Raw genomic sequence first — 72,089 nt, 5'->3', positions numbered from 1 at the left:
TTCGAACCACGTCACATAAATGCACCCGCAGTTCATAACACATTTTATCTAACGTTGAGATTTGGATTTGGGTCACATAAATGTGCACCCGAGTTTAGGAAGGTAGTGTTATTAAAGTACGCGCCTAAAGCAACTACGCGCTTTTAGCTTTGCAAGGGCCATGGAATTTTGTTAAATGGCACGCCTCGAATTCTAAGGTTAAGTTAAAACTAATTAAAACGAGGGCCACGCAGTTGGATTGTTGTTTGGCATGACTCACCTCGACTATTGATAAGGGCCTAATTAATTAACACGCTAATTGTGACTAAAAATTTCGCTAAAAGGCTTGCGAGAGAAGGTTGATTTTTAAAAAGATAATGGCCCAATTCAGTTCCCAAACGAACTACTGGTTTAAAGAGCAAAGGCTGCCTAGTTTTGGGCCCAGCGTGAGCCCAGCAGCATGGTAGGGCTGTCTCAGTTAAGAATTACTAAGGCCAAACGCACTGGCCCAACTGATGAGGCTGGTAATTACAACCCAAATGGACTCGTGATTCAAAGTCCACAAAAAGGCCCAAATCATAAGCCAAGCACCCATACGCACACAAAGAGAAAAATGGGCTCACTTAAAGCCCAAAAGAACAAGTGCCACCATACAGCACTGCACTCTTAGAATTATTGGGCCACACGCTACAGCCCAATTTTGTGATCCAACAAACACTGATAATTATAACCATAAAGCTTCAAAATATTTCCAGAAAAAATTAAGACTAAAATTAACTATCCTTAAGCATGATCAAATATGTTCTAACTTTGAAACAAGAGCATGCACGATTTCTGTAATAGCCAGAACTAACATAGATTCCAATCGAAAGTTTAACACTCTAACCTATACTTATCATTTTAGTACAATCAGTAATGAATACCATAGCATATGCCAACTTCGAATTTGGATAAAATATATCAAGCATGCATGAATTAATTAAACCTTACAGTCCCCAAAAATCCTATTCAAAACATGCTACACCTAGTATCAGTTCCATTCAGCCATTAAGACACTCCCATAGCTTTAAACACCATATACCATTTCATGTCCAGAATTGTTTCCTAAAACAAAGGAAAACTAAATAAACCAAAGGCTTCAGTACAGTCTCTTGTCACTTAAACCATACAATGAGAAATGAGATTTAAGTAATGACACACTTAAACACAGGTCCAAGCAAATTCAGGATCCTTTTAACTAGACCTGATTAATTCAACTCTCAACTGAGCATAGGTCATTTAGAAGAGCAAAATACAGGAAAGTAAAATGAAGGCAATTGTAAGCTAATAGCCCAACATCCAAACATTTTGAACTTCAACTTTCATTTCTCAAACTCCAATCAGGTATCACATTGTATGAGTTTCAGCAGTAGATAGATAGCAACACAGCCAGTAAGATCCACTTCAGACAAGCAACGATATACAGCAGTCTAGTTCAATTAACCCAGCAGATTTTAAAATGATATTGCAACTAACTTCAAGCCATTTTCATGCTCAGATGTGACAGAATTATTTCAGGAATCTGAAAAGAGTTCAAAAATCACTGAAGATCTAATGAAACAGTAAAATTGTATTTCTGTGTATGAATTAAAGTGTTCCAGCCCCCTTAAAATGAAAGGCAAAGGGTCTTTATATAGGCATGCCTAAGGCAGCCTAAACCTGATTAACCAATTCCCTTCTTACCCCCTTATTTCGATTGTTCTACCCCTTTTACCCCTCTAAAATATCTAAAAACCCTGCTCCTTAACAAACTAGTGCTTATCTTATCTTCTAGAGCCTTCCCCCTAACAGAAATGATTCCCTCCCAACATGAAATCCCTACATTAACCTTTGCCCAACCAGTTATTACTAGCCCTGCCCTTTCCTTTGAGATCCCCTTAAGTTTCTAGACCTACAATTGACTCCCCTATAGATTTATTGAAGTGTGACAAACAGGACTACTCAAATGCGACAACTTCAAACAGATCAAAAGGCGAAATTCTTAAAAGAAATGCAGAATATTTGACAATTGAAAACAAACTAAGCATGAAACAATCACACAAGCCTTCACAAGATTATTAAACCAATATTTAAACAGAAATATAATCCACAAAACTTATTGCAATTAAACTAAACAAACTTAAACAAATTTAGGCTAACAATTTACTCATGGACTTAACAAAGAAGCAGAAAAAGAAGAGGAACAAAGGTACCTTGGAAACAGAATCCAAAGTGAACCAAACGCTAAAATTATCTCGAGATTGACGAAACTTGAGGATAATCAGTTGTTCCTTTATAAGAACAATCAATTAACCTCTGATTCCGACTAAATCGGAGTTTGAAATCGACATGAGCAAAGGTTATTGATGCAGGGACTTGAGTTTTAAATGGTTTGGGGAAAGTTAGGTTTAAGTCTGATTTTCGATTCAAAATTTGAGTCGACCTAGGGGGATTTGAAGGACATGGGTAGGGGTTTGGAAAGAGGGAGTGATAAGGGTCTCAGGGTGTGTTTTTGGGGCAGTTTGGTGGTGGCGCCGCCACCGGAGAAACTGTGGCGGCGCTAGGGTTCATGACTTCGAATCAAGATTCGAGGAATTTGGGCGAGTTTTGAGGGAAACTGGGTGGTGAATTGAGATGAGGAGGCGAAGAAGGGTTGTGGTGTTAATTTCACGGCGATTGAACGCCAGCCGCCGCCGTAGGCGATTTATGGCGGGCGGCGGGCGGTGGCTCAGGGCGGAGTGGCGAGAGACGATTGTGGGGGGGGGGGGGGGGGTAGGGCGTTAGGACAATTATATATCTAGGAGTCCTCACTTTTGAGCCGTTGGATCGATTAACCTCGACGGCTCAGATTGCCCCTACATGAAACGGGGTCGTTTGGTCTCGAAGGGAGACGGGTCGGGGAAATTGGGCTGGGTTTTGGGGATTATTTGGACGGGTATGGGCATCAGACCTGGGCTGGGGTATGGGCATTAGAGGCTGGCCTAAACAAATTATCTTGTATTAACATGACCAATTTCTTTTCTTTTTCTCTTTTTTTATTTTTTTTTTTTCAGACTTTGTTAATTACAAAAATAAAAACCTGATTTAACTCATAAAACAAAATTAATACTAATTGCGTTTTCCAAAATTAACTAAGTCCTAAATTAAAGAAAACTATAAAATTCAAAATTAAAAGGCCACAATGCAAAATAAACTATTTTTGTTATTTTCTTTCATATTTGCCACCATTGATTAACTAATTAACCTAAAAATATAAAACAGGACCCTAAATGCAAATGCACACATCTTTTTTTTGTTTTTCATTAATTAAACAAAAATAAAAATGCACAGACAAATGCAAACAATTAACAAGAAATGCCACAAAATTCACAAATTTGCAAATAATGAAAAGAAATTATTTTGTTTTGAAATTATGGGAGTAATTCATATAGGGCAAAAATCACGTGCTCACAGCTGCCCCTCTTTGCTCGGAAACACGAAGAGTTTTCGGGCAAAGATAAAGTGAGCGGATACGAGCGATTTTTGCCCGTTTGAATACTCCGTGGGAAGCATTTTTGAAAGATTTGACCGCACCCTGCTTCCAGGGTTGCCTACATATCCTTGGCTAAAAAGGAATCAGGTCAGTGTAGTTCAGGAATGTTTGGTAGCTGGGACTACCATGAAGCTGTGATTTCACTGTTGATGCTGCTGCTGCTGCTACTGCTTACTGAACCCCCTTATTACACCATGACAAAATAAAAAGAAGCTATACTAAACTATGGTTTATTACTTACAAAACCTATCTATCTCTTCAAACTTGATCTTGCAGCTTTTGTTGCCATGCTGACTTGTATTCTCCTAGTGAAATTCCTCTGTTGTCGACTTGAATTGTAATTTGAGATGTTTTCCTTTTCTTCGGGTGGATGCCTGACTGCCAACTTGAACTACACTTTGAGATGCTTTCCTTTTCTCCAGGTGGACGCCTGATTGCTGAACTCGAATTGTACTTTGAGATGTTGCCCCTTTCTCCAGGTGGGCACCTGACTGCTGAACTTGAATTGTATTCCCTTGCTCTGCAGGCGGGCTCCTGATTGCTGAACTCGAAATGTATTTCCATGCTCTCCAGGCGGGCCCTTGACTGCTAAACTTGAATGTATTCCCTGCTCTCCAGGCGGGCTCCTGATTGCTAAACTTGAATGTATTCCCCTGCTCTCCAGGAGGGCTCCTGATTGCTGAACTTGAATGTATTCCCTGCTCTCCAGGCGGGCTCCTGATTGCTAAACTTGAATGTATTCCCTGCTCTCCAGGCGGGCTCCTGATTGCTAAACTTGAATGTATTCCCTGCTCTCCAAGCGGGCTCCTGATTGCTAAACTTGAATGTATTCCCTGCTCTCCAGGTGGGCTCCTGATTGCTGAATTTGAATGTATTCCCACGTTCTCCAGGCGGGCTCCCGATTTCAACAAAATAAACAAAAACAAAGAAAATTTCTGCCCCAGTTTGGTAGCTGGGCATATATATGAGTGTAAACCGAATCATGTTAGCAAATATCAATAAGAACTTGAAAGCTGAAACTTGAACTGTACTCCCTTGCTCTCCAGGTGGCGCCTGATTGCTGAAACTTGAATTGTATTCCCTTGCTCTCCAGGTGGGCGCCTGATTGTTGAAACTTGAATTGTATTCCCTTGCTCTCCAGGTGGGCGCCCGATTGCTGAAACTTGAACTGTATTCCCTTGCTCTCCAGGTGGGCGCCTGATTGCTGAAACTTGAACTGTATTCCCTTGCTCTCCAGGTGGGCGCCTGATTTCCAAAACATCAACTGTGTTCCCTTGCTCTCCAGGTGGACGCCTGATTGCCAAAACTTGAACCGTACTCCCTTGCTCTCCAGGTGGCGCCTGATTGCTGAAACTTGAATTGTATTCCCTTGCTCTCCAGGTGGGCGCCTGATTGCTGAAACTTGAATTGTATTCCCTTGTTCTCCATGTGGGCTCCTGATTGCTGAACTTGAAATGTATTCCCTGTTCTCCAGGTGGGCTCCTGACTGCTGGCTTGAATTGTATTCCCTGTTCTCCAGGTGGGCTCCTGACTGCTGGCTTGAATTGTATTCCCTGTTCTCCAGGTGGGCTCCTGACTGCTGACCTTGAAATGTATTCCCTGTTCTCCAGGTGGGCTCCTGACTGCTGACTTGAATTGTATTCCCTGTTCTCCAAGTGGGTACCTGATTCCAACAAAAATAGACAAAACAAAGGAAATTTCTGCCCCAGTTTGGTAGCCGAGCACACATGTGAGTGTTAAACTGAATTTTTCTACCACTATTGAAAGCTAGGTCCTATTATCCAGGGAGGTCCTGACAACTCTTAATTAAACGACAATTATAAATCTAAGCTGTATCTTCTAAAGGTATTACTTTCCCTAAGTCCTGTTATCTAATAGGGTCTTAAACTGCATCTTATTATCCAGGAAGGTCTTGAAAATCAAAATCAAGTCTTTAAAAGTGACAAATTTTACGGCATGAATTATACTACCCTACAACAGAATTTACGCTACATCTTGTTATCTAATGGAAATCTTAAAACTAGGTCCCATAATTCAGGGAGGGTCCTGAAAACTCCTAATTGAATCCTATCTTAAACATGCAAACTTTGAAACCAACTTACATTCCTTTATGCTAAACTATGCTATTCATGATTGTTTGAAATTTAACTAAGACACATTTTTTAGGAGGGTCCTGAAAGTTTACGATCAAGCCTGTTTGGTGCTTGCTCTTCCCCTACGGAGAGTTCCTCCGAAACAAATGAAATTTTCTGCCCCTGTTTCAATCAAAGGAAAATCTTATCAGTTTAAAATGGTGGTTAGTTGATGGCATTATTGCTGAAGATGTCTCCGCTGCTGTGTTTTGCTTGGACCTGCTTCTACCAATTGGCCCTGAACCGCTTGACTTCCTGACTGACTTTCAAACCTTGATGACCCGAGTGTTCTATACCCAAACCGTTATTTTACCTCTCTGACCCCTTTTCTCTGAACGTTTTCATCTCCCATGAAATTACCAAGTCATTCCACCGATGAAACTTCCGGTGAATCCTTATATCCCACTTTACATCATGCTATCTTTGGTATGTTCTAGCCACACTGTGCTTTGCAATTTTGGAAATTGGTAGTGAGCTTTGAAATCCTTTCTTATTTGCTTTGAACAAGACTGACATTGGAACATCTTAGAGAAACAAAACCCAAAAAGAAAAGAAATGTAATGACCTTGAGAGTTAAGGATAAAGAAAATCCAAAACCGGACGACTTGCTAAAAAGGAAAAGGAAAAGAGACTTATCTGAGTGGAACAGCTGGCACCATTGATCATGACATGCATTTTGGATTAACCGGCCCAATCTGTCCAACCAACCAACTTTCAGTTGCCATACTTTGTTGCCCCAGAATTCCACAACTTGATTTCTTCACTCAAACCTTGGCCTTGTTCATCCTGCGGTGCCCTGAAAGGTTTTCACCAACAGACCTCTCTCATTTGTTCATCTCTCAACTCACTTTCGCCTTAAGGTGCCCGTGAGGGTTTTCACCAATAAGACTCTATCATTTTTCATTTCTCTCAGCTCGCATTGCCTTACGGTGAGGGTTTTCACCAATAAGACTCTCTCATTTTATTTCTCTCAGCTCTCGTTGCCTTACGGTGCCCGTAAGGGTTTTCACCAATAAGACTCTCTCATTCATTATTTTCCTCTTGGACCAGAGTGTTGCCCCTGAAATCAATCACCTCTACTTGCTCGACTTGGCATCTCTCGAAGACTGATCAGAAGGCCTTTCTTTGGACCGTGATGTGGGCTTTTGGATAGGGTTAGAAAGAAAGGGTATCAAAAGGCTCAAAACAATTCAGACGGGTTCAAAACTACAACTCTCGGAATCAGATTTCTTACAACAACCGCAACTTCTGCCCTAGTTTCTTTTCTTGGGGACTTTTGGATTTTGTTTTGATGGGACCGAACCGTGAGGCTGCCTACATATCCTTAAAAGGAATCAGGTCGAACGTAGTTCATGTCATAGGAATTGCTCTGTTGTTGTGACTTTCCTTTTCTCTCTCACTTTTTCTTTTCTTTTCTTTTCTTTCTTCCTTTTCTCTTTTTGTTGTTTCTTCTTTCCTTTCCTTTTCTTTTTTTCCTTTTTTTTCTGTTTTCTTCTTCCTTTTTCCTTTTCTCTCTTTTCATTCTTTTCTGTTCTCTTTCCTTTTACTTATCCTTCACGCTTGTGTTTCTGATCTTTACTACTGATTCCGAAAGAGGGGTATGAAAGAAAATAAATAAGGCTCAAAGGGGGTAACAAAGGATAAGGTATTTAGATAGCAGAACAAAATGCCTTCGTCATACCAATCTTCAAAACATGCCAAGTACAAACAAATTCAATTAAACCAAAGAAAATCATACATAATATCTCTTGAACGCATCAGAATTGATGGCCATTTCGACACACATGCCTTCTATGTCTGTTAAATACAAAGCGCCATTGGACAACACTCTCGTCACAATGAACGGCCCCTGCCAATTTGGGGCGAACTTGCCTTTGGCCTCAGCCTGATGCGGAAGAATGCGTCTCAACACTTGCTGACCCACTTCGAACTTTCGTGGACGCACCTTCTTATTATATGCTCTTGCCATTCTTTGTTGATACAATTGGCCATGACACACTGCTACCAATATTTTCTCATCGATCAAACTAAATTGCTCAGGCGGGTTATGACCCACTCATCATCATCAATTTCGTCTTCAGCGACAATCCGAAGGGATGGGATTTCAACTTTTCAAAATTAGCTTGGCTTTTAAAACTGGGCCGAAGATTCCTCATGCATGTCATGTCATTGAAACTAGCATAAAAAGAACTGTGCAAGAAAGAAAAGAAAAACAAAAACAAAACTAACAGGAGTGAAGAAGAAAGGAAATTGCATTTCATTGAAATCAAAAGATAACAAGGTTTATACGGACAGAACATAGGATCTGAATTACAACCCTGGAATAATCCTGATAAACTGAAAGAAAATCAAAGCAAACTACCAAAACTCCTTCCGGGTAGGGAGAAGAGTAGCTTCTCAATTGTTAATCTTTGCACTTGGCCCGAAAAATTGCACATCTGCCTTGCTAGAACCCTCTCCAACTTCCACCATGTTCACATCGTCGAACAACTTCTCGAACCTTTCAATCAACTCTTTATCAAGATCAACCGCAAAATTAGGAACTGTTGTTATTGGGCGCTTCCCAGCGCCTGGCTTGACAATGACGGGATCTGTGTGGGCACCTCCACAATCACGACAGGCTTGTTCGCCACTCCTGGCACAACCACTTTTGCCCTTTCTTGTTTCGTTGCAACCTCACTTGAGGACCCTTTCTTGACTACCGCAGATGGTTCACTGTTTGTCCCGCTCAACCTGATCACTGATTTCTCCCTTATTGACTTTTCAACCGGCCTGACCTCACTGGACCGAATCATCATGACGGTCTGTGAAGGCTTCTTAGGCTCCACTCCCTTATGCACTATCTCGATCATATTTGTCTCATGATGGGCCGGCAATGGGTTCTGGTTGATATTAGGTGCCTCCGAAGCTTGGACTTCAATCCGATTGGTATCAATAAGCTCTTGAATAGCATTTTTCAAATGCCAGCATTTCTCCGTGTCATGACCCGGAGCACCTGAACAATATTCATAACTCACCGAGTGGTCAAGATTTCTCGGGGGAGGATTTGGCAGTTTAGGCTCAAACGGATTCAACATACCCAATTGTCTCAACCTGTGGAATAGACTAGTATATAATTCTCCCAATGGAGTGAAAGTCTTCTTCTTCTGGAATCTCTCATTCTTGAAGGTTTGATTGGGCCGGAAACCCGTTCCAGGGGGATTTCGGTAGGCTCTTGGGGGTGAATAGGCATTTTGTGGAGCTGGGTATGTATTTTGTGGAGCTGGCGCACGCCATTGTGCGTGGGCAGGAGGTTGAGTGTATGTTTGTGCGTGATGGACAGGAAAATGGGGATCTGGTGGTGGGTAGTAGTGTTGTGGTGGGCTATATGGAGTGTGGGGGTAAGTTTGGTGGTGGGGTCGAGGCTGGTTATAGTAATGTGATGGGCCCCTGGATCCGAACCAAGCTCCTGACTCAATTGTCGCAACATCCTCTTTCTTCTTCTTCCCAAGTATACCTCCAATACCGTTTTGAATGGCCTGGGTGGTCGCCTTAATTGCTGAATAACTCATGATTTTATTGGACTTGAGTCCCTCTTCTACCATGCCCCCCATTTTTACGACCTCATTGAAGGACTTGCCTATTCCCGATACCAAATGACCAAAATAAGTGGGCTCCAAGGCCTGCAAGAAATAATCAACCATCTCACTTTCTTTCATCGGAGGGTCAACCCTCGCTGCTTGCTCTCTCCAACGGAATCCATACTCTCTGAAACTCTCACCGGGCTTTTTCTCAATCTTCGTCAAGGACAGACAATCTGGAACAATTTCAAGATTATACTGAAAATGGAAGGCGAATGCTTGGGCTAGATCATCCCATGTGTATCACCTATTGTGATCTTGTCGGGTATACCACTCCAATGCCGATCCACTCAGACTTTGGCTGAAATATACCATCAGTAACCCATCTCTTCCGCCTGCTCCTCTCATCTTGCTACAAAAACCTCTCAAGTGCTCTACTGGATCACCATGCCCGTTGTACAAATCAAACTTGGGCATCTTAAACCCTGCTGGTAATTGAATATCTGGGAACAGACATAGATCTTTATATACCACGCTCACTTGACCACCCAACCCCTGCATATTCCTGAAAAATTATTCCAAGCTCTTGACTTTCCTAAACATCTCCTCCTGCTTAGGATTCTTAGGTGGCTTCTCAATTTCTGCCAGGAGATCAAAATGAGGAGTGTAGGAATATGGTTCTGGAGCTTTGAAGGTAGGCTCTGGGGGGTAATACTAGTTGTCGTGATTCTGGAACAGAGGCTCACAGGAAGATCGGTGTAATGCAGCAGGTGGAGGTGCCACAAAAACAGGAGTAATTGGTGGAGGAGGGTATGGGACTTGTTTGGGTGGTGGAGCTTGGGAAGTATGGGAAGTGGCACCGTAACAATGTTGGTAGAGGGGGAAAGGCTGGAGACGAGTTCACAGTGGGAGGTTCCTGAGGCTGAGCCAATGGTGGGATATAAGCAGGGTTGACGGGATAAATCGGTGGTGGATGCCCCTTTGCCCAGGCCTGGTACATTTCAGCCATTTGCTGCTTTAACATATGAGTCTCTTCTTTCATCGCATTAACATCCAACTCTTCCACCTCTTTTGATGGATTGACAATACTTGCCTCTAGTTCTTGGTTGGCCATGTTCAGCTTGTCTTTTGACCGGGTGTTGTAGGAGTGAGTTGCCAGAATGCCAATCAACTAACCACCTGCCTGAACTCAGTACATCAACAACAACCTTGTTAGCGATTAGGGCTTTAACATATTGGTAACCGCACCTTTTGGGGAATGAATGCACCTAAGCAGTTAACCGTTTCTATTATGCATTTGCTCGGTTGCTTGCGTCATCCCGGCTTTCCTTATTTCCATTTGCAACTTCTTTTTCTTTTTCTTTTTTTTTTTTCATTCTTGCCTTTGCTTTCTCTTTGTTTTTATTCTCTCATTTCTCCCTCTTGTTTTGCCATTGCTTCCTTCTCACGATTTCTTATTTTCTCTCTTTTTCTTTTCTATTTCTTTTCTCTCTTGTTTTTCCTCTCTTTTCTTTTCCTTTTTTTTCTTTTTTTTCTTTTTTTTATCACTCTTTTTCTTTCTTTTGGCTATGGTCGAATCCTATGGAGATTGACCTCGCATGAATCAGACCGAGCGTAGTTCTGGGGACAAAAATAAATAATAAAACATTTTGGGATTTTTTTAAAAAATTTTCATAAAAATAAAATATTTTGATTACAACGACTCATCATACCGAACTTTTATCATAAAACCAACAGACTCAAAAAGGAATTAACAGGAGAAAAATCAATACTCAATTTGACTCAAAAAGTTATCACTAGTTTTCAAAATTTTCATAAAAATATCCGGCTTTGCCAATACGGTCTTTCAACACCTCGAGGAAGAAGATTTTAAGGCTGTGTTTGCTAACCGGCCAAAACCTTGAAAAATGACCAAAGGCGACTGTTCTTGCAAAAACAGCCTTCCGGCGCCCTTTTGGGGACATTCGGCTATTTTGACAAGAATGGAATCCCCCTACTTATTTACAATAAAAATAAAAATTTTGTTCTTTCTGGGCTATTTTTAAAAAAGGAAGTTGGACCGATGGGGGTTGCCTACGTATCTCACACCCTGTGAGAATCAAACTGGCGTAGTTCGGGCAAATAAAACAAAACCAACTATTTTTGAAAACGAATCCTTTATCTTCTTTTTCTCAAAAATTCGACAGAGTTTCAGTATATTTTGGACATTGGTTTTTCAAAAACAGACAATTATCTCTCTTAGTCCTCCCATTGACTTTCCTTCTCAACTTTTCCCTATAAGCCGGTCAACATGCAAATCCGAAGCAAATGAATGCACAAGTAGCAAGTAAGATGCATCAGGATGGTCTTTTCATTTCGGGTACACCTGTCCTAGACAGACCCAAGCCCTATGTTGAGTCTCCAAAGTCAAATGCACATGATGCAAACAAACGTTCCTACTAGGGATCCGGCATGAGGCTGAGTTATTCTAGGTTCAAAACCTGGGTATTTGTTCTAGACTTGTGTACCCGAGCGGACAACTCAAGCCGAGGAGGGGGCTACGTACCGGGAACCAAAAGGCCATCCGGCTTAGTAACTTGTCCGAGCCTCTTTCTTATTTCAAGGTATGACACTAACAGAATAGGGAGTCACGACCAGCGAGCCCATCCCCGAAGATGAGAAGAGAAGGGTTTCGTAGCAGTTTATATACAGTTCAGATAATAACAAAGCGGTAAAAGCAACAATTAGCACATTAGGCCCAAACATGTAATAAAATCAGATAATAGATAAAGCCAAATATAACAATTCATCTAAGCTCGAATTCTGAACCCTGAACTAGAGATTCTGGGTTCTTGTCCCCAGCAGAGTCGCCAAAGCTGTCACACCTCCTTTTTCACTACACCCCCGGAAGGGTATAACAAAGGAGTTTTTCCAATTAAAGGACAATCGAAACGAGATTATTTAATCAAAGAATTCAGAGTTGCCACTTGGGAGATTTATGGTGTCCCAAGTCACCGGTTCAAATCCCGAATCGAGGAAAGGGTTGACTCTGTATTTCAGTTCGCGAACCAGAAATCCGGGTAAAGAATTCTGTAAACCCGGGAGAAGGTGTTAGGCATTCCCGAGTTCCGTGGTTCTAGCACGGTCGCTCAACTGTTGTAATTGGCCTATTATCTTATTTTAGAACAGTTTTAACCTATGTGCATTTAGCTTTCAAACAGCTTTTATTTAATTAATTAAAGGGAGATTGCAACGTTATTTGAAATATGTTTCGAACCACGTCACATAAATGCACCCGCAGTTCATAACACATTTTATCAAACGTTGAGATTTGGATTTGGGTCACATAAATGTGCACCCGAGTTTAGTAAGGTAGTGTTATTAAAGTACGCGCCTAAAGCAACTACGCGCTTTTAGCTTTGCGAGGGCCATGGAATTTTGCTAAATGGAACGCCTCAAATTCTAAGGTTAAGTTAAAACTAATTAAAACGAGGGCCACGCAGTTGGGATTGTTGTTTGGCATGGCGCACCTCGACTATTGATAAGGGCCTAATTAATTAACACGCCAATTGTGACTAAAAATTTCTCTAAAAGGCTTGCGAGAGAAGGTTGATTTTTTAAAAGCTAATGGCCCAATTCAGTTCCCAAACGAACTACTGGTTTAAAGAGCAAAGGCTGCCTAGTTTTGGGCCCAACGTGAGCCCAGCAGCATGGTAGGGCTGTCTCAGTTAAGAATTACTAAGGCCAAACGCACTGGCCCAACTGATGAGGCTGGTAATTACAACCCAAATGGACTAGTGATTCAATGTCCACAAAAAGGCCCAAATCATAAGCCAAGCACCCATACGCACACAGAGAGAAAGATGGGCTCACTTAAAGCCCAAAAGAACAAGTGCCACCATACAGCACTGCACTCTTAGAATTATTGGGCCACACGCTATAGCCCAATTTTGTGATCCAACAAACACTGATAATTATAACCACAAAGCTTCAAAATATTTCCAGAAAAAATTAAGACTAAAATTAACTATCCTTAAGCATGATCAAATATGTTCTAACTTTTAAACAAGAGCATGCACGATTTCAGTAATAGCCAGAACTAACATAGATTCCAATCGAAAGTTTAACACTCTAACCTATACTTATCATTTCAGTACAATCAGTAATGAATACCACAACATATGCCAACTTCAAATTTGGATGAAATATATCAAGCATGCATGAATTAATTAAACCTTACAGTCCCCAAAAATCCTATTCAAAACATGCTACACCTAGTATCAGTTCCATTCAGCCATTAAGATACTCCCAAAGCTTTAAACACCATATACCATTTCATGTCCAGAATTATTTCCTAAAACAAAGGAAAACTAAATAAACCAAAGGCTTCAGTACAGTCTCTTGTCACTTAAACCATACAATGAGAAATGAGATTTAAGTAATGACACACTTAAACACAGGTCCTAGAAAATTCAGGATCCTTTTAACTAGACCTGATTAATTCAACTCTCAACTGAGCATAGGTCATTTAGAAGAGCAAAATACAGGAAAGTAAAATGAAGGCAACTGTAAGCTAATAGCCCAACATCCAAACATTTTGAACTTCAACTTTCATTTCTCAAACTCCAATCAGGTATCACATTGTATGAGTAGTGTACCTGGATACAGCCAAAATAATTTCAAAACTCAGCAGTTGAAGGGTAGATTCAGCAGTAGATAGACAGCAACACAGCCAATAAGATCCACTTCAGACAAGCAACGATATACAACAGTCTAGTTCAATTAACCCAGCAGATTTTAAAATGATATTGCAACCAACTTCAAGCCATTTTCATGCTCAGATGTGACAGAATTATTTCAGGAATTTGAAAAGAGTTCAAAAATCACTGAAGATCTAATGAAATAGTAAAATTGTATTTCTGTGTATGAATTAAAGTGTTCCAGCCCCCTTAAAATGAAAGGCAAAGGGTCTTTATATAGGCATGCCTAAGGCAGCCTAGGCCTGATTAACCAATTCCCTTCTTACCCCCTTATTTCGATTGTTCTACCCCTTTTACCCCTCTAAAATATCTGAAAAACCCCTGCTCCTTAACAAACTAGTGCTTATCTTATCTTCTAGAGCCTTCCCCCTAACAGAAATGATTCCCTCCCAACATGAAATCCCTAATTAACCTTTGCCCAACCAGTTATTACTTCCCCTGCCCTTTCCTTTGAGACCCCCTTAAGTTTCTAGACCTACAATTGACTCCCCTATAGATTTATTGAAGTGTAACAAACAGGACTACTCAAATGCGACAACTTCAAACAGATCAAAAGGCAAAATTCTTAAAAGAAATGCAGAATATTTGACAATTGAAAACAAACTAAGCATGAATCAAACACACAAGCCTTCACAGGATTATTAAACCAATATTTAAACAGAAATATAATCCACAAAACTTATTGCAATTAAACTAAACAAACTTAAACAAATTTAGGCTAACAATTTACTCATGGACTTAACAAAGAAGTAGAAAAAGAAGAGGAACAAAGGTACCTTGGAAACAGAATCCAAAGTGAACCAAACGCTAAAATTATCTCGAGATAGACGAAACTTGAGGATATTCAGTTGTTCCTAGATAAGAACAACCAATTAGCCTCTGATTCTGACTAAATCGGAGTTTGAAATCGACATGAGCAAAGGTTATTGATGCAGGGACTTGAGTTTTAAATGGTTTGGGGAAAGTTAGGTTTAAGTCTGATTTTCGATTCAAAATTCGAGTCAACCTAGGGGGATTTGAAGGACATGGGTTAGGGATTTGGAAATAGGGAGTGATAAGGGTCTCAGGGTATGTTTTTGGGGCAGTTTGGTGGTGGCGCCGCCACCGGAGAAACTGTGGCGGCGCTAGGGTTCATGACTTCAAATCAAGATTCGAGGAATTTGGGCGAGTTTTGAGGGAAACTGGGTGGTGATTTTAGATGAGGAGGCGAAGAAGGGGCTGTGGTGTTAATTTCACGGCGATTGATCGTCGGCCGCCGCCGTAGGCGATTTTCGGCTGGCGGCAGGCGGTGGCTCAGGGCGGAGTGGCGAGAGACGGTTGTGGGGGGGCGGGAGGTTCTGAGAGAGGGGGGTGGGGGTAGGGCGTTAGGACAATTATATATCTAGGAGTCCTCACTTCTGAGTCGTTGGATCGATTAACCTCGACGGCTCAGATTGCCCCTACATGAAACGGGGTCGTTTGGTCTCGAAGGGAGACGGGTCGGGGAAAATGGGCTGGGTTTTGGGGATTATTTGGACGGGTATGGGCAGTCAGACCTGGGCTGGGGTACGGGCATTAGAGACTGGCCTAAACAAATTATCTTGTATTAACATGACCAATTCTTTTCATCTTCTTTTCTTTTCTTTTTTTTAATTTTAATTTTTTCAGTACATTGTTAATACAAAATAAAAACCTTATTTAACTCTTAAAACAAAATTAATACTAATTGCGTTTTTACCAAAATTAACTAAGTCCTAAATTAAAGAAAACTATAAAATTCGAAATTAAAAGGCCACAATGCAAAATAAATTATTTTTGTTATTTTCTTTCATATTTGCCACCATTGATTAACTAATTAACCTAAAAATATAAAACAGGACCCTAAATGCAAATGCACATATCTTTTTTTTGTTTTTCATTAATTAAACAAAAATAAAAATGCACAGACAAATGCAAACAATTAACAAGAAATGCCACAAAATTCACAAAATTGCAAATAATGAAAAGAAATTATTTTGTTTTGAAATTATGGGAGTAATTGATATAGGGCAAAAATCATGTGCTCACAATGGCGTTTCTCCCGTGCTGGACTTTGGCGTTGTTCGGTATGCCCATAGTACTTCAGGCAGTAATTCGGGCCATAACCCTTTAGCTTCCTCGAGCTTCTTTTTCAATATGTTCAATATTACTTTGTTGGAAGATTCGGCTTGACCGTTGGCGTCTGGGTGGTATGGAGTGGAGAGTATCCGCTTGATGTGCCATTTTTCGAAGAACTCGGTCATTTTCTTTCCGACGAACTGAGGCCCATTGTCGCAGCTGATTTCTTTGGGGATGCCGAAGCGGCATATAACATTTTTCCATATAAAAGCGATGACCTCCTGTTCGCGTATTTGGGCGTGCGCACCTGCTTCCACCCATTTAGAGAAATAGTCAGTTAAAACTAAAAGGAAACATACCATTTCTCGTCCAGCCGGCAGGGGGCCGGTTATGTCCATCCCCCATTTTATGAAGGGTCATGGCGAAGTGATTGAATGGAGGAGTTCTCCCGCTTGATGTATCATGGGGGCGTATTTTTGACACTACTCGCATCTCCGGACGTAGTCTGTTACTTCTTTTTTCATAGTAGGCCAGTAATAGCCGGCGCGGATGAAGCATCGGATGAGGGCACAGTTACCAGTGTGGGCGCCATAATGGCCCTCATGCACCTCCTCTAATACTTGTCTTGCTTGGTGGGGTCCGAGGCATTGTTAGCGAGGGAGCGCCGAACGTTCTTTTGTAGAGGTCATGATTTACCAGCTGTATCGGGCAGCTTGCACTCGGAGTTTCTTGGCTCTTTTTTGTCTTGCGGAGTGTTCTGTCCTGCAGATAGGATACAAAGCGTTGCGCCAGTCCCAGGTTAAGTTCAAGGAACACCTCGACGTGATCTATGGCTGAATGGAGGAGATACCACATTTCCTTTGTTTGATATTCTTGGTGTGTTGCGGCTAGCTTGCTAGGCCGTCTGCTCGAGGCGGCATTCGTTGAATTCTTGCATCAGCTTGTGATCTCTGATTGATATTTTTGTAGTCTTTGTTCTTTAATTGGAAAGTCTCGCGTGACTTGATTTACGATGATTGAGAGTCGCAGTGGAGGATGAGTCGCCGGGGCCTCCATATTTGAGTGTTAACTTCATACCTGCAACCACAGCCTCATACTCGGCCTCGTTGTTAGTCATCTCAGGACATCGTATGGACTGGCAAATTACTTCGCCTGTAGGACTTTTGAGGACGAGGTCCCAGTCTCCAATCCCGAGGCATTCGAGGCTCCGTCAGTATAGAGGGTCCAAAGGTCGGTTAAGAGTGAAGGCACGGGGGGCCTCTTGTGCCGCTTCCGGCAAAATTTCCGCACTGAAATCGCGACAAAGTCGGCGAGTACCTGCGATTGATATAGCAGTTCGCGGGTGATACGTTTAGCCGTGCTCGCTGAGCTCTATGGCCCATTTGGCGAAGTCTACCTGAGAGCTCAGGCTATGCAGGATGCCCTTAGGGGAAAGTGTGTTATTACCTTTATGGGGGTGACATTGAAAGTAGGGTCTAAGCTTTCGCGAAGCTACGACTAGTGCCAGAGCCAGTTTTTCAAGTGTCGGTACTTATTTCCGGCATCTATTAAGGTTTTGCTTGATATAAGTAATAGGGGATTGTGTACCTTTATTTTCGCGGATCAGGACTGCGCTGACGGTGACTTCGGATACCGCTAGGTATACGAGCAGACTTTCGCCTGGGTCTGCCTTGATGAGTAGTGGTGGTGAAGACAGGTATTGCTTTCAGTTCCCTCAGGGCATCGATTGCACTCTTCGTTCCATTGTAGACCATGGTCTTTCTTAGTACATTGAAGAACTTGTGGCACCTATCCGAGGATCGTGAAATGAACCTTGATAGGGGCGCCTATTTGTCCTGTCAGCTTCTGTACCTGTTTCTTGCTGTTCAATACCTCGGGTATTGAGTCTATGGCCTTGATCTGATCCGGGTTGACCTCGATGCCTCGTTGTGACACAAAGGAAACCCAGAAATTTTCTTGAGGCTACACGAGAGCGCATTTTTTTCCGGATTCAGTTTCATCCCGTACCGCTTCAATATCTCGAAGGCTTTCTTTCAAATGACCGATATGGTCTTCTTTCTTGGTCGATTTCACCAGCATTGTCATCAATATAGACCTCTATGGTTTGCTGAGCTGTCCTTGAACATCTTGGTAACTAACCTCTGGTATGTGGCCCCCGCGTTCTTGAGTCTGAATGGCATACATTATAGCAGTAAGTCCCTTGGTGGGTGATGAAAGTTGTTTTCTCTTGATCCTCCTCGGCCATTAGGATTTGGTTGTAACCGGAGTAGGCGTCCAAGAAACTCAGCAGTTCGTGTCCCGCTGTTGCGTCGATCAGCTGGTCGATATGGGGCAATGGAAAGGAATCTTTTGGACATGCCTTGTTCAGATCGGTGAAGTCCACGCACATTCTCCACTTGCCGTTTTTCTTTTTGACCATGACCACATTAGCGACCCATTGGGGGTATTTCGATTCTCTGATGGAGCCGCTGGCCAGTAATTTGTCCACTTCTTCACAGACCGCCTCGTTGATTGCGGCATTGAATTTCCTCCTCATCTGCCGCACGGGCGGATAGAGAGGATCGACATTCAACCTATGAGTGGCGATGTTTTTCGGGATCCCCGGCATATCTAAGTACGAGAAGGCAAATAGGTCGGCATTGTTAGTCAAAAATTCATGATACTTACCTAGCTCGCAGAGGTTGTGTCCGATATAAGCCTTTTTTGTATTGTCGGCGTCATCCAGGTGTATCGGGTCGAGATCTTCAATAGTTGCCTTGCAAGCTTCTACGACGTCGGGATCTATGATGACTTCTGCTGGCGGGTCGGTTTTAGCTCCCGACATGGCTGACTGCTATGCCTCCGCGCTTGCCCCTTTTAACTGCTTGGTATGCGTGCAATCTTGGGCGATCCTGTAGCATTCCTGGGCGGTACGCGGCTCGCCTCGAATGCTGAAAATTCCCCACGGGGTGGGAAACTTGATTACCTGATAGAAGCTTGAGGGGACGGCTCGCATGGCGTGTATCTTTCGAAGGAGCAAGTACCATCAGTGTTACTGAAAAAGTTCACCGAAACCTTAACGGGGGGAAGCCTTAACCCGGTATTCACAACTGCCGGCGTGGTCAATAGCAACGTTCGAGGAAATGGATGACAAGTTTGTCACCGCCCATGCAGGGGCTAAAAAGGCGGAAGCCAGGGTAAATGACATATTTGCCGTTAGGCAATTGCCTGGCGAGGGGCTTAGGGACTTCCTCGCCCTGTTTAACAGGGTGACAATGAGCCTACCAAATGTATCAGAAGGAATAGCTGTAGCGGCCTTCCAGAATGGGTTGAGTAGGAACGGGTCGAGAGCAACCAGAAAACTATTAAGCAGACTCATGAAATACCCTCCCACCACTTGGGAAGAAATACACAATGCCTATTGCACCGAGGTGAGAACCGACGAGGACGACCTTAACGGTCCGACCCAACGACTGACGTCAGTTCAAGCACAATCAAGGAAAGATCGTCGTAACGACGGTCGAAGGGATCAGTCGGGCCCCCATCTTAGGCGAGAAAGACATCAGCCCTACGTGAGAACAGCCGTCCCACCGTCTCCTCGACACATGGAAGGGCCACTTAGGCCGCACGCAGGGACTCAGCGAAATGAAAGAGTTATGCCTCCACTCTTATCCGCTCACAATTTTTGTGTTTCCCCTTCAGAAATAGTGTACGCACTAGAGAAGCTCGGCACGAAGGTGAAATGGCCACAAAAGATGAAGTTTGACCCAAGTACTCGGAAGTCAAACGTCCTCTGTGAATTTCACCAGGAGCGCGGTCACAAAATCGAGGACTGCATAGGTCTACGGCAAGAGGTAGTGAGAATGCTGAACCAAGGGCACCTGAGGGAACTCATGAGCGATCGTGGACGAGCCAACTTTGCCCGCGAACGTGAACAACACCAGGGACCTCCAAAGCCACCCTCTCCCGCTCGCACCATCCAAATGATCATCGGTGGAGGCGATGAAGCAACAATCAACCATTTGAAGTTCACCACTACGCATAAACTGAAACAGCCAATCACCCACGAATGGTACGACGACCTCGGAGACAGTATTATTTCGATAAGTCAGATACCGACGGTTTGACTTTCCCTCATTTTGATGCTCTTGTTATTACTTTACGTATTTCAGATACTGATGTAAGAAGAATAATGGTAGATGACGGAAGCGGCGCGTGTATCATCCACCCTCGAGTCCTCGAACAAATGAGACTCGAGGACAAGATAGTACCGCGTTGCATAACACTAACAAGTTTTAACAATGCAGTTGACCGAACCTCTGGGGAGATAATGCTACCCGTTCTGGCCGGGGGCGTCACCCTAGAAACAACATTCCACGTCATGAACCAAGACACAGCTTACAATGCTATCATAGTGCGTCCATGGATACATGCCATGAGGGCCATCCCGTCAAGTCTCTACCAAGTAATCAAGTTCCCTACTCCATGGGGAATATTCAGTATCCGGGGCGAACAACGCACTGCCCAAGAATGCTATCGTATCGCCCAGGATTGCATGTACACCCAACAGCTGAAGGGAACTGACGCAGAGGCATAGCAGTTACCAAAGTCGGGGACCAGACTCGATGTACAAACAGACGTCATCAGGGACCCCGACATCCTGGAAGCCGCTGGCTCAACGGTAGAAGATCTCGATCCCGTCCAACTGAACAACAGCGACAGCAGCAAAAAGGCTTACATCGGACATAAGCTCTCAGAACCAGGTAAATTTCACAAGTTTTTAATTGACAATGGCCATCTGTTTGCTTTCTCCCATGCAGATATGCCGGGTTTCCCGAAAGATGTGGCCACGCATAAGCTGAACGTCGACCCACTCTATCCACCAATGCGGCAAATAAAAAGGAAATTCAACTCCGCGATCAACGAGGGCGTAAGTGATGAAGTAGATAAGCTCCTCGCCAATGGTTCCATCCGGAAATCAAAATACCCCCAGTGGGTTGCCAACGTGGTCATGGTAAAAGAGAAAAACAGAAAATGGCAGATGTGCGTAGATTTCACAGACCTAAACAAGGCGTGCCCAAAAGACTCATTTCCATTGCCTCACATCGACCAGCTAATCGACGCAACAGCAGGACACGAATTGCTAAGTTTCTTGGACGCCTACTCGGGTTACAACCAAATCCTGATAGAGGAGGAGGACCAAGAGAAAACTACTTTCATCACCCATCAGGGAACGTACTGCTACAAAGTCATGCCATTCGGGTTGAAGAATGTGGGGGCAACGTACCAAAGGTTGGTCACCAAGATGTTCAAATATCAACTCGGCAAAACAATGAAAGTTTACATCGATGACATGTTGGTCAAATCAAAAAGGAAAGAAGACCACATCGATCACCTGAAAGAAGCCTTCCGTATACTGAGGCGGTACGGCATGAAACTAAACCTCGAAAAATGCGCCTTCGGCGTAACCTCGGGCAAATTTCTCGGTTTCTTGGTATCACAAAGAGGCATCGAAGTCAACCAGATCAATCAAAGCCATTGAAGGGATACCTGAGGTGTTAACCAGCAAGAAACAGGTATAAAAACTGACTGGCCGTATAGCCACCCTGTCGAGATTCATCTCGCAGTCATCCAACAGATGCCACAAATTCTTCAACGTGCTGAAAAAAAACAACGGGCTCCAGTGGAATTCAGAATACATCGACGCCTTAAGGGAACCAAAGGCGTACCTATCCTCGCCCCCACTACTTGCCAAAGCAGAGCCCGGCGAACGCCTCCTAGTATATTTGGCTGTCTCAGAAATTGCGATAAGCGCGGTGCTGGTCCGCGAGAACAAAGGTACGCAATCTCCAATTTATTACATTAGCAAAACCCCGATCGACGCCGAAACGAGGTACCCCCACCTCGAGAAATTGGCCTTAGCGTTGGTTATAGCTTCACGAAAGCTTAGACCCTATTTTCAGTGCCACCCCATATCGGTAGTGACGACCTTCCCTCTGCGGAGCATCCTACATAAACCAGAATTGTCGGGAAGACTGGCCAAGTGGGCCATAGAACTGAGCGAGCATGATATAACATATCAGCCGCGAACAACGATAAAATCGCAGGTACTCACCGACTTCGTCGCCGATTTCAGTGCCAAAATAATGCCCGAGGTCGAGCAGGAAGCTTCTCATACTTCCCCTGGGCAACCCGACCTCTGGGTCCTTTACACCGAAGGCGCATCTAACACCTCGGGGTCTGGACTGGGGCTCGTACTCGAGGTCCCAACAGGGTCAGTTATTCGCCAATAAATACGGTGCCCCGATATGACTAACAATGAGGCCGAGTATGAGGCCGTAATTGCAGGGTTAAAGCTAGCTCTCAAATATGGAGCACGACGAGTCGTCCTCAGATGCGACACACAACTCGTTGTCAACCAAGTTACAGGGACTTTCCAAATCAAAGAGCAAAGGCTACAAAAGTACCAGGCAGAAATTCACAAACTACTGCCAGAATTCGATGAATGCCGACTCGACCAGATACCTCAAGCTCAAAACATCAAGGCGGATGGCCTCGCCACACTAGCAGCAGCCACAAAAAATATCACTAAAGAAAACGTGGTCACCCTCCTCCACTCGTCAATAGACCAACTCGAGGTACATTCCATAAATTTGACTTGGGACTGGCGCAACCGCATCGTGACATATTTGCAGGAGGGAATACTCCCACAAGACAAAAAGTAAGCCAAAAAGCTTCGAATGCAGGCGGCCAGGTACAGCCTCATAAATCACGACCTGTACAAGAGAACGTTCGGGGGCCCCTTGGCGAAATGCCTAGGGCTGAGTCAAACAAGGCGCGTGCTCGAAGAAGTACACGAGGGCCACTGTGGTGCCTATACAGGCAACCGATCCCTCGTGGAATGCCTCATTCGGGCAGGATATTACTGGCCCACTATGAAAAGGGAAGCCGCAGATTATGTCAAGAGATGCGAGCAGTGCCAAAAAGTACGCGCCTATGATACATCAAGCGGGTGAACACCTCCACTCTGTCACTTCGCCATGGCCATTCATCAAATGGGGAATGGACATCGTCGGACCCCTCCCAGCGGGACGAGGTAAGATATATTTTCTCTTGGTTTTAACTGACTACTTTTCCAAATAGGTAAAAGCAGGTGCATTCACCCAAATACGCGAACAGGAAGTCATCACATTCATATGGAGGAACATCATATGCCGCTTCGGCATACCCAAAGAAATCAGCTGCGACAATGGGCCCCAATTCACCGCTAAAAAGACGACCGAGTACTTCGAAAAATGGCGCATCAAGCGAATACTCTCCACGCCATATCATCCCGCTGGCAATGGTCAAGCCGAATCCTCTAACAAAATAATATTGAATATCCTAAAGAAAAAACTCGAGGACGCCAAAGGGCTATGGCCGGAGTTACTACTAGAGGTACTATGGGCCTACCACACCACACCAAAAACGAGCACAGGCGAAATGCCATATTCACTAGTCCACGGGACTGACGCCATGATACCAGTCGAGGTCGGAGAGCCTAGCCTGAGATACTCCAATGAAAGCGGACAAAACAACGACGAGAATAGAAAACAAGACCTCGGCGAGGCAGAAGAACGAAGAGACATGGCTTATGTAAGGATGGTAGCCCATAAACAACAAGCAGAAAGGTACTGCAACAAAAAGGCCAAATACGGCCACTCAAAGTCGGAGACTATGTTCTCAAGGCCAAAACACAAGCGAGCAAAGACCCGAAAGAAGGCAAACTAGGAACCAATTGGGACGGGCCATACAAAATCACAGCGGCAGCACACAGAGGAGCATCCCAACTAGAAACAATGGAAGGAAAACTACTACAAAATAATTGGAATGTCGCCCACCTCAAATACTTCAACTTCTGAAAAAAGACGCCCCTCAAGTCGTACTCTTTTTCCCTCACCCGGGTTTTGTCCAAATTGGGTTTTCTCGGGGAGGTTTTTAACGAGGCGACGAAGGGGACGTCTCGAAGTTCAAAATATAATTCATCGCCCTGCCTGCCGATTACCTCTCCAGGCCGAACGATGAAGGGACTAGATACATGGAAACTTCTCCAATATATGTATGAAATAGACAGGTATAGTACTCCAGTGAATGAAATAAAGCAGCATTTTGTACTCTCCACCAAGATATTCTCCAATGAGTGAAATAAAGCAACATTTTACTCTCCATCGTTTTTTGCATCTAAAATTCGACCCGCTCGAATTACAACTGGTTAACATTTCGACCTTAGCTCGAAATAACACCCCTACGGCCAAAGGCCATCGCCAAAAGAAAAATTCGACCGCGCTCGAATTACAACGGGTCAACATTTCGACCTTAACTCGAAATAACACCCCTACGGCCAAAGGCCATCGCCAAAAGAAAAAATTCGGCATCGCTCGAATTACTTAACATTCGACGTTGCTCAAATTACTTAACATTCGACGTTGCTCGAATCACTCAATATTCGACCTCGCTCGAATTACTTAACATTCGACCTCGCTCGGATCACTCAACATTCGACCTCGATCAAATTACTTTACACTCGATCTTGCTTGTGTTACTAAGATCTACAATCTACTACGCTAAAAACATTATACACAAGTGACCGAAAAACCAGGAACCCCCTCACAGCAAACAAAAATAACAATTCGGAGGTACACAACAAAGAGGTAATCATTCCATTACAACTGTTATATTACAAAAACTTTTTACAAAGGGCTCGAAGACGCCCTCACAAAAATAGCAAGGCCAAACAAAATAAATACAACGACCCTACGCCGCGTCATCCCCCGCAGCATACTCCTTGTTATACCAAGAATCGGAGGCGAGCCTGTCCGCATCATCATCGACATCGTCCCCGTCAGGCGTACCGGGATCATAGACACAGGCTTCAAGGGCTGCATGTGCTTTGACACAAACACCCTCGAGTTCTGCCTCAGAAACCTTCCCGTTAGCCTTCAGAGACTTGTACACATCAAGCTGAGCCTCGACATGAACCCACATCTCATACAACTCCCGCGGCACGACGGGATCAATAGAAGTATGAGACGTGGATGGCTGTGACTACCGTCGTTCTTCCTCTGCCTTCAAAGAACAAACTGTTCGTTCAATCCGGACAACGCCGCCTCCAGATCTTGGATCCGCTCTACTATCCTCGCTACCTTGAGCGCCGATGTCTCCACCTCATTACCCCGCTCTGACCTACAAACACGGAGGGCATCATCCAGGGCTGCTACTTCAAATACGGCGGTCATCCTGCCCTTTTCGGCACGAGCCAGTTCATAAGCCTTAACGCTCAACTCACCCCTCAGATCACCTCCGCTTCCCTTCGCCCAAGCTCAGCAGTTAAGGTGGCCACCCGCACCTGAAGATCGGCGTTCTCTGCTATCACCCCCTTGCTTACCTCGAGCTCATCATCCTTGGCCTTAAGAGCCGCCTCGAGTCACTGCATCGACCTATGGCCTTCATCAGCTCATCATCTCGCTCTTCAGCTTTTCGACTTTCTGCGCCAACTCTTCCTCTTTCTACTTAAGCCCGTCACGAAACAGCTAAAAATTGCTATCTTGAGTGAAGACATCGGCCAATGCACGATGCTTGGTGCGATACTCCTTGTACTTGGAGGCCACTTTCTTAAAAAACGATCGTCCTTCGTTTATCCCTCTGGTCGCGCTCGATCTCCATAATGAGAGTCTGACATGCAAAGGAAAGAAAGTCAGCATAAGTAGGTTACGCATGCAAAACAATTCCTAAAGGAAAAGAAATACTTACTCGCAAAGCCATGTCAGAAATACTTCGCGTCATCGCCTGAAGCGCCGCGTTCTCAGAAGCGGCGCACAAGGGGGCGAAGGCCGACGCTGCCTGCTCAGAATTCGCCAAAAGATCGTAACCTACAGGAATGATTACGTGTCGGTTAGGACCCTCCGTCCTCACCTCCACGCGGGTGTTTCTCTCCAAAAAGGCCCGCACCTCTTCGGGATCGACGTCCGAACATGAACCATTGTCCTCTGAGACCACCGCTCCATCCCCTCTGGCAGCCGACAACGCGCCACCTTGAGCAGTCCGCACAGGTTCCCCGCCTTGGTAGGTCCCCTCGGCCCTGAGGGACCTCCTCGCCGTGATAGCATCCTCCATAAAAACGGCCCCTGCGTCTGACATAGGTGAGGACGCCACTCTCGAACCAACGACCTTCTTCTTTTCAACGCTGGTGGCGAAGGCTTTCCCAAGCTCCACCCTCCTCCTCTTCCTCGACGGCGACTCCTCCCCGTTAGAGGACTCGTCTACGACGTGGTAGACAGGCTGGGAAGAGATCTCGTCCCGTATAGCGAAATCCCAAGGAGAGGGGACTCTTGCTGACAGAGTTCGAGTACGACCTCCAGGGGCGGACTCAGCCAAAGTAAATTGCATCCCCGCTGATGCAATGGCCTGGCGAAATGCCGTCATTGGAGCTTTCTTTTTAGAAATCCGTTGACCTGTCACCACAAAGAGGTCGTATCAATAAATGACGACAGGCAGCTGAAGATCGAAGCAAAAGTAACACTTACTAGACGGAACATTCGGTAAAAAGCGTTTGTAGAAAACCGCCCAATCTCGGATCCCCACCATGTGAGGTAACACGCGAGCCACCCAGTCCTCAATACCAACGACGGGAAAGGGTGCACGCCTCTCAGCAATCACTGATAAATAAAGATCATAAAGTATGAAAAAAGACAACAAGCGTATGTCATCGACACCTATGATTATGATTCCACTGCTCAGGAAATCCAGCAGGGTCCGACACCAAGTGCTCCGTTTTGATAAAAAAGTGCTTGTGTCAAAACTTCCCGGCTCGCCCTGTCGTCCATTCTAACTATCAGGCCCCTGGTCCTGCGATGCCGCAGCTGTATCATGGTGCCCCTGTGAAATCTTGGTGAAAACAAATGTAATAGGTGGCGGATGTCGACCTCACAACCAGCCAACTCCGCGTACTTTGTCAACATCAGAAAAGCTTTATACAAATACGGAGACAACTGTGCCGGGCAGACGTTGTAAAACCGACAGAACTCCTCCGCCAGCGGAAGAAGAGGGAGAGTATAACCAATTACGAAAGGATAAACATAAAAAGCACAGTACCCAGGTCTATGGACCTCCACGATGTCGCCCCCAGCTGGAACCATCTCGACGTGAGAAGGAATATGGTATGTGGATCGAAGTTCATCTATATGAGATGGCCCGGTTTTGGAGATCACCGGAACGGGAGAAGAAGCGAGCTCCCTGTGAAAATCATTTCTGGATAGGGGGTTTCTGGGAAGTATCTCTTCTACGGTAGGAAAACTCTCACCCTCCTCAGCCACGAAATCGTCACCACCGGAAGGAGGGGCCACCGACAACGGAGTGGCGTCGGGAACTTCGTTATGTAAGCGAAGGGTTCGAGACATCTCGACAACAAAAGGTTTGCTACTAAACCTAAAGAAAGAGGTGATGACTAAACAAGCAGGCGAGAAACGGAATCGCAGAAACAAAGCTCATAACAAGAACTGATGAAAAAGATCGGAGGAAGATGATGTACATGCAAGGAGAGAAATGGCGGAAACTTCTAAAGAAATGAAACCCTCATCTACTTATAGGGCTGGATGGCACGAGAATCAAAGCGAAGATTGTCAATGGCACTAAAACCAAAGCAATAAGCGCGCAGATGCTGTCTCAGGAATATGCATAATGATGACGCGCGTGGCAGTGATGTCACATCACGGTAACCAAGCCAATCATGACTCCGCTGGTAGCGTCGTTCTCTCGATCTTGGTCGACCCGGCGTGATTTCATAGCCAAATTCTCCCACGACAAAAGCGAATGATGTCCGCTTATCGAGGACGTGCAGGGCTACGACCTCAACAAGCGGAGGGACTAACTGTATAGGTCCAAATTTGGTAACAACGGTAACGGATAAGCAAGACAAAGGACGGGGTCGACCACGATATAACGACTGAAGGTCATCCTCATAAAGGTCGACGCCAGAAGCGGGCAACTGAGACAGGACAGTAACGCTAACTTAGATTCAGAAATGGACATAAAGAATATTCCTTTGGATATTCTCTATGTTGTACTTTTTAGGGTTTTTGGGGAATGTCCCTTATAAATAGGAAGAGATAAAGAACAAAGAGGGATCTGCCTTTTTCGGAACTAGAACATATTATAAAAGTTGAGAGAAGAATATACGAAAGGGTTGTCTTATTCAAGCACACGTTGCTCAATCTTTATCCACAGATCTCAAGATCCCATATACATTTTGACCTCTTGCTTTTCCACGTCGCCGTCAGAGAAAGGGAACACCCAATCATACAATCATCGGGTGATAGTTCCTTTCTATTATAACTCTTATCATTTCTTACATTTATTATACACTTATGATATTGCATATTTTGTCAATCATAGCGTATTAAGCTCACTATTTAATGTTTATGAACTCTACTCGTTATACAAGAGTTTTGTCTTATTTGGTCTAGAACTTATTAAGTTCAAATGAGATTCACCCTTTTAACTTATTATTAATTGGTTTAGCATTTATTTGCTCAAACACATACATACATAGTTAACACTTTGAAGATAAACTAAGTGATTTTAATTTGATTTTACACAATAGTATGGTTGACTATAACTTAGATTTACTACTTTTAGAAAGAATTTTACATAAATCTCTTTAGGATGTTAACGATAACAAAAGCAAAGTGAAAAAAGAGATTTAAATACAATAAACAAAAAAAAAGAAGTTCGGTACATGTGGATCATATTGTATTGAATTGCTCATGTGACGCAGGGAATGCACATGTGGTGCACGAGTGATGCACGTGTGACACACATGATGAAATAACTAAAAAGTGATAAACACTAATTTCGATCTTAGTTCTTTTGGTAATACCAAATCCCATTCAAAAAATTAATAAATTTCTAAAGAAACAAAAACTCAGCTATAAATAGGTGTGACTATAACAATCTACTCTTATATAAAGACTTAAATATATCTCTGTCATGGTTTGTAGTAAGTTCCTCGTTAAATATAGATATGTCTCTTTATTGATAAGAAGTAACATGGTGATCAGTCGTCTTGAAAAAAAGTTATGAAGAACAGAGGAAGAAGAAAGAACGTTTTCTCCTCCATTGACTCTCTTCCTAATGAGCTACACTAACTAAATCGAGTAAGTTAACATAACGAAGAAGGTTCGTGCTACCAATCCCCTGATCCTAATTGAAACATGTTTATTTAGATTGCCTCGCATAGAATAATATTCACTTTTTTAAAGCTATAAGTGCTAATAAAAGGTTATTGAGACCAAAATGATTTACCTAATGGAAGGTAATTCCATGTCAGTATATATATAACTAGCAAATATATATGCCCGTGCTTTGCAAGATCGTTACAAAAACATTAAATATGACTAATTAATTTGAGTGTTGTTATTATTTTATAACAATAAAATTAGTCATTTCTTTTTTATCGATTTTATCTTTTCTATATTCCCAAATCATAACCTATCAGTTGTTTCTTTATAGATTTGCCTTATAAGGGGTTGATTTATTTGTTCTTATATCCTTGACTTTCGTCTTTTTGTTTTCATATGCATGGGAGCTATAGAATATTCAAATTCACAATATACATTATACGCTTATTGGTCGATACGAAGGTCTAGATTGTAGGTAATATCTTTCTTGACTAGATAGTGTTGCCCCGTGCATAGTACGGGCCCAACAATTAATTATATACGGATCTAATAATTTGACTTTAATAATCTTGACAGTATATAATCACATATTTATATGTGATTCCAACTCTAAACAGGAATAAGTTGTTATAAATAGCTAGAGACATAGAAAACTATATATTAAATCCCCAGGAGCCTGACGTGTGTAGAATGGAGCAAATATTTCATTTTGTTGCGCTTTTCCTTTAAAATCATTTACATCAAACCCAAGCTTATGACTAATTGCTCATCTCCTACCTATCATTCTATATACCACATGATCAATCAAATGTATCATGTTGCTATTAGTGCTACATATCCTACGAACAAAGAAATTACATAGTCCAATTGAGAGCCATATAGAGTATTGCAAGGATTTCCTCATTGCTGGAAACATTCGCTACCTTGTATTCTTCCTGATCTTCATGATGAGAGCTTCTTGCACCTATTCCTAGAAGTGAATAAGATATTAAATATTTTTTAATAAAAAACATTAACTACTACAAATCCCACCAAGAATTTGAAATTATACCATGATATAAAGATAAGCTAGAAAGAGAGAACATTGACAAAAAATCAAGTAGCGCAAATAAATAATTCTAGAGTACTATACCCAAGTGTCTGAGTCATGCCCCTTTGGAGAAGATGGAACAATGTCTTTAAAGGCAAAAACGTTGGTTATTACAATCTAAGTATGTATCGTAAATCTAATTCATTCTCAAAAGTGTATGGGGTTCTCTGATCCTTATGATAACCGGTTAACAATTATAAAAAATCGGAGAAATGCTAATTCTTGTTTTTTAATAAGATAATGCTGACAACTCTATCAATATGTTGAAAATTTAATGCAAACGATCTCCAGAAAAGTTTGTCTATACAATTTTACTCACCCTCAAATAAAAGAAAAAAGTAAGCAAATCACATGATTAGCAAATGTCTAGAAGTCCATTACTTGTAAAGAATATATCCATTATGAAGCAGATGCGTTGATACAATTCCTACCACCACTATAAGAATAAGATATGGACTGATACTGGCATTTTTTCATATCATCTTAGCAATATCTTAGTGTGGTTGCATGGCAATAAACTTTTTTCATTTACTCATCACAAAAGGGGGGGAGGGGGGATAAAGAACCTACATCTTTCCACTTTGCTTTTCATCACATAACACTATAAGTACCAAATTGAAGTCCCTCAAGTCACATATTTAACGAAAATCAAATAGTTGTTTATTCAAGAGTACAAGCTTTTTCAAGATACTATTGCCACATCGCACATTAATTAATCTAGATATGTTCATGGAGTTGTTATTGCTTATGACCCAATACATACCTCAGTCATCGGACTTCTATAACTCTCTTTGATGAATAATCAGTCTTTAACAAAATTAACAAATTAAAAAAAATAGGTTTTACAAAATACTACATAAGATGTAATCAAACAAAAATGCCCCTCAACATATAGTCAGCTCAAAATAGTGCTTAAACTTGAACTTTTCGATTAGAAGTGAATCAATATGGAATTTGAATGCTTGATAAACAAAGTAACATCAATGACTATTTTGTGTTATTTTATCCGTAAGAGCACCACATATTTGAAATGCACCCAGTCTTGGTAATATGTTTTTCTTTCTCAAATTTTTGGTTTGTTCTTGGCATCAATATGTTGTATTTTTTTTCCTGATAAATGTCAATTTGTGACACATATCCAATTTGCAACGATTTATGAACAAGAAAATAACAAAGTTATACCATGTCACAGTTACCAAATATACTCCACGGTAATCATGCTAAACCAATCTTTTTTTGTTTTGTACTCAATCTTAGTGCATTAACTCACAGACAAAAAATGTCTCATGGAAATAGTGCAGTGTCCTGTAATTCACAAATAAAACGTACTTCCTCTGTTCCAATTTATGCGTTCTATTTTTCTTTTTAGTCTGCCCCAAAAAGATTGTCATACTTTCTTATTTAGAAACAATTTAACTTTAAAATTCATATTTTACCCTTAATGAAATTATTTGCAGCTACACAAATATGTATAGCTAGTTTTAGTAAGTTTCAAAAGTCTTTTGTTTTTAAACTTCATGCTCGAGCCAAACAACACCACGTAAATTGGGAAGTAGGGAGTAATAGCTAAGAATAATACCATTTTATGAAGTATTTAAATCCAAAAGTGTAAATAGTACATGCTATTGTATAAAAAATTATGCAATCTATGTAGCAAATATAAGTTACAGTAGGTAAATTATAGGCAACATCAATGGATTTTCTAATGTATTTCAAGAGCGATTAAAGCTAAATTTCAACAATATAGTTAATTATATTCCTCTACACCATATGTGCTCCATATTATCTAGAAAATATCTGACCGCTAAACTTGTAAATACAACTTGAAAGCAAACACACCCAATAAATTATGTGCAGAGATTTAGGCATTACCATCATAAAAATAAACATAATACGTGGAGAACAACATGTTGAGGGATCGAAGAAAGGGTACCAAGATGGATCATTCATAGCCTCTTTGAAGTGATGGAGGAGGAGCAACGAGTCTTCCATGAAAATGGCAAATAAATATTTTCATCTTTTGAGTACAAAACCATTTCAAAGAAAAATTCGAAGTGGGAATAACGCTTTAGCATTCAAAGTCAGAAATTGAAAAGAAGATAGAGAAAGGAGATATAATATGAAAAGATTGTCTTATACTCATATCTGAAATAAGTCAGAAGAATTATGATGGTTTGCGATGATACGTTTTTTAAGTTTAACACAAAATTAACAATTTCCTAATTCTAATTCTGCTTCAGTAGTTATTAAATTTTGAAAATATCATATGAGGACAAAGCAGTGTGGTAGAGTCATCGACATATAATTAATTAATCAATGTAAATTCTTTCCACAACGCGTGAAAAATGCATTATGTTTTTTGATTCTAAATAAATAGGAAAACATAGGAGAAATGAAAAGTTGTTATCACTACCATTATAACAAAATATGAAAGAGAGATAAACTAATAAGCTATATTTAAATATTTGGGAGGCTGGATTTTATGGCAGAGACATAAAGTTCTTGACATAATATAAATTGCAAGAGATAAAGTTTTATGGGGCCAATCTTAACTCCTCGAGATAGAGAGATCATAAGGATTGAAAGTTCTGTGTCAAACCGTGTATATTACTTTTGAATCCACAAAGTGTATAGCCATGATCTATCAAAACTCAATCTTCGATCAGGGAGAATCTAGAAGTTAATGAAAAAGTAACTTCTTTCAATAAATTCATCAAACACCTGTGGCACAAAAAGTTTTACCTAAAAAAAAAATTAAAAAAACTCAATTAAAACTAACTCAAGCTTCAGGTAGCATCACTAATATGCCCCATATTAAATTCGGTTTTATTGGTAGTGTTCTTTTAGCAAGGAGAGGCAAAAAGAAAAGGCAAGAAAATCAAATGAAAAGAAGGTTAAATCAAATTTAACTCAAAATGTAACCCAATCACTTAGACCACAAATTAAAGCAGAAACTATTATATTGATAGATGTTCTGCATATGAGGATAAAAAAAACATGAGATACAAAGTAGAAACAAAGGGTAGAAGAGAAAACCCAAAATAAATAACATTTGCAACGATTTATGACCAAGAAAATACCATGTCACGGTTACCAAATATACTCCACGGTAATCATGCTAAACCAATCTTTTTCTGTTTTGTACTCAATCTTAGTGCATAAACTCACAGACAAAAAATATCTCATGAAAATAGTGCAGTGTGCTGTAATTCACAAATAAAACGTACTTCCTCTGTTCCAATTTATGCGTTCTATTTTTCTTTTTAGTCTGCCCCAAAAAGATTGTCATACTTTCTTATTTAGAAATAATTTAACTTTAAAATTCATATTTTACCCTTAATGAAATTATTTGCAGCTACACAAATATGTATAGCTAGTTTTAGTAAGTTTCAAAAGTCTTTTGTTTTTAAACTTCATGCTCGAGCCAAACAACACCACATAAATTGGGAAGGAGGGAGTAATAGCTAAGAATAATACTATTTTATGAAGTATTTAAATCCAAAAGTGTAAATAGTACATGCTATTGTATAAAAAATTATGCAATCTATGTAGCAAATATAAGTTACAGTAGGTCAATTATAGGCAACATCAATGGCTTTCCTAATGTATTTCAAGAGCGATTAAAGCTAAATTTCAACAATATAGTTAATTATATTCCTCTACACCATATGTGCTCCATATTATCTAGAAAATATCTGACTGCTAGACTTGTAACTACAACTCGAAAGTAAGCACACCCAATAAATTATGTGCAGAGATTTAGGCATTACCATCATAAAAATAAACATAATACGTGGAGCACAACATGTTGAGGGATCGAAGAAAGGGTACCAAGATGGATCATTCATAGCTTCTTTGAAGTGATGGAGGAGGAGCAGCGAGTCTTCTATGACAATGGCAAATAAATATTTTCATCTTTTGAGTACAAAACCATTTCAAAGAAAAATTTGAAGTGGGAATAACGCTTTAGCATTCAAAGTCAGAAATTGAAAAGAAGATAGAGAAAGGAGAAATAATATGAAAAGATTGTCTTTATACTCATATCTGAAATAAGTCAGATGAATTATGATGGTTTGTGATGATACGTTTTTTAAGTTTAACACAAAACTAACAATTTTCTAATTCTAATTCTGCTTCAGTAGTTATTAAATTTTGAAATACCAGATGAGGACAAAGCAGTGTGGTAGAGTCATCGACATATAATTAATTAATCAATGTAAATTCTTTCCACAACGCGTGAAAAATGCATTATGTTTTTTGATTCTAAATAAATAGGAAAACATAGGAGAAACGAAAAGTTGTTATCACTACCATTATAACAAAATATGAAAGAGAGATAAACTAATAGGCTACATTTAAATATTTGGGAGGCTGGATTTTATGGCAGAGACATAAAGTTCTTGACATAATGTAAATTGCAAGAGATAAAGTTTTATCGGGCCAATCTTAACTCCTCTAGATAAAGAGATCATAAGGATTGAAAGTTCTCTGTCAAACCGAGTATATTACTTTTGAATCCACAAAGTGTATAGCCATGATCTATCAAAACTCAAGCTTCGATCAGGGAGAATCTAGAAGTTAATGGAAAAGTAACTTCTTTCAATAAATTCATCAAACACCTGTGGCACAAAAAGTTTTACCTAAAAAAAAAAATTAACAAAACTCAATTAAAACTAACTCAAGCTTCAGGTAGCATCACTCATATGCCCCATATTAATCCAGTTTCATTGGTAGTGTTCTTTTAGCAAGGAGAGGCAAAAAGAAAAGGCAAGAAAACCAAATGAAAAGAAGGTTAAATCAAATTTAACTCAAAATGTAACCCAATCGCTTAGACCACAAATTAAAGCAGAAACTATTATATTGATAGATGTTCTGCATATGAGGATAAAAAAAATATGAGATACAAAGTAGAAACAAAGGGTAGAAGAGAAAACCCAAAATAAATAACATCAACAACAAAGAAGAATAGCAACCAAAACATGAAAAACAAAATAGGAAAAAAAATTGAAACAAAAAATAGCTGAGCCTGACAGACTAACCTGAATCTTGCAACACTCAAAGTAGAAGACGGATGAAGGTAGATATTCCAAGCCAGAAGCTGATGAAATAGGAAGAAAGCCATTGGAGAAAAGTATATAGGATAAGATTGAAAGAGAGAGGAGGATGAATTGAAAGAATTGGAAGAAGATTAAAGCAAAAATTGAGGTAAAGGTCTACCTAAAATTGCGATACCCAAGCTGAGAAGATGAATGGAAGGTGAAAGAGTTGGAAAGGAGATAAAAGTGAGGTTCTAGAATTATATGGCAGCCCTTAAACGGATGGAAAATAAAATGACCGAGTACAAAGACAATTCTACCCTTGGTCGACCTCAACAACAAAGAAGAATAGCAACCAAAACATGAAAAACAAAATAGGAAAAAAAATTGAAACAAAAAATAGCTGAGCCTGACAGACTAACCTGAATCTTGCAACACTCAAAGTAGAAGACGGATGAAGGTAGATATTCCAAGCCAGAAGCTGATGAAATAGGAAGAAAGCCATTGGAAAAAAGTATATAGGATAAGATTGAAAGAGAGAGGAGGATGAATTGAAAGAACTGGAAGAAGATTAAAGCAAAAATTGAGGTAAAGGTCTACCTAAAATTGCGATACCCAAGCTGAGAAGATGAATGGAAGGTGAAAGAGTTGGAAAGGAGATGAAAGTGAGGTTCTAGAATTATGTGGCAGCCCTTAAACGGATGGAAAATAAAATGACCGAGTACAAAGACAATTCCACCCTTGGTCGACCACGCTTCGCTCTTCTATATAATAGAAATATATGAAAATAGAACTGGATAATTAATTAAGACACTATTCAAACGAGTGAAAATATAACTTTTGAAATACGAAATAAAAATTGAGAAAGTATCAATTTTTAAGGTCCCGTTTGGCCATGAGTTTTCCCAAAATAAATTTGGGATTTATTTTCAAAACTCATGTTTGGCCATAAATTTTGCTCACATTTTGGCAAAATCCCAAATCCCAAACCCCAATTCTCAAAATCACCCCGGTTGCTAATTTTGGGCCAAAATCCCAAAATTTGGGAATTATATACATATTTTTCCAAAATAAAGTTGGGAAATATGTTTTGAAAACGTATGTCCAAACACATTTTTATCTTCAAACCAAACTTCACCCAAATCAGATTTTTCAAAATAAATTTGGGATCATATGGCCAAACGCTAGCTAAGTATTGAGAATAAAAATTTGTTTTCTGTGTGATTAATGTTCTTATTTTCTAGGGTACTATCTTTATTTCAAGAATATATAATATAACCAATCCCAATCAATCAATGCAAAAACATCAAAGAATAGGCTATTCATTCATTAGAACTGCAATATTTCAACGCAAATTACCTAACTCATCATTTCTCAAAGTGAAAAGAATTAGAAGTCATTAATTCCCACTCTGCTTTGTTTCTAAAAGAACGAATATATTTGATAATATATTTTTTAGATTTTGCAAAAATCTAATAAAATATACGGTATATGTTCAGTCATAATGCATGAAGATTAAAATTTTATTACTAAGATAAAATAAAATATTCCCACGAAAGAATGACATCACCAGGAGGAACCCAATTACATATACCTTTCCATTCGAATAATAAATCGGAAGATTCAACTACGTAATACATCTTTAAATTCAAATGAGTATTCATATACATACACGAAACATTTTGATTAAACTGCACTAAAATTTCCACAAATTTAATAAAAACGATTTTATACAAATACAAGCTGAATTTTTCTCTTCTTTTGCTGTTGATCAAGGAAAATATTGATTGTTCTCTCATTCTTAAATTTTAGAAGCTATTAGAGCTTTTTATAGTTCATTACAAATGTTTTTGGTTCTTTTCATATGAGATCGGCAAAGAATGACATAAAAGATCAGTAAATAAAATACAGAATTTTGTAGGGTCATTGTAACTTGCCATAGGATTTTTTCAACACCTAATTTAAGTAGTTTTTTTTTTAACTAAGTATTTATAGACCATGCCTATTATCTGTAGTTTATTGTATGCAACCGATCCTTAATGGTCTAATGACCCATTTGTCCCCCGAAATTCTTCTTCAAAACTTTATTTGGTTATACATTTAACTAAATTTTTGAAGATGAGTTTCAAATTTGAAAAAGTAATTTTATCTCTTTTTCTAGTAAATAATATTTTCTCTCACAAATTGTAATATTTTTTCAAGTGAAATATATGTCGAAATACAATTTAATTTTTAAATATATTTTTTAATTTAACTTTAAAAAATTACTTTTTCAAATCTCACATTTTTTTTATGCCCAAACACCTAAATATCTATGTTGTAAAAAGAGTGAACGAGTTGGACTAGCGGGATTAAACCTTCAAATTTTCGATCTCAATTTGGAGAACGGTTTTCAATCTTCTTGATTTAAATTAACATAACTAGAAACTAGAAAGTTAGTGTCAAAAGACATGCCAAGGATAAGATCTACAAATACTGGCTTTTGCCTGATCATTTCGTCTTGTGTGCCACCAGAAAAAACAAACAAAACAGGCCGGTCCTGAATTTCCAGCCAACTCCTTAATTTTTAATACCAAGGAGGAAATCACACAATTTTTTAATGTTCATTTTCTGCTTAATTAACTTGGCAATAGCATATTGCTATGACTCCATACACAAATAGATAGCTAGACAAAAGACCATTTTCCTTTCATAAGATTAATTGATACATAATGGATACATAAATGATCTAGAAAAAAAAAAGGCCACAATTCTAAAGTTTGTTTCTTCAAAATAAATACAACTTAAATTCTGTAATGTTCTTAGTGTATCCTATTGGTGTTTGTTGAAGCCATTTCTGCCTCAGTTGCCTCTGCTTGCCCTCTGAACTTCTTGTATATATCACCTTTGTAAAAATTCCTAGTTCTTGCAACCAAAATCAACGAGGCTAGAGCGCCAAAAAACGCGACACTAGCCAAGATTATAAAAGCTTGTCGATAACATTGGTTACCAATACAAGTCAACTCTTTAACAGATGATCTAGTCAATCCCTTTTTCGCGAGCTCCTTTAACGCCTGTCTATCATAAAGTGGTCCAGTGACTTTCACATTAAGTATATATGAGCCAAGAGGACTAGCCAATTGTCCACAATTGAACAATGTGGAGTAATACTTCAATCCAAAAAGCTCAGAAATAATTGAGAAGAGTAAAGGCAACTGTGCACCAAATGAGAAGCCGATGATCACAGATGCAACGTAGACTGATCCGGGGAAGGGGAACGCGATGAGGAGCATGCCAATGCAGGATAACAGAAGGACTAATGTCATCATAAGTGGTCTAGGGAATTTGTACTTAACAAGAAGAGTCTCAGAAACAAATCCTGAGAAAATTCTTCCAAAAAAATTCCATATACTAAGAAGTGACACAAAGGATTTAATGGTTGTTGTTGGATATCCTAAAGATTCACCAATTTGACCCAAGTTATCGACAGCAGTCAGGCTCGTTCCAAGTCCACAGAACGTAGCGAGAAACAGAATCAACATATCAGTACTTAAAAGTGCTTGTAATATGCTATAATCATCACCTCTTTCTGGTTTATTGAAGAAAATATCAGTGAACCAAAAGCACTTAGAATTAGTATCATCTTTCTTGATTTCTAAGGTTATAGAATTATCTTCTTTCTCTAGTACTATTGGTGGATCCTCAGTCGGATCAATGGGCAAGTTCTTTCGACGAAAGACATCTAACTCTTCCCTAACGAAAACCAAAAGAGGAAGAAATAACAAAGCACAAGCCACAGTAGCAGTTACAACATAAGCAGCATGTGAAAATGCAACTGCTTTCTCAACCAATGTCATGACCATAAGAAACAATGCTAATACAATTGCTATAGTCAAACAATAGTAGAAAACTCTCAGCTGATTCGGCTGCTTAACGACTCTCATTTCACGAATAGTATACACAAATATTACTGATACAGCAGCTGGAAGCCAAGCAATGAGTAAAATAAGCGATTTCGAATCATTTCCATATACAGCTAAGTATAATTGAGTCATAATAGCACCACTTAATCCTGTAAATCCTTTCAATAAACCAATCATATTTCCTCTGCTCTCGGGGAAATTCCTAACTGATGTAACAAGAGCTCCAGTATTCGCAAAATTTTGCGAATTGGCTCCAAGACATATGTATATACACATATGCCAAACTTTTGGTTTTGGTATATTTCCAACAACAGAAAGCCATATCATGAAATAGCCTGTGAAATTCATCGCTGCACCAACTAATAAAACAAACCATGTTGGAGTTACTTCAGCAATTAAACCAGAAAATACTCCAACATTAGCTCCTACATCTTTGAAAAATCCTAATAAATTAAGTGTAGTTTGATCATATCCAAGTGAAGCTTTTATTTCTTTTGAATAAGTTCCAAATAAATAAGTAGCTCCTGCTCCAGCCATGATAAGAAAAGATGCAAATAGAGAAAACCACCTACCTTTAACCACATGATTGGCAAATTGAAAAATCTCATGGCCATTTCTCATTGGCACCTCTACCATATCTCCTCTTCTGAAAAATTGAAGTAACAAAAAAAATGAGAAGATATCTCTAAGTATACACCCAACTTGGTTTTGAATATTGGGGAAAATGGAATTATCTCATGTTGGTAAGTGAGATGGGGCATAGAGTTGATAGAGAAATAGAGGCAGAGCCAGAGTTTAAAGGTTTATGGGTTCGAGATTCTAGTTCTTTTTAAGTTATTGAGTTCTAAATTAATAATTTATACATATTTAATAAATTTCTTATAACAAATATAAGGTTTGAACCAAAGCTATTGGGTTCGACAGAACCGTAATCGAAGAACTGGCTCTGCCCCAAGAGAAATGAACTAATCAAGACCACTTGAGAGGTCAAGATGATTGAGATGTGTGAAAGAAAATAATATAAACAAAGACGAAGATAAAACGATGATTTAAGTACTCAAGGGAGACAAAAATCTAGGAGATTTTTATGGCTATATTAAGGAAATGAGAACTAGAAAAATGAACTCTTCCTTGAGAAAATAGGTTTCTACAGTAGATAGTAAAAATGGCATGATAATGTTTTCTGGTGGTTTGGAGGAGGTGGTTATTTTTGCTAAAATTCTTCATTAATTCAGACTATAATATGTTCATACTAAATGTAGGACAGCAAGTTAGTAACTAACTAAAATGGAGATCAGATGGTGCTTTGGCATGAACTTCCTGGGTTATTAATTGGGTTTCCTTTTTTAGTGGAATAATAGAAAAGGGAGTCAACCTTTTTGTTCTTTACATTTTGTTTTTTAATGGTAAAACACTAAGGGGTCGTTTGGCAGGAGGTATTAGAAAAAATAATGCAAGCAATAGCTCTATGTGTGTTTGAGCAAATAATGGCTAAACCAATTAATGATGAATTAAAGAGATGAATCTTAGTTGAATTTAATAACTTCTAGACCGGATAAAATAGAAGATTTATGAAATGAGCAGTGTTCAGATGCATCAAATAATGGATTCAATACGCTACGATTGATAATAAATAAGATGGTATAAATATGCAATAAATGTAAGCAATGGCAATAAATGTGATGAAAAGGGATATGTCACCCAACTATCATATGATTGGGATGCCCCTTTTTTCTGTCTGCCACGTGGAAAAGTATGAAGTTGGGATGGATATGGAATCTCTAGATTTATGGATCAAGATGGAACAACGTGTGCTTTTTTAATATTACCAACAAATAAGACAACTTTTGGATATTCTCTTTTATCAACTCTTACAATATGTCTTCTGTCCAGAAAAATGAAGCTCCCCTTTTGTTCTCTATCTCTTCCTATTTATAGGGGTTATTCCCCAAAGTACCCTAAAAGTACAGCATAAAGAATATCCAAAGGAATATTCTTTATGTCCCACTTCTGAACCTATGCTACCGTTACTTTCTGATCTCGGCTGCCCGCTTTTGGCATCAGCCTTTGTGAGAACAACCTTCAATCGTTATATCATGGTCGATCCCGTCCTTTGTATTGCGTATCCGTTATCGTGGTCACCAAATTTGGCCCATACAGTTAGTCCCTCCGCTTGTTGAGGTCATGGCCCTACACGTCCTCGATAAGTGGCATCATTTGCTTTCATCTCGGGAGAATTTGGCTATTGAATCAAGCCGGGTCGACCAAGATCGAGAGAACGACGCAACCGGCGGGGTCATGATTGATGTGGTTACCATGGGATGACGTCACAGCTACGCGCGTCATCATTACGCATCTTCCCGAGACACTGTCTGCGTGCCTGTCGCTTTGGTTTTAGTGTCATTGACAATCCTTCACTTCGATTCTCGCGCCATCCAACCCTATAAATAGATGGGGGTTTTGTTTTTTCAGAAGTTTCCACCATTCCCTGTTTTTCTTTTTTACCATGACTACATTGGCGACCCATTAGGGATATTTTGATTTCCGGATGGAACCGTTGGCGAGCAGCTTATCCACCTCATCACTGACGGCCTCGTTGATTGCGGCGTTGAATTTCCTTCTTATTTGCCACACCGGTGGATAGAGTGGGTCGACGTTCAACTTGTGAGTGGCAACGTCTTTCGGGATACCCGGCATATCTGCATGGGAGAAGGCGAACAAATCGGCGTTGTCAATTAAAAACTTGTGAAATTTACCTGGTTCTGAGAGTTTGTGTCCGATGTAAGCCTTTTTGTTGCTGTCGCTGTTGTTCAGTTGGACGGGATCGAGGTCTTCTACCGTTGACTCAGCAGCTTCCACGATGTCGGGGTCCCTGATGACGTCTGTTTGTGCATCGAGTCTGGTCCCCGACTTTGGTAATTGCTATGCTTTAGGTCTGTTCCCTTTAGTTGTTGGGTATATGTGCAATCCTGGGCGATACGATAGCATTCTTGGGCGGTGCGTTGTTCGCCTCGGATGCTGAATATCCCCCATGGAGTAGGGAACTTGATTACTTGATATAGGCTTGACGGTATGGCTCTCATGACGTGTATCCATGGCCGCCCTTTGATGGCGTTGTAAGCTGTGTCTTGGTTCATGACATGGAACATTGTTTCTAGGGTGACGTCCCCGGCCAGGACAGGTAGCGTTATCTCCCCAGAGGTCCGCTCAACTGTATTGTTAAAACCTGTTAGTGTTATGCAACGCGGTACTATCTTATCTTCGAGTCTCATTTGTGTGAGGACTCGAGGGTGGATAATACATGCGCCGCTTCCGTCGTCTACAATTATTCTTTTCACATCAGTATCTGAAATACGCAAGGTAATAACAAGAGCATCGAAATGAGGGAAAGTCAAGTCGTCGGTATCTGACTTATCGAAGATGATACTGTCTCCGAGGTCGTCGTACCGTTCGTGAGTGGTCGATTGCTTCAGTTTGTGTGTAGTGGTGAACTTCACATGGTTGATCGCTGCTTCATCGCCTCTGCTGATGATCACCTGGATGGTGTGGGTGGGGGAGGGTGGCTTTGGAGGTCCCTGGTGTTGTTCACGCCCGTGACCGAAGTTGGCTCGTCCACGATCGCTCATCAGTTCCCTCAGGTGCCCTTGGTTTAGCATGTTTACTACCTCTTGCTGCAGAGCTATGCAGTCCTCAGTTTTGTGACCCCGCTCCTAGTGAAATTCGCAGAGGACTTTCGACTTTCGGGTACTTGGGTTGGACTTCATCTTTTGTGTCCATTTCACCTTTGTGCCAAGCTTCTCTAGTGCGTATACTATTTCTGAAGGGGAAACACAAAAAAATTGTGAGCAGATAAGAGTGGAGGCATACCTCTTTCGTTTCGCTGAGTCCCTGTATGCGGCCTGGACGGCCCTTCCGCATATCAAGGAGACGGTGGGACGGCTGTTCTGATGTAGGGTGATGTCTTTCTCGGTTGAGACGGGGGTTTGACTGATCTCTTCGACCGTCGTTACGGTGATCTTTTCTCGGCTCCGTTTGAACTGATGTCAACCGTTGGGTCGGACCGTTAAGTTCGTCCTCGTCGGCTCTCACCTAGGCGCAATAGGCATTGTGGATTTCTTCCCAAGTGGTGGGAGGGTATTTCATGAGCCTGCTTAATACCTTTCTAGTTGCTCTCGACCCGTTCCTGTTCAACCCGTTTTGGAAAGCTGCTCTGATACATTTGGTAGGCTCATTCTTACCATGTTAAACTGCGCGAGGAAGTCCCTCAGCCCCTCCCAGGCGATTGTCTAACGTCGAATATATCATTCACCCTGGCCTCCGCCTTTTTAGCCCCTACATGGGCGGTGACGAACTTGTCGTCCATTTCCTCGAACGTTGTTATCGACCGTGCCAGTAGTTGTGAATACCAGGTTAAGGCTCCCTCCGTTAAGGTTTCACCAAACTTTTTCAGTAACACTGATGGTACTTGCTCCTTCGAAAGGTCGTTGCCCTTCACCGCTGTGACGTAGTGGATGATATGATCTTCGGGGTCTGTAGTACCGTCGTATATCTTCAGGTACAGTGACATTTTGAAGGTTTTTGGAATGGCATGTGGGGCCGCTTCCTCGCTGTACGGTTGTTCAACGAACCGACCAATGTCTCGTTTTGGTAGCAACTTTGGGGCGCCCGGTATCTTATCGACCCTTTCTTGATGCTCCCTCATCTGGTCGCGGAGTGCCTTTTTTTCGTTTTCCATTTTCTTCAGAATGGCTGCGAGTGCATCACTACTTGCATCAACAATGGTGTAAGTGTTACCTGTTTTAGGGACGGGCTGCTCGCCAGTGATCGTTGTGATATCTGCTTGCACGGTGTTTCTGCTCTCCCTTTGAATGGGTTTGTCGAGTATGTTGTTTAGAGTCCTTGTCAGCCACTCTTCCAGTAATTTTTTCACTGCTGGTGGTGCTTCCTCAGCTGTAGACGTGGAGGCTCCTCTCTCGCGTGAAGCGGTTACGCTTTCATAAGGGGGAGGTGAGTCATTCCGCCTGAGCGTAGCATTTGGCGTCACATTCTCGTCGTCTTCCCTGTCATCCTCGTTGATGGTCTTCAAAATGTTGTTAGTGACATCTGCTATGGCTTTCTGCCTTGCCTCTCCTTTTCCTGCCATCGTTAGTTTGTACAAGCGAAGAAGAGATGGCTGTCTATTTGTGATCTAGAAGGAACTAAAATTTCAACTAAAAAGTCCCCATAGACGGCGCCAAATCGTTTGAGCAAATAATGGCTAAACCAGTTAATGATGAATTAAAGAGGTGAATCTTAGTTGAATTTAATAACTTCTAGACCGGATAAAATAGAAGATTTATGAAATGAGCAGTGTTCAGATGCATCAAATAATGGATTCAATACGCTACGATCGATAATAAATAAGATGGTATAAATATGCAATAAATGTAAGCAATGGCAATAAATGTGATGAAAAGGGATATGTCACCCAACTATCATATGATTGGATGCCCCCTTTTTTCTGTCTGCCACGTGGAAAAGTATGAAGTTGGGATGGATATGGAATCTCTAGATTTATGGATCAAGATGGAACAACGTGTGCTTTTTTAATATTACCAACAAATAAGACAACTTTTGGATATTCTCTTTTATCAACTCTTACAATATGTCTTCTGTCCAGAAAAATGAAGCTCCCCTTTTGTTCTCTATCTCTTCCTATTTATAGGGGTTATTCCCCAAAGACCCTAAAAAGTACAGCATAAAGAATATCCAAAGGAATATTCTTTATGTCCCACTTCTGAACCTATGCTACCGTTACTTTCTGATCTCGGATGCCCGCTTTTGGCATCAGCCTTTGTGAGAACAACCTTTATATCATGGTCGACCCCGTCCTTTGTATTGTGTATCCGTTACCGTGGTCACCAAATTTGGACCCATACACTATGCATTATTAATATCTTGTTTGGTATATTTTTTCAACATGTGTATAACTAATACTTGTATTAGTTAATGCTTGTATTAGTTATACATCATACTTGGTATTATCCTATGTATAAGTAATGCTTAGAAAACCATGACATTAGTAATACCAAGGCTATTAATGCATGCATTAGTATGGTTAAAGATAAAATTGTCCTTAAAGTCCCTTAAAGCTAGAGATTAATATGAAGGGCGTTTTTGTAAACAACTATTTTTTTAAAAATTATGCAATGCATTATAATTTTAATACACCACACCAAACAATAGATAATAAATAATATCTGCATAATTAATGCTTGCCCATGCATTACTAATACACCTTATTCCGCACTATTCTTATACACCCTACCAAACGACCCCTAAAGTTGATATTGGATTTGCTATACAACTGGATTTTTTTGCACATCTGTTTAAAGATACTAATAACCATCAAATTGGCAGTTGAGAATAGTTCAAGAAATCCATTAATATGTGTATTAGGAAATAGTCGTTATTGATATACTCATGGCAGATGTGTTCATGGTTTGGTTTGGATCGATTTTTCCCTAATAAGAAACCAAACCAAGTAAGTCGGTTTTTAAAATATTAAAACCAAACCAAACCAATTAAGTCGATTTTTTCTCGATTCGGTTTAGGTCGGTTTGTGTCGGTTTTTCGATTTTTTCGGTTATTTGTCGGTTTTTTCTTAAATATAAGACATACACTACCAGCGACCACATTTTCAACGTAACACTATCAAATCAATTGCCCTTTGAGAAATCTATTGTTTTCCAAGATATATTAATGATAATTGAATCAAATAGTGATGAATAATTTAAGGACTCAATTAAAAATATAGTATTTTTAACACGAAATGGATTCTTACACTTAACAAAAGAAAACTACCAATCAAATTAGAATATATAGGTAAAGAACTATACTAAAAGTGCAAACTATTAATATTTACCATAAAACTTTTGAAACTTTGTATAAAATATACATATATATAGGTGTAATAATAAATTTGAAATAGCTACTCCTATAGTCGGTCTGGTTCGGTTTTTTTCGATTTTTTTTTGATTAAAACCAAAACCAAATCAAATTTGATCGGTTTTTAAAATTCAAAACCAAAATCAAACCAAACCAAAAAGTATCGATTTTTTTGATCGCTTTGATTTGATTTTCGGTTTGGTTCGATTTTTCGGGTTTTTATGAAATAAAATATTTATATATTTTGCCTGGAAACCTTAAGATTAAAAGTCTGATGGGCACTACTTTAGCAGTCCGCTTATTTGGCCCCATCACTTTTAAATCATGGGTCCGCCTCTGTGTATATGTACTAATAGATCCACTAAAAAATAAGTATATAAATAATAGATTTCGAACTCATTAATCCAATAGGTTGTGATAGACTTACGAACTTAACCTGTAAAATTTAAATTCTGAATCCGACTATTTTGCCACCAAAGCAAAAACTATCAGTGTGAAATTTTTTAAAGTCACATGCAGAATGGTAGTTGTAACAAGGTCAAGAAATGTTGGTATAAATCCTTTCATCTTAATACTATGCATTAGTAGTTATAGAAATAGTGCTTACTTTATTCCAAGTATGGTTTGTATCATCCGTATTTGGTTGGGAAAGGTCAAAAAGTTGCATGTGAAGAGGTCCCACGATACATACAAATCTCAATGTGAGTGGAAAAGGGAATAATGAGACTTGTTGACCAAATATAACAGCCCACTTACCAAAAACATTCATGTGGTAGAGTAGGACAGAGCTAGAGAAAGTAAAATCCACAATAGAATATGTTGCTATATCTTTTCTCGTGACTATTTATTTCCACCACAAACAAATACTAGCAGACTTCCGTTTGGCCATAATATTTTTTTTTCCCAAAAGTTTTTAGTTTTTTCGGAATCAGTGTTTGGCTATAAAAAAAATTAAATTTTTTCTTGAAATTGAATTTTGAAATTTTTTAAAAATATAAAAAAATCAAAATAATTATTTTTTAAAATTTTCACTTCAAATCACTCACAAAATTTTTTAAAAAACAGTTCCAAGTTATATACATTTCCAAACAAAACTCTAATTTTCAAATACCGTTCTCATTTGAAGAAAAAAAAAATTCACTTCCAGAATTTCACAATTCTTATGTCCAAACGCCCACTAAAGCTTTCACAAATAAGCGGTTTTGTTCAAGAGATTAGATGAGTTATTTTGGTATAAAATATAAAACTAAAAATATCTCATATTTAATTCTTGATATGACTTATTCAATATAAAAAGTACGTAGGATGTTGGTTTCATGATAAACCAACATCATGAAACTATTCTATTGTAGAAAACCTAACTGTCTGAATTAGAGGACTTGTCCCAAAAGATGAAAACTTGTCCAGAATTTGCAAGGTAAGGTTGGTAGGATTGATTGTGTGAGATTTTCTGTTATGATTTTGCTCTGTTAAGGTCATTTCAATAATGATCATTAAGACAATTTAGGGGTTCTTTAATATTAATCTTACGTTTGTCCTTACAGGTAAGTTTCTAGCTAGAGTAAAAAGAATACTGTCAAATGGTGGACATAATATAAATGTAATGAGAATAACAGAACCTTATTGTAATTAGTTAGTGGAAGGTATTTGGCTCTATTTCCTATTTTTGTCTTAAGTACTTATTTGGACGAGTGACATTTGTTCTAGTTAAAGGTTTAGATTAACACTATTTAAGGTGTTGGCAAACATGTTAATTGACCATTCTAATTTTGTACAGATACACACACATTCTTATTAAACAAATTTCTATATAGAAAGTGATGAGGATGAGGTTCTATCTTTATTTTATTTTTTTTCCAATTTGTCAACATCTTTTCCCGTGACAGAGTAGGACAGAGCTAGAGAGAAAAAATCCACAATAGAACATGTAAATCCCTTTTCTCGTGACCATTTAAAGCCACCAAGCAAACGCCAGAAGTATATACACACGTAATTCAGTTAAACCCACAAAATTCACCATATATCGGTCAAGCTGAATGAATCTTTTTTTAAATTAACATTTATAATTTGACTCCATTAAAAAATAATTTGAGAGAATAGCTTTGCGCCAGAATTTTAATCATCGGAATTTAGAAGCACCAGAAATTCTAATGATCATCAGAATTTTCAGTCACAATATTACAAAATTCTAGTGATTCGTCAGGGTTTGAGGCAAAAATAACATATTTTAAAAATTTGTTCCGTATGCTCTAAAATTCTAGCATTGGACTTTTTCCTTAAAACTTTAGCTACCAGGTCAAAAAATCAATAATGTCACATGAATATTTTATATATGTGCAAATCGTCCTATATCAGTTGTGACGACCCAAAGGGTCATAACCTGTTTTGTTACTCATCCCGTGCTTCCGAGGCCTCGAAAACCTCATTTAGGGTTGCCTCGATTTGCGTGCGCAGTCCGGGCGCGTAGCCAGAAAGCTTAAATATGAATTCTGTGAGAAAAATGCTAAATTTTGATATTAATATGAATATATTTGACTTCGGTCAACATTTTTGGTAAACGGACCCGGACCCGTGATTTGACGGTCCCGGAGGGTCCGTAGAAAAACATAGGACTCGGGCATATGCCAGGAGTCGAATTTCGAGGTCTAGAGCCCGAGAAATGAATTTTTCTGTGAAATTGTTTTTCTGAAATTACTAAGGAAATTGGAAATGAAATTTGATAAAAAGACTGTGGTATCGGGCTCGTATTTTGGTTCCGACGCCCGGTATAAGTCTTATATATGGTTTAAGTGCTTTCTGTAAAATTTGGTTGAAAACGGACGTCGTTTGACGTGTTTCAGACTTGAAACGGAAATTCGATGCTTTATGAAAATTTCAAAGAAAAATATGAGTTTTGAGGTTTAATTCGTTGTATATGATGTTATTTTGGCGATTTGATCGCACTGATAAGTCCGTAGGATTTTTTTGAGGTTGTGTGCATAATTGGTTTGGAGCCCCGAGGGCTCGGGTGAGTTTTGGATAGGCATCGGATTGCATTTCTCATTTTTTTGAAAATCTGGTATGTTGGCTTCTGTGGTTTTCGCAAATGCGAAAGGGAGACTCGCAATTGCGAGCTCGCAAATGCGAGCTTCGGATCGCAATTGCGAGGTCTGGGAAATTACACACAGGTCGCAAATGCGAGAATTTTGCTCGCAAATGCGAGAGGCCACTGATCGCAAATGCGATCGCATTTTCGCAAATGCGCAGCCTGGCCTCCAGACCCGAGTTCGCAAATGCGAACCAAGGTGTCGCATTTTCCAAGCCTGCAGGGTTTGCAATTACGAACCCTGTTTCGCAATTCCCATATCCGAGGCCCAGCAAATTTTATACTTAGTCGAATTTTCATAACTTTTCACCATTCTTTCAAAACCCAAACACCATAGGCGATTTTTCAAGAGCAAACTTCATCCAAATCATTTGTAAGTTGATTTTTACTCAATTCTTTCAATCTTTAACATCATTAAACATGCTTTCCACTTGAAATCAAGGATTTTCATGGGTGAAATTGGGGTTTTTGGGTAGAACCTAGGTTTTTCTAAAAATTGGGAATTTGGACCTCGGTTTGAGGTCCGATTTCAAAACAAATTACATATTTGAATTCGTGGGGGAATGGGTAACCGGGTTTTGGTTCGAACCTCGGGTTTTGACCACGTGGGCCCGGGGGCATTTTTGAAAATTTTGAGTAAAACTTGGGAAATTCATTTTTTATGCATTCAAATTGATTCATATAGTGTTTATTAAAGTAATTGAGCAATTTGTGATTAGATTCAAGCGAATTGGAGGTGGAACCGCGGGGTAAAGCGATAGTTGAGGATTAAGTGGATTTCAAGGCTTTGAGGTAAGTGTTTGGTTTAACCCTAGCTTGAGGGAATAGGAGTTGAGTCTTGTTTGCTAATTGCTAAATGATCGAGTTCGATGTATAAGCATGGTGACGAGTATCTATACATTGGTGTCTAGTATGACCGTGAATCCTCATAATGTGATTATCATGATTTGGTTGTGATTTCCGTGTTTATTGGAGGATTTCTATATGTTGTGAGTAACATGTGAACGATGATATGATCATTTGATTCCTAGGAGCATTGGCTCGAATTGTGATACGAATATCGAAAGTATATGAAATGACTTGATTCTTTGGAGTGTTGGCTCAAAATGGTAAAGTGGATTATAACGTAAGAAATGAAAGAAAGAGAAAGCGTTGTTGGTATTTCCTTTGTCGGGACGTTGTATTGAGCTTGTTGGTTTCTTTTCCCTTGCCGGGATTCCTTCCAATATTTGTTTAATTTTATGCCCCTTATTTGTGACTATTGTTTGGGGAGCTAGACTGTCGAATGATATGGATCGGGTTGCACGCCGCAACAATGTTAAATGATATTTGAGGATCGGGTTGCACGCCGCAATAATGTTAAATGAGATATGAGGATCGGGTTGCGCGCCGCAACAATGATAAATGATAAATGATATGGGTCGGGTTGCACACTGCAACATTGGTATTTGTGGATCGGCTTGCACGCCGCAACAATGGTAATTGTGGACCGGGTTGCACGCCGCAACAGTTATTGATACCATGTGTTTATGTTGAGTATTGGTTCCTCGTTCATTGTGAATCTAAGCTGCTTTAGTTTGTTACTTTGGATTACTGTTAATATTGTTATCTCCCCATAGCATGTTCCCCCCCCCCCCCTCCTCCATATTGTTAGTTGTTTGGTATTTCGATTCCGTTGTATATTTATAACTGCACAGGTTTAGGTGGTGTCCGGTCTAGCCTCGTCACTACTTCGCCGGGGTTAGGCTAGACACTTACCAGCACATGGGGTCGGTTGTGCTGATGCTTCACTTCTGTGCATTTTTGCACAGGTCCAGGTTTTGAGGAGCAACAGCAGCATTAGTACGGGAGCAGGCTTTCATTTTCACGAGACCGAGGTAGCCTTGCAGGCGTCCGCAGGCCCGACGTCTCTTCCTTATGTTCTCTTTAGACTGTTGTCTCCTTGTTTTCGAGACAGACAACTTATATGTTTCTTTCAAACCTTTGTATTTACTATATTCTTAGCAGTTCGTGAGTAATGTGACACCAAATCTTGGGTAGAGGCTATTATTGACTGTTCCGCGTTTTGATGCAAATTCATATATCAGACTTCCGCTATTATTATTATTAAATTCCATGTTCTATATTGATGCTATAAATAGTTAATAGGTTTGTTTCTTAATGGAAAGGTAATTAAGTTGGCTTGCCTAGCTACCACGAGTAGGCGCCATCACGACTCCGATGGTGGGAAATCCGGGTCGTGACATCAGCTCTGTTCACCAATCAAGAATTTAGTGAACCAACTATGACGATAACTTTTTCACTGAAAGAAGTCCTAGAACACTGTGATAAAGCCACTCGTATCCTAAGCGCTCATCATCTTGGGCACGTCTCAATGTCCGGAAAGCCAGATCTGTAACCTGCTGGTCATACTCGTGCAAACCTGCCGCTCCCTCGCCGGTATACTACAATATTTGCAGTCCTAACTGGTAGAACAGATGTAAGCCAATAGTCTGCACAACATGTAAAATATTAATTACGGAAGGATAGGTTAATGTTATAAGGAAGTACAACAAATAACATGCCAGTGCCTTATGCCTCCCGGCATATGGAATGTACCGATCACTAGCGCGATGAACGAGATTCCCGACGAGAAGTCGGGTAACGCTGCGATACCAACCCATATATTCATGCTCACCATCCGTACGCTCAGGTGGAGGGGGTGGCGGAATCTGGTCATACCTATGGTCCCAAATCATAATCTTGGCCTCTAGCCAGGCCATGTATGTCTGGTCAACCCTGGAACGATCATCCCGCTGGTAATGTGTCCTAAGCCAAGCGGGCGGAGTAGGTACAGCGGTCGACCAAATTGGCCAAGGGTTTAGGGTTTATTGTGGGTTAGTTAATTGTAGACAAATTATTTGTGGGGCCACATTTTATATGTAGCGCAGATTCACCGCGCTATATATAATGGTGCCCAATCTTTTTTTAACCTATTTTGGTTGCATGAGTCCAAAAAGATGACAATTAGGTTTCAGACTCCAAGGTTAGGTCTCTTTCCTCTAGAAATGCTCCATTATTGACTGAACAGTATTGTACAATAGTACAATACTGTTCTCTATTTTGCTGTATGTGATGACCCTAAAGGTCATCTCTTATTTTAGAAGTCAAAACTGTGTTTCGAGGCCTTAAAAACCTCTTTTTGTCTCACCTCAATTTACGTGCGCGGGCCGAGCGCGTTTCCGGAAAGCTTTTATGTGAAATTTAAGAAAAATAATGAATTTGGCCTTTTAAATTTATTAAAGTTGACTTTGGTCAACATTCTTGGTAAACGGACCCAGACCCGTGATCGGACGGTCCCGTAGGGTCCGTAGTAAAATATGGGACTTGGGCGTATGTCCGGAATCGAATTCCAAGGTCCCTAGCCCGAGAAAAGAATTTTTAAAGAAAATTATTTGCGGGAAAATATAAAGGCTTTTAGAAGTGAAATGATGCATTTTCTTGATGGTATCGGGCCCGTATTTTGGTTACGGAGCCCGGTACAGGTTTAAAATAATAATTAAGTCGAATCTGTAAAATTTGGTAAGAATCGGAGTTGATTTGGTATAAATCGGACCTTTAGTTGTGAAAATGGAAATTTCAAGGTTCTTGAGAATTTTATGAATTTCGATACTAAATTCGTAGTTGTTGATGTTATTTTGATGATTTGATTGCCCGAGAAAGTCCGTATGATATTTTTAGACTTGCGTGCATGTTTGGTTTGGAGCCCCGAGGGCTCGGGTGAGTTTTGGATAGGCCACAGAGTGAATTGGACTTAGGAAAATTTCAGCTGGCAACTGGTATTTTTGCCCAGGCCTCTGATCTCGCAATTGCGAGATCAGGCTTCGCATTTGCGAAGTGGTCAAGCTTGGGAAATGCGACCAAAGTGTCGCAATTGCGAACCAAGTCTGGGCAGGCCCTCATCGCAATTGCGACCTCAGGGCTGGGAAATGCGAACTCCCTTCATCGCAAATGTGACTATTCCTTCGCAAATGCGAAGATGACAGGATTTCAAAGGGTTCGCAATTGCGAACCCCTGGTCGCAATTGCGACATCTAAGACCTGTTAAGTGGGATTTTGACGGGATTCTTCTTCATTTTATAACTTTTTCAAAACCTAAACTCCTAAGGGCGATTTTTCAAGAGCAAGTTCTTCTCTAACTCATAGGTAAACAATTTCTAACTTATTTTCTTCAATCTATAACATCTTTTTACATGATTTCACTTCAAAATCTAAGGGTTTTTATGGAAAATTGGATGTTTTTGGGTAGAAGTTAGGATTTTCAAATTTTGGGGATTTGGACCTCAATTTGAGGTCCGATTTCAAAACTAATTGCATATTTGAGTTCGTGAGTGAATGGGTGATCGGATTTTGGTTCGGACTTCGGGTTTTGACCAAGCAGGCCGGGGTCGAGTTTTGACTTTTTGGGAAAATCATTGGGAAATCTATTTTCATGCATTAGAATTGGTTTATTTAGCATTTATTGATGTTATTAAGTAAATTATGACTAGATACACGCGAATTGGAAGTGGAAACGAGAGGTAAAGCGGTATTTGAGGTAAATCTTGTCCGTTGAATCGAGATAAGTGTTCTGCTTAACCTTAGCTTGAGGGAATAAGAGTTGTGGTCTTATTTGCTATGTGTTGGTATGAGTACAGCGTATAAGTGTGGTGATGAGTATCTATACGTTGGTGTCAAGCATGCCCGTGAGTCTTATATCATGATAGTTGTGACTCTACTATGTATCGATCATGCTCAAATTGATGATTATTAATGTTGAACAAAGCTTATGAAAGTTTCTTGGTAATTGACTATAGTTGAGTATTGGCTCAAGTTGAGTTTCATTTTGTAAAGTAATTGTTGAAAACGAGATTGGTTATAGCTGAATCCCTTGTTAGGATGTTATTGTTGACATTGTTGATTCCCTTGCCGGGATGCTATTGTTATACTGTTGATTCCCTTGCCGGGACTTATTGTTTCTATTGTTTGGGTGAGAAAGAGTGTAAAGCACGAAGGGTGATGTCGTGCATGATATTGTGAGTGAGTGTAATGCACGAAGGGTGATGACGTGCCAATATTATGAGTGTTAATACACGAAGGGTGATGTCGTGCCATGATTTGAGATTTAATGCACGAAGGGTGATGTCGTGCCGATATTGTGAGAAATAATGCACGAAGGGTGATGGCGTGCCATGATTATGAGAGGTAATGCACAAAGGGTGATGCCGTGTCGTTTCTGTTGATTCATATGGTGAGGACGAGAGTAAAAGCACCAAGGGTGATGTCATGCACGTGTTACTATTTCATTATTCTTGTTGATTTAGATATGATGTTCATTGATGCTTCCTTATTGGTTTATTGTTAGAATCTGATATTCCCCGCAGCATGTCCCCTTCCCACCTTATTCTGTAGATTTCTGTTATTATGTTTCTGTTTGTATATGATTTAACTGCACAGGTATATGATTGTCGTGTCCTAGCCTCGTCACTGCTTCGCCGAGGTTAGGCTCGACACTTACTCAGTACATGGGGTCGGTTGTACTGATACTACACTCTGCACTCTTTTGTGCAAATTTCGGTACTGGACCCGGTGAGTAGCTGAGGTAACTGCCTTCATTCCAGGGAGACCAAGGTAGATCTGCTGGCGTCCGCAGAGCCTAAAGTCCCCCTTCCCTGTTTAGCTTTTCTACTGTCTCTTTTCATTCCGAGAACAGTTGTACTTTTCTTTCCAGACTTGTATTTGTAGTAAAAATCTTAGTCGTTCGTGAATTTGTGACACCAGATTCGTGGGTAAATATGTATTGGAGTATTTGGATTTATTTTAACTCTTCCGCGCTTTTCATTTGTTTAGCTATAGTTACTATTTATAATCGTTTGGATTGATTGTTAACGTGTAGAACCTTAATAGTTGGCTTGCTTAGCTTTTACGAGTAGACACCATCACGATTCCCGAGGGTGAGAAATCCGGGTCGTGACACTGTAACTACTTTGTGTACTATTAGCTAAGCCCAAAAGCTGCTAGTCCATACAGCAGCAGCAGTACCTTTCATGTTGATAGTATAATGGACTCAAATCATTTTGCCCAAAAGTTATGTGTGCATCTCCATTCGTATGAGAAATGGCTGCCACGAACAGCAATTTTAATGAGAAAATTTAAGAATTACAAGAATATTACACTTGAGATTTGAATCTATAACCTAAATCAGATTCTAAACCTCTTTCGTCAGTTCACTAAGATCTCTCAAATGTCAAGGGGATTCAACAATTATATATTTAAATAAATAATTTTATTTTAGAAAATGATGGTCATGAACTTTTGACCCCCGCTTGCCCCAAAGTCAAAAGTTTTACTCGGGCAAAATTTATTGAACGTGAAATTTTACCTATGGGGCAAGCAGGATGAGAAGTTCAAGACCGCCACCACTTCCAAATACATTCTTGTAAATCACTCCAAGTTTTGATTATTTTTATTGGGCTTATTCAAAAGCAGATTTAGGCTCAACTTCTAAATCCCAATCCTCTGTCAAACATTTGGGTTGGCCTAGGCTTGCGAGCCAGAGAATAGTTCAGAGTAACCTTTCGACTCTTCTCTTTCTTTTTGGCCTAGAGTTGGTTAAATAGAATAAACAAAAATAGCGAAATTCTAACAAGTTAAATACTTACCACAACTATTTATAGCAAAAAATAACGAAAATTGAGAGAGGCTGAGAATGGGGAAGAACTAGGCGATGTGGGTGAGAGAAATTAGGGTGGAAACTGAGAATGGGGAAGAACTAGGCGATGTGGGTGAGAGAAATTTTGAGTTTCAGCATCGTTTTTTCTGGGAATGGGGGAAGAGAATGGGGTGTATCAAATTAGAGAGAGATATAATGTGGAGTGAGAAGTTTACATCAAATACGGTAATTATGTGAGAGAAAAATCTGAAAAAGGAGAGAGAAAAATAAAAATAGCGTATATAGTGGCTTAAGGGTAGGAGGTAACCAAAAATATATATTTTGCTATAAACATTAAAAGGTAGCTATAGAATAATTTTAATGGTATTTATTTAAAATAAATAAGGTGTTAACCTTTGTTATAGGAGGTAAAATTCCAATAGAGAACAGTATTGTACCATTGTATACTAAAAGATCACCGGGCAATACTCAAATTGAGACATTTTTAGTGATAAGTCATAAGAGTATAAGAAAGATGTTTGACGGGCAAAATACAAAATTGGTTGATCGCCCGAAACTAATTGTATTTGCTAATTCAAAAGTATATAAAATATGCATATAATTCACATATATACAGAAAAGAGATTTTTACATTCATATGCCACATAGGAAACCTTATTACCCTGAATGTTTAAGGTTTGACTTAATTACACTTAGTATACCAAATTACCAATTCTATACCATAATTAATTAAGGGTATAATTGATTGTACATTTTTTACTCCTTAACTAAAGGAATCTGCACGTTTCTCTCTCCTAACCCCTCAGTCCCACCCACGTTTTACCCATACCCACGTTCTTTTTACCATTTTCCATCTTCTGAAGCCAAATTCTCCCTCTAAATTCACAGAAAATTGAAGAAATCCTTCAACAAAGTTGGTTCCCCATTTTACTCCAGTTGAAGTTCATCAATGAAGAACAACAAAGTTCATCAAAATTGAAGTCAAATCTTCAAAATTCATACACACATTTATCTTCAGCTTCAAATTTTCTCAATGAAGAAGAACAAACCTTCAAAGAGATAAGAGAGCAGCAATTCCACCATTGACAGCCATTAAAAAGCTTTGAAGCTTTGAATTCAAATTTGTGTTTTCAAAAATCATTATTTATTTTGATTTGGTGTTGTTGAAAATAATTGGGAATATGTTTTGGAGTTTATATCTCAATTTTGAGGGGTTTTGGTGAAGATTAGACTTGGTTTTGACTGAAATTCAGATTGAAACTCGAAGAAGAAGAAGAAGAAGAAGAAGAAGAAGAAGAAGAAGAAGAAGAAGAAGAAGAAGACATATTGCAGAAATTGTAGATAAATTGTAGAAAAATTGTAGACTGTTTTTTGCAGAAGATTTTGTAGAAGTTTTAGTCGTTTTGGATTTGTGAAAACAGAAAATAATGCATCTACAATCAGAATACAAATAATCTACAATTTATCTACAAAATATCTACAAACTGGATACATTGAATTTTAATATCCCACTTCCCATTTCAATTGTAGTATAATTGGCATTTTCGACATAATTGCATTTTTTGCAGAAGATTTGTAGAAGTTTTAGTCGTTTTTGATTTGTGAAAATAGAAAACAAAGCACCTACAATTAGAATGCAAATAATCTACAATTTATCTATAAAATATCTAAAAACTGGGTACATTGAATTTTTATATCCCAATTCCCATCCAATTGTAGCATAATTATGATTTTTGACATAATTACGTTTTTTCAGAAGATTTGTAGAAGTTTTAGCCGTTTTTTATTTGTGAAAACAGAAAATAAAGCATCTACAATCAGAATACAAATAATCTACAATTTTATCTACAATTTCTGCAATATGTCTTCTTCTTCTTCTTCTTCTTCTTCTTCTTCTTCTTCTTCTTCTTCTTCTTCTTCTTCTTCTTCTTCTTCTTCTTCTTCGAGTTTCAATCTTAATTTCAGTCAAAACCAAGTCTAATCTTCACCAAAATCCCTCAAAATTGAGATATAAACTCCAAACCATATTCCCAATTATTTTCAACAACATCCAATCCAAACAAATAATGATTTTTAAAAACCCAAATTTGAATTCAAAACTTTCAAGCTTTTTAATGGCTATCAATGGTGGAAAATATTTGGAAGAATATTTACTTCCATAATTGTAGCGCGCCTAAATAGGAATATCTGGAAGAATATGATTTGATCTGATTTACGCCAAATCTTTTTAGAATATTCTGTTCCTCAATTTTAGCTCGACAAATTAGGAAGATTCAACTACTATTAATTAGTATTTAATGATTGGTATAATAACTGTAGAAAAAATATGGACAGGGCGGGAAATTAGAAACTATGCACATTTTTGATAATAAGGTTTCATATATGATATAGGAAAGAAAAAATCTAATAGTAGTTGTGAAAGATTACGAATCTGTAAATTGTATTCAAATGTAACTTCTCCGCACACTTTCGGCCCAAACATGAAAGTACACTTTCGACATTCCTAAAATAATTTTGAGGTCTAAGAAACCAACAGGGAATCCAAGCAACAGATTGTAGGAACGCAGCTTTAAATCTTAATAACGTTTTGTTGTGATTATTAATTTAAATATTGCAAAAACTCTAATAAACAAAAAATTATAACTTGGAGGAACTGATACATGGTAAGCAAATAATAATGTATACTCTTTTGTAAGAATCACAGGGAGCATTATGCTAATTATGATATTGGATTTGGTATTTTGTTTAAGTAATTGCGACAAACCATAACTCCATGACAAAGGTCATAGAGCATTTCAATAGCATTCAGAGTTTTACCATTTAAAAATATTGCTAAGACGGATGAGGTTCCTTCTCTAATTACAAGACGTAGATAGAATCACATAAAGGACATACCCTAAAATTGGAGCTAAGAGTTTCTCTAAGTAGTAGGAGTGAAAATAGCATTAAGGTCCAATTCACCAAAACTCGAAATTTTATTGTTAATCTCTTATTTTTAAGAAAAATACAAGGTTTATCGTCTAATTGGATAAAAAAATATTTAGAGAACAAACAGAGCGAGAGAAATAGAATTATATAATGTAATTTTGTTAGAAAAAGACAACATAACGAGTTCACTGCAGAAAGAGGTGGTTCATTTAGCCCATAAGAAGGAATTTTGTATTTGGTTTAGGTCTGTGTTATTAAGAGGCTTTCGAATGTTCTTTTATTCATGAAATATATTTATACATATAACTTATAAAATATGATCTAATGTGAATTTTTTTTCATAGATGACAAAACATGAATTTTTCATAATATTTTTTATTCATAAAAGTATCACATTAAGACATATTTATGCTCTAAAGAAAGGTTGCTTGTACTCATGGGTCCAACAACAAAATACTGACATTATACATCAATTAGGTTACATAATTCAAACTATAAATCAAAACTGCACTTTGTTGAATTATATGTTATAACCAATTTCAAGAACAAACCAAGAGTGATCAATTATTTCATAAGAAGAATCTTCTTTGTAAACATTTATAAGACAATCCCTTACCAGCAAAGTTAGCAAAGGCTACAAGATTATATTAGGGGGAGAAGCAGTAAGGTTAAGAGAACTGTTGCAGTAACTTTATCAACTGCGAATACTGATCCTTAGTCAATTGAGGGATAACTTTTGTCGGTTAAAAGATACTCTGGAAGGAAAACAAGACAAGAAAAATTGATGAGGGTAAGATCGAGAGGGAGAGAATCACCTGATCGAATAGTATATGGACTTTGATACCATGATAATCGTAGAAATTGAGAAGTAAAATCAATGTGAATTGAAAATGAGATAAAGGTTTCACCAAGTCAGGTGAGAGAAAAATGTGAAAATTTATTGACAAAAAAAATTACAAAAATTGAGCTAGTTGACTAAACTATCCGGGCACTCCTATTCATACAAACCCGAAACTATATAAACTAAAACCCACTAAACTAAGATGAATCGAAAACTTATAAATAAACTAGATGATTGATGCCCGTGCTATGCACGGATGTATGCCCGGCATCATTGTTTGTTTTGCTTACAGAACTAAACAATTTGAAAAATACTGAGAAGATAATTTTATACTTGTTTCAATTGTTTAGAAGGATTACTTGAAAATAAAGTAATATATCAAACAAAGATATGTGATATATTTGCGACAAGGTATATTTTTCAGCCTTGCTTACATGAATACTACTTCCATATATACTATGTACATAATGACAAAGGGTAGTACATTTTTCATGTTGTGATTAGTCTTCTTTGCAACCTGTGACAAAACTATTGACAGATGTAGAATTTTGAAGAAATTATCAAATGTTAGTACAGTTGAGGTACCACTTTATAATTATCTTTGAGCAGATGAAAATAAAACTTGAAAAATAGAACTTTTAGGATAACAATTTACAATTATCTTTGAATAAAGGTAGATAGAACTTTTCAAGTATTTCTTCTGGACACTATATATGTTTACAGACCTTTTTATCGTAGTTGTGCATGCATTATTGAAAGATCTGTTACATTCAGAAAACAAACTTTAGCTGAAAAGTTATTTTCCCTATCTCGCAGATATGAAGGAACTCCTAATCAAAGCCGCGGATCAAACATGATAAACGTATACTGATATTGGGAGCTCCGCTTGGAGCACTTATGATTATATTTATTATGTTCATAGTCAGTATACTCATGCCACGTCAGAACAAATACAATCTCATCAAGGAGGTGACGCAAAAGGTGCACACATTCCCTAAATTGTCTATCTAACTTTTAATTCTATTATTCATCACATTTTCATGCAATTCATTATTCGAGGTGTCTTTGCTGTCAACCTATTCTGTTAAGGGATAGAGTTCAGTCAAGAAATAATGTCTTCCCACCATGAAATATGTCCAAACACCTATGCAACATCTCAACCAATTAGTGAACCATGCAGGGTTCGTTAGAGAAGTATAAAACTTGGTTCATGAACATTTATTTGTTACAACTTTCAGCTTTAGATCTCTTTTTTAACTTCTTATAAAAGTGTGGTAAGTAAAATATTCCATTACAATATAATACTTCTCGAGTAGTATTCCGCTGGTTGGCGTCCCCCAACCCCCTCCATGGCCAACTTGGAGTAAAAGAATGACAAGATTAAGAAAATTTTCTCCGTTAGCATTCTAAAATTTTAGTTCTCCCTAAGCAAGCAGAGATATAGGTGTATTAGTAACTTGTCAATTTTGACGATCCTACATTTTAAAAGTTGTAGAATTTATTATGTTATAGAATAAACACTCCTTAATCGTAGCAAGTGCATAACTTTTCCACCATCTTGTAGAAATTCTCACATGGCCAAAAGCTATTGTTATACAAAACTTTAAGTGTTTATTCATAGTCATAGGCTTTTAGACCAGTATGAAATTGGTGTCTCAAAAATCCAGAAAGAAAAAACCAAGGTAATTCTGGGAAAAAAGGAAGCTCCAGTTAAGTAAAGTAAGTCTGATCAAAGGTTAAGATCAATAGCCATTCAAGTTAAGTAGTGATAAAATGCAAAAATAGAGGCCAATCAACTCTATACGATAACATATGTTGCCAAATGCCAATCCCAAAAAATATATGGAGCAAAAATTACCTTTTCATAATTAAGAGTGTTTATAATTGTTTGATTACCAACCCTAGTAGTACAAGTAATACTTACTTCACTTCAAAAAAGTTATTGAGTAGCATTTGAGTTTACACATATCATAATGACACCAAGATATTTAAATTTACCATTTTCGAGTGATCCAACAATATATTCTAATTTTGAAATTACTCTATGTTTTCTTGGCCATTAAAAAAGAACTCCCCCTCCCCCCTTTTAATAATTCAAATATTTCTGATTCTAGTGCAATTTTCCTTTAAACTGGACATCTAGGTGAAAATGCTCCCTAATATCATTAATTTGCACTGGTACCTAACATTTTCAAGAACATTTTTTATCTTTCTTCGATTCTGCTTTAATGCATTCAACTAATAATTATTTTTGCTGAAAAAATTGTCACTTTCATGTCAAAAATGTAATTATACCATGCCTTTCTATAATAAATTCCAAGGTTAATTCCTCAGGAGAATTTATTAAAGGATCAAATACATTAATAAAATGAACTACAATGCCAAATATCACCCTGTGAGGACATAAATGCAAGCACATTATTGAAGCACCAAATAAGATCTAGATGTTCAAGAAACTCAAAGAAGGTGACAAAATCTCTTGTCCATCATTTTTAGTTTTTCATAATGATGTAAAGTTCGTGATGATGTACATGTCCCTTAAAAAGTGATATAGTTTGTGTTTACATGATTAAAGGGATGATTAAAAGGATGAAAGAATGGTACTAACATAAGAAAAAACTCAAATATCAGATCTTCACTTGTTTCAACAATTTCATTGAGCATACACTATTTTAGCCATGAATTAAAAAGTATTATCTCTAGCTTTAATTTATGAAGTCTCTCTTCCAGTACCAAAAAGTGATATGCATTGAGTTGTGACTTTGTGACATACTGTAACTTTTAATTTATGTCAACAATACATTTAGGACTTGTAAATATTAATAAGTGAAAGTACAGTTTCCATCTTTCAATAACAAAAAAGGAGTACATACTTCAGAAGAGATTACCTAGTAGAAAAAATTAAAAAATTATCATAAACCTCTGTTGTTTCGTTTCTGTTGAGATTATTGGTTAATTATGTAAAGTGGTTAGTATATTGTAAAGTGGCTAGTTAAATGTAAAGTGGCTAGATTAGACATTCATTTTCAGTTGTTTAGTTAGGACATGTATATATGTTACATTTTCGATAGTTAATACAGTTTTGAGGGTTATTTTCTAATTTCTGTTTCCTCTCCCTCTTCTAGAATCTTCTCTCTCTCTCTCCTCTCACAGTGACCTCCATAGCTGTAAAAGCTCGAGCTAGCTTCTAATTCAGATAATTAATATGGTATCAGAGCTTGCTGTTCCGATCTGTTATATCTCCGTCACTTTCTCTCTCCTTTGTGTCTGTCATTTCTGAGTTTTCTTTCAACTCGATTGTTCGTCAGAAGAAGTTTCATTTTTGCCCTAATTTCGCGTCAGAAAAGGGGATTTCACTTCTAAGGTACACATCTCATCTTAATTACTGATGGCCGTCGATGATTTGAGCGAAGCGACTAGCACCGCTGTGCATGTCGGAGTTTCAGGAAATTCCGGAATTGATCCTGGCGATCCTTTATATTTGCACCCATCGGACAATCCCGGAGCTATGCTTGTCTCCGTCGCCTTCAGTGGCGTTGGCTACCGTTCATGGAGGCGCAGTGTACTGCGAGGTCTATCAGTGAAGAACAAGCTAGGGTTCATAAATGGCGAATGTAAGTGCCCAGATCCTCAGTTACCCAGATTGCCAGTGGGAACGTTGTGATGACATGGTGACCTCGTGGATCCTTAATTCCCTGTCAAAAGAGATAGCCGATAGCGTTGAATATGCAACTGATGCCATGGAGTTATGGACCGGGCTGGAAGACAGGTATGAACAGACGAATGGAGCCAGATTATACCAAATACAAAAGGAAATAAATGATAGATCTTAGGGAACTCTTGACATTACCAGCTACTATACCAAACTGAAGAAGCTCTGGGAAGAGTTGAGCACCTTAAGCAAGAAATCCCAATGCACATGTAACTGCACCTGTGGAGCAAAGGAAATTTTTTACAAAGCTGAACAGGATAGGCGATTAATACAATTTCTCATGGGGCTAAATGAAACCTACACTGTGATCCGAGGTAGCATCCTCATGATGAACCCACTCCCTAATCTTGTTGTGACGACCCAAAGGGTCATCACCTGTTTTCTCTTTCATTCCGTGCTTCCGAGGCCTTGAAAACTTTATTTTCACTTGCTTCGATTTGCGTGCGCAGTCCGGGTGCGTAGCCGGAAAGCTTAAATATGAATTATGTGTAAAAATTAATGAATTTTGATATTAATATGATTAAAGTTGACTTCGGTCAACATTTTAGGTAAACGGACCCGGACCCGTGATTTGACGGTCCCGGAGGGTCCGTAGAAAAATATGGGACTCGAGCGTATTCCCGGAATCGAAATCCGAGGTCCCGAGCCCGAGAAATGAATTTTTCTGTGAAATTGCTTTCGTGAAATTATTAAGGAAATTTCAAATGAAAATGAATTAGAAAGCATTGGTATCGGGCCCGTATTTTGGTTCCGGTGCCCGGTACAGGTCTTACATGTGGTTTAAGCGCTTTCTGTGAAATTTTGTTGAAATCGGGCGTCGTTTGACGTGTTTCGGACATAAATATCTAAAATTGGAAGTTTAAGAAGTTAGAATGAAAAATGATGATTTTGAGGTTTGATTCCTCGTTTATGATGTTGTTTTGGCGATTTGATCGCTCGGTTAAGTTCGTATGAGGTTGTTTAGTTAGTGCAAGTGATTGGTTGGGAGCCCCGAGGACTCGGGAGTGTTTCGGAGTGATTTCAAACTTAGAAAAATAGCAGATTTTGCTTCAGCTGTTGCAGAGCCAATTTCCTCTTCGCGATCGCGTTCTTCATCCCGCGTTCGCGATGCCTTAATCCCTCTTTCTTCGCGATCGCGTTCCAGCCCCCGCGTTCGCGTAGGGTTATTTGACCCTGAGGGCTGAGTCTCCTTTTCCCCTTCGCGTTCGCGTTTGTACCCTCGCGATCGCGTAGCTCTACAGAACTCCTTCATCGCGTTCGCGTGAAATCCCACGCGTTCGCATAGAACAACTCCTGGACCCCCAACCTTTTACTCTCCGCGTTCGTATCCTTCAGCTCGCGAACGCGATGGTCTGCCTACTGTTACTCATTGCGAACGCGACCAGCAAGTCGCGAACGCGATGAGTAAATTTCGCCCAGTTATATTTTAATCCCAAAACAGAATAGTTACGGGATTTTTCACCCAAAACACACGAACTCATCTTCTCCACAGCCTATAGGCGATCTTTAGAGCTCTCTTCACCAATGCTTCTTGGGTAAGTATTATCTAACTCGTTTTCTTCATTTTCTATTATCATTTATCAAATTCTTAGACCTAAATCATGTAGTTCATGGTAAGAATTGGGGGAAAAGGGTAGAATTAGGGCTTTTCAATTTTCTTTTATTTAGACCTCGTTTTGGGGTCGAATTTGAAAACAAATTGAATATCCGGGCTCGTGGGGGAATGGGTAACATGGAATTGGTTCGAACCTCGTGTTTTGACCAAGCGGGCCCGGGGTCGATTTTGGGAATTTTTGGAAGAAAGGTTGGGAATTCATATTTAGGCATTGGGTTTAGTTTGTCTAGCTATTATTAATATTTTAAGGTCATTATTTCATAGATTTGACTGAGTTGGAGCTGAATTCGAGGGGCAAAGCTACACTAGAGGCTTGAGTTGATTTTTGGAGCATTTGAGGTAAGTGTTTGGTCTAACTTTGACTTGAGGGAATAGGGGTAGAGTCGTATTTAATAATTGCTATTTGTCGAGTACGGTGTATAGGCATGGTGACGAGTATCTATACACTGGTGTCTAACATGACCGTGTGTCCTTATATTGAGATTATCCTGAATTGTTGTGATTTTTCCATGCTTATTTGATGATTTCTATATTCTGTAAAGAGCATGAGACAGAGATTACGATTACTAAACTCCGTGGAGCAATGGCTCGAGTTGTGTTACGGATTGAGGAGGTATATGATATGGAATGACTCTTTGGAGCGGCGGCTCGGATGTTAAGTGAATTATAAGTGAGAAGTATAGAAAAGAGAAAGAGTTGATGGTTACTCCCTTGCCGGGACGTGTTATTGGTTTTGTTGATTTTCTCCCTTGCCGGGATTTAACTATTTACTTGTGTTTCCCTTGCCGGGATTTTCTATTACTGTTTTTCTATCCCCTCGCCCCTATTGGTTGTGATTGTTGATTGGGCGAGGTTGTGTTATTTATACATGGATCGGGTTGCACGCCGCAACAATACTATATAATTGTGGATCGGGTTGCACGCCGCAACAACACTATATGATTTTGGATCGGGTTGCACGCTGCAACAACACTTTCTATTTATGGATCGGGTTGCACGCCGCAACAGTGATAGCTGAGGATCGAGTTACACGCCGCAACAGTATTGTATGTGAACGGATCGGGTTGCGCGCCGCAACAAGCTATAGTTTAATTGTGTTTACTCTGTATTTAAGTTTCTGTTGGCTGTTCTATCCTTTAAGTTTAGACTTCCTGTTTTAACTGTTGCCTCCCCGCAGCATGTTTCCCCCTCCTTTTATAACTGTTTGTTTCCTGTTTATTTTCCGCAATATATTTCATAACTGCACAGGTTTATCTAGTAGTCTGGTCTAGCCTCGTCACTACTTCGCCGGGATTAGGCTAGGCACTTACCAGCACATGGGGTCGGTTGTGCTGATGCTACACTCTGTGCATCTTTTTGCACAGATTCAGGAGCAGCTTTTGGGCCTCAGCAGTAGGATTTGATCGGGAGCTAACTTCAGTCCAGGGACTTTCGAGGTATCCTAGCTAACGTTCGCAGGCCGGAGTCCCTTCTATGTTATTAGTTTGTTTTCCTTGTACCGAGACAAACATTGATGTACTTCTATTCAGACTTGTTTTTAGCACTCTTTAGTAGTTCGTAAGTTAGTGACACCAGTCTTGGGTAGAGAAATGTTAAACTTCCGCATTTGGTTTTCAGATATCTATGTTTTTAAGACTTCCGCTTTATTTTAAATGACTCGTGTTATTATTATTGTTGAGATGTTATCAGAAAATGTTTTAACTACTTGGCTTGCCTAGCTTCGATAGTAGGCGCCATCACGACCCCCGATGGTGGGAAATCTCGATCGTGACAAGTTGGTATCAGAGCACTAGCTTACATAGGTCTCGCTACTCACGGACAAACTCGATAGAGTCTGAGGGATCGGTACGGAGACGTCTGTATTTATCCCCAGAGGCTACGTAGTTAGGAAAAATCTCACTTTTGTTGTTTCTTGTCGTGCTATTCTGTTTCTCAATACTGATTGTCCTTCTACTCTGTTCTTTCGCAGATGGCGAGAACACGTGCTTCCTCTTCTACCGCGCAGTAGCCCGAGTCCCCAGCAGCAGTTCCTACGAGGGGCAGAGGCCGAGGCAGGGGCAGAGCTCAGCCCCGGACAGCAGTCCCAGAGGTGGAGCCTCATATTGATTATGATGAGGAGGTTCCAGCTCCAGCAGCTCTAGTGGGCCCAGCTCAGGTCCCAGGAGGGTTCGTGGTCACCCCAGATCTTCAGGACCCTTTGGTCAGACTGGCAGGCTTTGTGGATAGCGTCACTAGAGCGGGTTTGCTTCCAGTAGCCCCAGCCACTTCTCAGGCTGGAGGAGGAGTTCAGACTCCTGCTACGCGTACTCCGGAGCAGGTAGCTCCCCAGGCTCATGCTCCAGTGGTTCAGCCAGCTGTGGCAGTTCAGCCAGGTATTGTGACCCAGGCCGGCGATGGAGGGGCTATGTCCTCAGATGCTTTGTGGAGGCTTGATAGGTTCTCCAATCTTTTCACCACCACCTTCAGCGGTACTTCTTCAGAGGATCCACAGGATTTCTTATTTAGCTGTCATGAGATCCTTCGGACTATGGGTATTGTGGAGACCAATGGGGTCGACTTCGCCACCTTTCGACTAGCAGGATCCGCCAAGACTTGGTGGAGGGACTATTGTTTATCCAAACCAGCAGGGTCGCCATCATTGACTTGGGACCAGTTTGCGGAGTTGTTTTTGGAGAAGTTTCTCCCAGTTACTCAGCGAGATGCACTTCACAGGCAGTTCGAGCGCCTCCAGCAGGGCTCTATGACAGTCACGCAGTATGAGACTCGGTTCATTGATCTGGCACGCCATGCTATTGTTATACTCCCCACCGATCGAGAGAGGGTGCGGAGGTTTATTGATGGATTGATTCAGCCGATCCGTCTCCAGATGGCTATGGGGGCCGGTAGTGAGATTTCTTTTCAGGAGGCGGCCACTGCGGCTCGTAGAGTTGAGATGGCTCTTGCACGGGGAGGTGGTCATGGGTCAGATAAGAGGCCCCGTCATGCAGGTAGATTCAGTGGTACCTCGTCTGGAGGTGGGGATTCTTATGGTAGAGGCCATCCTCCGAGGCCCTTTCAGTCAGCCCTATAGGTCTCACATGGTACTTCAGGGGGTCGTGGTTCTCAGCCGCATTATTCTGACCAGCAGTTTCACAGTTCCCCATCAGCACCCATCAGTGCCCCACCACTTTAGAGTTTTCGGGGTGGGCATTCAGGCCGATAGGGTCAGTCACAGCCTTCTCAGCTGTAGCATTCAGGCGGGTGCTATGAGTGTGGTGAGTATGGTCACATCAGGAGGGCTTGCCCGAGGTTGAGGGGTGCTCAGTCACAGCAGCAGGGTCCTCGTCCTATGATACAGGCATCAGGTGATCCACAGACCGCCCAGCCAGCTAGAGGCGGGGGTAGAGGCCATAGAGGTGGAGGTAGAGATCATAGAGGTGGAGCTTGGATCGCTAGAGGTAGAGGCCAGCCAGCAGCCGATCGTCCCAGAGATATGGTTCAGGGAGGTGGGGCCCAACCCCGGTGTTATGTTCTTCCAGCCAGGCCAGAGGCTGAATCTTCAGATGCAGTCATTACAGGTACTATTTTGGTCTGTGATAGGGATGCTTCGGTGCTATTTGACCCTGGGTCTATGTATTCATATGTGTCGTCCTATTTTGCACCCTACCTGGCTATACCTAGTGATGCTTTGGGTATTCCTGTTTATGTATCTACACCGGTGGGTGATTCTATAGTGGTCGACCGAGTTCATCGTTCCTGTGTGGTAGTGTTTGAGGGTCTTGAGACCCGTGTTGATTTATTGCTCTTAGACATGGTGGATTTCGACGTTATATTAGGGATGGATTGGTTGTCCCCATATCATGCTATCTTGGATTGTCACGCCAAGACCGTGACCTTAGCTTTGCCAGATTTGCCCCTATTTGAGTGGAGAGGGACCCCGGGTCATGCCACCCGCAGTGTTATTTCATATGTGAAAGCTCGACGTATGGTCGAGAAGGGGTGTTTAGCTTATCTGGCGTATGTTCGCGATTCCAACACAGAGGTTCCTTCTATTGATTCTGTTCCTATTGTTCGGGAGTTCCTCGAGGTTTTCCCTTCAGACCTGCCGGGTATGCCGCCCGACAGGGATATTGATTTCTGTATTAATCTGGCTCCGGGCACTCAACCCATTTCCATTGCGCCGTATCGCATGGCCCCGCCAGAGTTGGAGGAGTTAAAGGACCAGTTGCAAGACTTGCTAGAGAAGGGTTTTATCAGACCTAGTGTTTCCCCTTGGGGTGCGCTGGTGCTATTTGTGAAGAAAAAGGATGGATCGATGAGGATGTGCATTGATTACCGGCAATTGAACAAAGTGACGATTAAGAACAAGTATCCACTGCCGAGGATTGATGATTTGTTTGACCAGCTTCAGGGTGCGAAGGTGTTTTCGAAGATAGACTTGAGATCTGGCTACCATCAGTTGAGGATTAGGGCGTGTGATGTCCCTAAGACAGCATTCCGCACTCGGTATGGGCATTATGAGTTTTTGGTCATATCATTTGGGTTGACCAATGCCCCAGCTGCATTTATGGAGTTGATGAACCGAGTGTTCAGGCCTTACTTGGACTTGTTCGTGATAGTCTTTATTGATGATATTCTGGTGTACTCCCGCAGCCAGGAGGAGCACGTGCAGCACCTCAGAGTGGTTCTTCAGACTCTGAAGGATAGTCAGTTATATGCTAAGTTCTCGAAGTGTGAGTTCTGGTTGAGTTCGGTTGCGTTTCTAGGTCACGTTGTATCAGCAGAGGGTATTCAGGTGGACCCGAAGAAGATTGAGGCAGTCAAGAACTGGCCTCGACCAGCATCAGCTACTGAGATTCGGAGTTTCTTGGGGTTAGTAGGTTATTACCGTCGATTCGTGGAGGGGTTTTCATCTATTGCAGCCCCGATGACCAGATTGACCCAGAAGGGTGCCCAGTTCAGATGGTCAGATGAGTGTGAGGCGAGCTTTCAGAAGCTCAAGGCAGCTCTGACTACGGCACCGATATTGGTTTTGCCCACAGGCTCAGGGCCTTATACAGTCTATTGTGATGCTTCCCGTATTGGGCTTGGTGCAGTATTGATGCAGGATGGCAGAGTCATAGCCTATTCTTCGAGGCAGTTGAAGATCCACGAGAAGAATTATCCGGTTCATGATCTAGAGTTGGCAGCCATTGTTCATGCTTTGAAGATTTGGAGGCATTACTTATATGGTGTGACGTGTGAGGTGTACACTGATCACAAGAGTCTTCAGTACTTGTTCAAGCAGAAGGAGTTGAACTTGAGGCAGAGGAGGTGGTTGGAGTTATTGAAAGATTATGATGTTACTATTTTGTATCACCCGGGGAGAGCCAATGTGGTGGCCGATGCATTGAGTAGGAAGTCCGCCAGCATGGGTAGTCTTGCTTATATTTCGGTCAGCCAGAGACCGCTTGCTTTGGATATTCAGGCCTTGGCCAATCGATTTGTGAGGTTGGACATTTCTGAGCCTAGCAGAGTGTTAGCTTGCACGGTCGCTCGTTCTTCATTATTGGAGCGTATCCGTGATCGGCAGTTTGATGATCCCCATTTGTGTGTCCTGAGAGACACGGTGCAGCGTGGAGGTGCCACGAAGGTGACCTTAGATGATGATGGTGTTTTGAGATTGCAGGGGCGAGTTTGTGTGCCCAATGTCGATGGGATTCGAGAGTTGATCTTAGCGGAGGCCCATAGTTCTCGGTATTCTATTCACCCGGGCGCCGCGAAGATGTAACTTGCGGCAGCATTATTGGTGGCGTAGGATGAAGAAAGATATTGTTGCATATGTGGCTCGATGTTTGAACTGTCAGCAGGTTAAGTATGAGCATCAGAGGCCTGGTGGTTTGTTTTAGAGGATTGAGCTTCCCGAGTGGAAGTGGGAGAGGATTACTATGGATTTCGTTGCTGGACTTTCGATTACTCGGAAGAAGTTTGATGCTATTTGGGTCATTGTTGATAGGCTGACCAAGTCAGCGCATTTCATTCCTGTAGCAGTCTCCTATTCATCCGAGAGGTTAGCTGAGATTTATATCCAGGAGATTGTTCGCCTTCATGGTGTGCCGGTATCCATCATTTCGGATCGGGGTACGCAGTTTACCTCGCGTTTCTGGGGTGCAGTTCAGCGAGAGTTGGGCACACGGGTTGAGTTGAGCACAGCGTTCCATCCTCAGACGGATGGCCAGTCCGAGAGGACTATTCAGATATTGGAGGATATGCTCCGAGCCTGTGTCATTGATTTTGGAGGCTCGTGGGACCAGTTTATGCCTCTAGCAGAGTTCGCCTACAACAACAGCTACCAGTCCAGCATCCAGATGGCTCCATATGAGGCATTGTATGGTAGGCGATGTCGGTCTCCAGTCGGATGGTTTGAGCCGGGAGAGGCTCGGTTATTGGGTACAGATTTAGTTCAGGAGGCCTTGGATAAGGTCAAGATCATTCAGGACAGGCTTCGTTCGGCTCAGTCGCGGCAAAAGAGTTATGCGGATCGTAAGGTTCGAGATGTAGCTTTCATGGTTGGTGAGCGGGTCTTGCTCCGAGTGTCGCCTATGAAGGGCATGATGAGATTTGGGAAGAAGGACAAGCTTAGCCCCAGGTTCATTGGTCCATTTGAGATTCTCGATCGTGTGGGAGAGGTGGCTTATAGACTTGCCTTGCCGCCCAGCTTGTCAGCCGTGCATCCAGTGTTTCATGTGTCCATGCTTCGGAGGTATCACGGCGATCCAGCCCACATGTTAGATTTCAGCATTGTCCAGTTAGACAAGAATCTGTCTTATGAGGAGGAGCCGGTAGCTATTCTAGACCGGCAGGTTCGACAGTTGAGGTCGAAGATTTTTCCTTCAGTGCGTGTCCAGTGGAGAGGTCAGCCCCCTGAGGCATCGACTTGGGAGTCCAAGTCTGATATGCGGAGCCGTTATCCTCATCTATTTCCCGACTCAGGTACTTCTTTCTTTTGTCCGTTCGAGGACGAACGGTTGTTTTAGAGGTGGAGAATGTGACGACCCAAAGGGTCATCACCTGT

The 72,089-nt window shown here is 40.3% G+C and overlaps 1 protein-coding gene and 1 long non-coding RNA gene across 2 annotated transcripts; both read right to left on the bottom strand.

The window, feature by feature from the left end:
- Nucleotides 1-29,911: 29,911 nt before the first annotated feature.
- LOC109236974 lies at nt 29,912-36,079 on the bottom strand. Its single transcript, XR_002069584.1, has 2 exons — nt 35,359-36,079; nt 29,912-30,199 (listed from the first exon to the last, which is right to left on the bottom strand). It is a non-coding gene; the product is annotated as an uncharacterized LOC109236974 (long non-coding RNA).
- Nucleotides 36,080-38,018: 1,939 nt separating this feature from the next.
- LOC109236984 (protein NUCLEAR FUSION DEFECTIVE 4) lies at nt 38,019-40,489 on the bottom strand. Its single transcript, XM_019403225.1, has one exon. It carries the CDS (start codon nt 39,891-39,893, stop codon nt 38,157-38,159), a length of 1,737 nt encoding a protein of 578 aa, XP_019258770.1. The 5' UTR covers nt 39,894-40,489; the 3' UTR covers nt 38,019-38,156.
- Between the last annotated feature and the right edge of the window lie 31,600 nt (nt 40,490-72,089).

Source organism: Nicotiana attenuata, unplaced genomic scaffold (assembly GCF_001879085.1).
Source record: "Nicotiana attenuata strain UT unplaced genomic scaffold, NIATTr2, whole genome shotgun sequence".
NCBI classification, from domain to species: Eukaryota; Viridiplantae; Streptophyta; class Magnoliopsida; order Solanales; family Solanaceae; genus Nicotiana; species Nicotiana attenuata.
This window is presented reverse-complemented; position numbering and strand designations above follow the sequence as displayed.

What these genes read in the sequence shown, in the direction of transcription:
- LOC109236984 (XM_019403225.1), bottom strand. Translation starts at nt 39,893, where the DNA reads ATGGTAGAGGTGCCAATGAGAAATGGCCATGAGATTTTTCAATTTGCC.